At 42.3% G+C, this 72089-nt stretch overlaps 1 protein-coding gene and 1 pseudogene across 1 annotated transcript; both read left to right on the top strand.

The window, feature by feature from the left end:
• The first annotated feature begins 13113 nt into the window (after positions 1-13113).
• On the top strand, positions 13114-65249 carry P5CR (pyrroline-5- carboxylate (P5C) reductase). Its single transcript, XM_087378011.1, has 8 exons — positions 13114-13493; positions 31408-31456; positions 31583-31674; positions 31829-31901; positions 32087-32207; positions 32349-32454; positions 64556-64634; positions 64819-65249. The coding sequence occupies exons 1-8, from the start codon at positions 13311-13313 to the stop codon at positions 64926-64928; spliced, it is 813 nt and encodes a 270-aa protein (XP_087234137.1). The 5' UTR covers positions 13114-13310; the 3' UTR covers positions 64929-65249.
• Positions 38323-39618, top strand: LOC147899582 (uncharacterized; annotated as a pseudogene).
• Positions 65250-72089: the final 6840 nt, after the last annotated feature.

Here is a 72089-nt window from a genome sequence, read left to right as displayed (position 1 = left end):
CAATCTGTAGGATTGAATATATGCTAGTGCTTTAAGGTATATTGAGTTGTATATCTCTCACATTGTTGGGTTTACAGGTCTCGAAGTCACATCGTATGTGTGTGTGTGTGTGTGTGTGTGTGTGTGTGTGTGTGTGAGAGAGAGAGAGAGACAGAGAGAGCAAAGTAGATCAGCTACTACTCAGAACTAGAAACGGTAATAAAAGACTTCTAACTAAGCCAAAGGAAGGTCTCCATGGGTATGAGAGACCGATACAAACAAGAGTGGTAATATCTACAAAAAGAGAGAAAGTGTGTGTGTGCTATGAGTTCTGATTGTAGCTGTCCAAGCTGTCCAAGTCCCGACCTTGGGTCGGCTATGAATGGCATTCTGCTTAATGGAAAGGCTCTTTCACCCCCTCCAAAAAAAGTGTGTGTGTGTATGTGTAGATATATTATATCTACATACATCATACATACATGTATTTGACAGAAGAATTCTCAGAATTACAAAAAGGACCAAATGAAGCTTCCTGTTTGGATTCGATGTCAACTCATTACGTTAGCACTAGCTTAATCATTTTGGAGGGCAACACAATATTTTCTAGACAGCATTATATGCATTTGGACCCTTTGAAACGGCTGTATTTCAAAGAGTATGGAGTTGTGGAATGCGGTTTCGAGCACAGCTCTTCTAGGCTCTTCAAGTAGCATTACTAAATGTCAGATTTTACAATTGACAGGTCAATTTTTATGTAATGCTTAGCCCTAAGAATGTTGCCAAGTGCCAATATTGCACCAGGGTTTGCCTAGAAAGGTTGTAAGTTGACATTGGTACTTGAATTTCTGTTTTTTCTCAGTATTGCTGGATGCTGATGCAATTTTCTTTCAGAATGGCACAAATTTATATGATTGGAGGCTTGTACAAATTATGTAAGCAGGGATATCTTCATGAGGCACTTGAGGATCTAATCCACCGACACTCAAAATTACCATGACCTGTCATTTTGCAGAGAAAGAATTTGTAATAATTCTCTCTTAAATGGTGCGTTGTCCTATCAGCTAGATTAGATGCTCATTTGAGAGAGACTAAAATGAAATTTTTTAGACTTCACAAGCAGTTGTAGCTTGAATAAAGAGATTTTGGACTACTTTTTGATTAGCCTTCTTCTTTAGTGCTAGCCGTCGTCATGGCTGAGTCTGCCCTTCACCTTCGGAGTGCCGACAGAGACTTAGTATGAAGACTTTGTATAAATGGTTGCTCAAGTATGTGTGGGTGTGTGGATTTGTATGTGTGAGCATATTTTTATACTATGGTCTACACCCACTATTGGGCGCTGATGACGTCAGTGGGGATGTCATAGTAGCTAGTCCTTGCTATGCGTGATGGAGTTATGGTTTTCAATCTTATGAGTGACTATCATGAGATGGAAACTGCACTATCTTGTTTCTAGAGGATGAGTTTGGGAATGTTCCTGGATTCATCTAGGTATATAAAGAATTTGTGTGTTGATTTTGACTTATCTTCCTTTCATTATGGGAAGTGTCATTGAAAAGCACAAGTCTTGCAACGGTGGAAGAATGCCTTGCAAGGTAAGAATTGATGATTTTCAAGGTTGGTTATAGTCTTGATTGATTGCTTGGAAGGGATTTGATCCCATGAGAGCAGAGGTTGTGACCCAATCTACTCAGTTACTATTCTAGGTCTTTAATTGGATGGTACATGTATTTGTGATTTATGATGTGGCTTTTGTTGTTACTATACTCGATTAAGACGTAAAGCATGATGGTTGTCGAGGGTACTGATGCAATCATACCTCCTGTTGTTCTCTCTCTCTCTCTCTCTCTCCTTCCTTTCTTACCAAACTTATTTAGTAATTCTCAATTTGTAGGATTGAATCTATGTTAGTGATTTAAGGTATATTGAGTTGTACATCTGTCACATTGTTGGGTTTATGGGTCTCAAAAGACACATTGTAGTGTGGTGTTGGCAGCGTACCTCATGGGATTTTCTTCTGAGCCACATTGATGTTGCCCTTTTGTTACTCATTTGCTTTCAGACTGGAAGCACATCCTTTCCAGGGACACTCTTGTAGGAAATTTTTTGCGTGTTGAGTGCCTTAGTTGGTCGAAGGTCTTTATGCCTCCATTAGCTTTGTAAGAACCTCGCCATGCTTACTTTCTCTAGTCTAAGGGAATTTGCCTAGTTGATGATGTATTGGATTGTGTTGGTATGGTGATCTCTTTTCCTGCAGCATTATATGCCTCTATGGATTTTTTTGTCACAGATGCTCCATGAATTTCAGCTAGTATCTCGGCTTGAGATTCATGACTGTCTCAAAGATTGGGTTTTACAAACAGACGTCATGCTTGCCACGTCCTTCCATTGGCCGATATCACGGTTGCATCTTTGTTTAAGATTTTGTTGTCTCCTCCGGTTTCTCTTCATGCAAATCGTATTTGGTCTATGGCACGCAATTCTTGGTGGTGGTGCAAAAGATTGCATCACATTTGGGCTTCTAAGCTTCCTCTTTGGCAAAAAATTTTCCTATGCTTGGGGTTCTTTCTTTTGGTCAGATTTTGTCTCATTGGCTTATTGCTCCTGCCACTTATTGATGATGCCTATCTTTATGGGAGTCTTATCTCTCATCCATTTAAGCATTGTGCCGAATCTAATGATCTTACAACATCTTCAGGCTTGTTTTCCCACTGCTTCCTTTAGTGTTAGGGTTAGTGGTAGTTTACATCATTGTAATGAGTTTTGAGTTTAAGTTTTTGGCTCTTAATGAGGGTATTGACATGATGAGGGTATTGAGTGACCATGTCACTTTGTGTGGATTAAGTTTTTGGCCTTATGTGACGGATAGTGAGTTATTTTGTCTTTTAGCTTGTATTATACTACCTTTATTAAAAGCATGCAATATTATTTAAATGAGGGTCTTGCCAAAATGGCCACGTCTCCACTCATATTTAATGGTCCATCTCCTCTTTCACCTCCTCCTCTCTTCTCTTTTCACTTGTCTACCTTTTCCCATATTCATTCATCTTCACTTTCATTTTTCTCTTTCCCTTTTATGCCTTTATTGTAATATTTATCTAAGGTACTTTACATTTTCTCTAAATGGGGACTTAGTGATTGTGGCACCTTGTTGAAAACAAGGTCACAATGGTGACTTCAACATAGATATGTCTTAAAAACACCACAATCGACAAATCTTCAAACCATGATGAACTACTTTAGCTTCAATTTAAAACACAAAAAACTAACAATATCTTAATGGCTCTCATTTATAACATTTATGAAGAAACCTTGACAACCCCAATAAACGGGTACCTCATTTGCATACTTGATAGATTGCTTTGTTGCATACATAAACACAAAACACAAATGAACACTTACACCTCCAATATCATTCAAAAGGAAGGGCCTTAGTGGGATTCTCACCTTGTTGATTTGGTGGTCATGCCACACCTTCCTTCTCTAGATTACAATTTGCAACCAATCTAGCCTCAACTATAATTCATTGAGATTTGTTAATTCATCTAGCCATTTCTTAGAGCTTTCTCTTTGTTATTCATGTCATATACCGCTACCCCTAGGCTATTTGACCAACATGGTCACCTCAAGGCAAATGTCAATTCGAAGGGCATATGCTTTGTGGAGACCTTGAAGGCTACATGAGAATCCCAACGCATAGTTTGGAGCTTATGATCCAATCATTTTGGTGCTCATTAATGGTCTTATAAAGAATGGCTTTAAGCACTTGTTTGTGGCATCTGCTTGACCATTCGCTCACATACGGTTTCACATCATTACATTACCTAAAACCTTATATTCATCAATTTAGTAAGCAGACTTTAGAGAGTACTACAGAGGCATTGCAGATTGTTTCAGTGGGCAGAGAGCATTTGATTTCACACACACATGCCACCATTGTAAAGCCTATTCGACTATCTCATGGCATCGTGCACATTATTTCAGCCTTGTAAAGCCTCTTGGCTATTCCCGGCATCATTGCCATAAGCCTTGTAATACAGATCAGATTTTATATATTACAGTTCTATCTTCACCGACGGTTCAGAGATTTCACTTGGCATAGACAGTGTATTTGCAATTGATTCATACAGAGATTTTCATGACACTTTTGTGTACATTTCTTGCACCATGTCTACGACTAGCAACCTCAATGTGGAGGCATCTGCTAAGTTGGACAACTCCAATTACGGTACATGGAAATACCAAATGGAGACCATTCTTGTACTTCAGGGACAAATGGGAGTATGTTGATGGGTCTACACCTAGACCATTGGACGATCCAGCCACCAGTAGCTCTACTCCATCTGTTACAGCACCAGTAACAGGATCTACAACGGCATCCACAGCTACGCAAACAGTTTTCACACCAATAGCAAATCCTACCATTGCCTGAGCTTAGGCAGAATGGGATAAGAAAGATAAGTACGCCTATCATCTGATCAAGCAGAATGTGCAAGATGTCATGCTAGGACAGCTCAACACAGTCAAGACATCAAAAGAAGCATGGGATATGTTCACAGCTCTCTACGAGTCCAAGAACACATCTAGGATTCTCACACTGAGAAACCAAATCAACCAAAGTTTCCGCAACAACAATGAAACCGGTCATGCTTATGTACTCCGCATAAAAGACTACAACAATCAACTTGCAGTAGTAGGAGAGACTATGAACCCTGCAGAAATGGTTCAAGTCATTCTGAATGGACTAGGAGAGGGATATGAGAATCTAGTCCAGAGTATTGCCATCCAAATTCCAACACTGGAATAACTTCAGTCAGTAGTCCTACTTGGTGAAGAACTCAGGACTCAGGCTATTCAAGCACGTAAAGGTCATTCTAATGATCAGGCATTCATAGCTTTTAGATAGAAGAAGAGGCAGAGGCAAAGGCAGAGGTAGATCATATCAGAAAAGTAGTCATCATCAACAAAGCCAGAATCAAAATCAGCATCTGCATCAGCATCATCCTCAGCAACATCAGAATCAGCAGAGGAAATCATTCCAACCGAGGAAGATTTCAAGGACGAGGAAATGCATCCACCAACGTGTCAAACATTCAGTGCAACTACTGTCACAAGTTTGGACACTATGAAAGAGATTGCCACAAGAAGCAATACAACCAAGGCGGTGAATCTAGTAGTAATCGAGGGAATTCCCAAGGCAGAGGAAATCATTATGGTGGACATTCTAGTCACAGTCATTTTGCAAATGAACATGGTAATATGTTTCTTACAAGCGAGGAAATGTATCAGACTGATACAGTGTACCTAGACACTAATTTCAATCCCAAAGAGAATTACAGCTATCAAGTCGACCAAGTGAAAGAGGATCCTTGGTATATCGGTAGCGGTGCATCATCTCACATGACAAATCATCAGGAATGGTTCACAGAAATGAAGCCATTAGAAGGTTAAAAAAAAGTCATCTACACAACAGATGATAACACCGAATCCAGTTCAAGGGACAGCTGTTATCCCTATGAACAATTTCACTAGTACAAAAGGATTGGTGAAATATGTTTTCTATGTTTCGAAGCTCAACAAGAACCTCTTGTTAGTAGGTCAAATGATGGAACACAATTACAAAGTCATCTTCGACGGTGATGAATGCACTATTAGAGACAAATCCAAAAGATGTGAGCTAGTAGCAAAAGGTGTCAAGCAAAAGATGTGAAGCATGCTACTTTGGCAAACAAAAGCGAACCAACTTTGGCACAAGTACCTCTCGTGCACGAGGTATTCTTGATTTGATTCATATAGATGTATGGGGTTGTGCCCAGACCCGCAGCATCAATGGTTCACTTTACTACTTGACTTTCATCGACGACTACAGAAAATATTGTTGGGTCTACTTTCTAAAAGAGAAATCTGAAGTGTTTTCCAGATTTCAAGAATTCAAAGCCATGGTAGAAAACCAGACAGGCAGAAAGATCAAAGTCATGTGATCAGATAGAGGAGGTGAATACACGTCTTCAACATTCATGAAGTTTTGCAAAAATCACGGCATTCGAAGACAATTCACATGTGTAGATACTCCTCAGCAAAATGCAAGAGCTAAAAGGAAGAATGGGACTTTAGCAGACAGTGCTAGAGCAATGCTTAGTGAAAAGCATCTTCCAAATCAGTATTGGGCAGAAGCAATAGCCATTGCAAACTATTTGCTTAATCGACTTCCTACCGAACTGATACAAGGTATGACTTTTTATGAAGCATTCACTAGACACAAGCCACACATTGGGCATCTCCACATATTTGGGTGCATAGCATATGCCCACATACATGATGATCAATGCAAGAAATTAGATGCGAAGTCACACAAATGCATCATGGTTGGCTATAGTGAAGAAAGCAAAGCATACAAATTGTATAATCCCATCAACCGGAAGGTCATTATCTCCAAAGATGTAATCTTTGATGAGGAATCAGAATGGAAAACCTCACCTACTTAGGAGATAGAAGCATCAATTTCACAGTCATCTATAGAATAGGTTGATGAAGAAGAGCAAGAATTACCAACAACACCCCAAGCAGAGCCATAGCATCTCAGACGGTCTACTAGGGAAAGCAGACCTCCAGTCAAATTGACATATGCTCAGAAAGGCAAATCAATTCAGGCTGAAACCGCCAATTATGCTCTTATGACTACCATCATGGCTATAGAAGAGCCAGTGTACTTCGAAGATGCAATAGACAAGCCGGAATGGTAAACTGTTATGAATGAAGAAATGGATGCTTTGTATAAAAATAATACTTGGGAATTATGCGACCTTCCACCAGGAAAGAAGGCCATAGCAAACAAATGGGTATACAAAGTGAAGTACAATCCAGATGGTAGTATTCAGAGATACAAAGACAAACTAGTTGCAAAAGGATTTGCACAGCAATATGGTCAAGACTATGATGAGACTTATGCTCTAATAGCAAAGATGGATTCCATACGGTTCTTGATATCACTAGCGACACTCAACAGATGGAATGTGTACTAGCTCGATGTCAAGAATGCATTTCTCAATGGTTATCTAGACGAGGAAGTCTACATGCAACAACCAACAGGTTATGTTGAACCAAGAAAGGAGAATAAGGTTTACCATCTTAAGAAAAGTCTCTATGGCTTAAAGCAAGCACCCAAAAGTTGGTACAATAGAATTGACAAGTATTTTGCTAATCTGGGATACATGAAATCCACTGCAGATCATACTCTCTACTACAAAGTTCAAGGGGAAGACATTACTATTGCACTTTGGTACGTAGATGATCTGATTGTGACAGGACTACAAAGTTCAAGGGGAAGACATTACTATTGCACTTTTGTACGTAAATGATCTGATTGTGACAGGAAGCAAGGATAGCTTCATTAGAAAACTAAAACAAGACTTATCTGCAGAGTTTGACATGAAAGATCTTGGACTTATGCACTATTGTCTTGGAATTGAGTTCTGGAGAGATTTAGATAGCACATTCATGAGTCAACTCAAGTATGTTGACAGTCTCCTGAAGAAGTTTCATATGGCAGATTGCAAGATTGTAGCCACTCCCATGGAACATAGTTTGAAACTTACTAAAGATTCTGAAAAAGCCTACAGTCAATGACAGATACTACAGGCAGCTCATCGGATCTCTTATATATCTGACTATCACTCGGCTAGATATTTGTTATGCAGTAAGCTCACTAGCACAGTTTATGGCAAATCCAAAACGTCTCACTGGAATGCATCCAAAAGAGTCTTGAGATACATCAGAGGTACAAGACAGTTTGGGATAAAATATAGAGGGTGTCATCCACGGTTGCATGGATACTGTGGCAGTGACTATACCAGAGATCATGAGACCAAGAGATCGACACAGGGATATGCAATTTTCCTTGGTCAAGGTGCTATATCATGGTTGTCAAACAAACAGCCAACTGTTTCTTTGTCTTTGACTAAAGTAGAATATAGAACACTCACTACAGGTGCATGTGAGGCTATATGGCTTAGAAGACTATTGTGTGAAACAAATTACTTTGATGAGTCAAAGCCAACAACAATATATTGTGATAATCAATCGGCTCAAGCATTGGCCAAGAATCTAGTATATCACTCCAGGACAAAGCACATTGATGTCAGAGAGCACTTCATCAGAGAAAGAGTGTTACTTGGTGACATCACACTGTAGCATTGTGATAGCAAAGAAAATGTTGTAGACATCTTTACCAAACCACTAGGTAAAGAGCTTTTCGAGAAACACTAATTAGCTCTTGGTTTGACCTAGAGGAAGGGCATTCCCAATAAAGGGGTGTGATGGAATGTAATGCTCAGTCCTTCTTCGATTCCCTAGAATCATCATCTTGAGGGAAGGCCTACTTCTTGATGTTGATCTTGAGGGAAGGTGTTGAGAGTTCACACTCAACATCATGTGATCATGTGTGCATAGCACCATCACGTGATCATATGTGCATAGCACTAACCTTATAGAGTGCTATAAAGAAAAGGGTTAGATCCCCTAACCCTAAACCTAAATGGGTTTGTATATATTCTATTTTTTTAACTAAATCTAGTGTACAGTTAGTCATTTGTGGTGTGCTCTCTAGCTATGCCCTCTCTCCTCATCTCCACTCTTCTCCTCTCCCCTCTTCATATTTTGTCAGCACTCACAAAGGCATAAAAAATAAAGCGTTAGGAAAATTGAGGGTTTTGCAAGAAAATAAAATATCTCAAGTTTTTATGTCCCCAAACTTTTCCCTCATTCCTTTCACCCTATTGTCTCCTAATACCTTTTAATCCTATGTGTGCCTCTAACCCCTACCATATCGATAATCATGGTACCCCTTAATCTTTCTCATTGATTGTCCCCTTGTTTCCCTCTACCTTCACAACTTATACTCATGGAGGGTAAAGACCATAGAGTTGGAAACAACTACGCAAGGCCTTTCAACTTGATGGAGTTGATCTTATTGAAAGAAAAATTAAGCACTAGAACCCATTTGCTCCTCCAATGTCTTTTTTCACAATTGGGCCTTTGAATTTATGTAATTTTATCTTTTTGCAAGGCTATTTAAGCATAGGATTACATTTTCCTCTACGAATCCAACTATGGATGGATTTTTTCCCCACTATTCGTCGCCAACAAGCTATTTTCACTTGACTGGTTATGCTGGGTGGGTAAAGTCAATTGATTTGGATAACAAGATGTGCATTGAAAATCTTGAATGTGAGATTGTAATAAGACCATTTAAGCACTAGAATCCATTTCCCCTAGATTGGTCATATACAGTGGGTAAAGGCCATCAAGTTAGAAGAAGAGTGTATATACTTGTGTCGAGTTGAGCTTGTACCAAGGCCATTTAAGCAATATAATCCATTTCCCCCTCCAAGGCCCTAAGAATTCTTTAAAATGAGCTTGTCTAGAGGTGATTAAGCACTAGAAATCATTTGCCCGTCCAATACAACTATGGATGGTCTTTTTCAAATTTTACACCCTCATAACCCATTTGTCACTAGATTGGCCATATTGAGTGTGTAAAGGCCATTGAGTTAGGAAAAGAGTGCACAAGGCCCTTAGGATTAGTGACATTGAGTTTTTACCATGGCTACTAAAAACTTATATCCATTTCCCCTCCAATTCAACCATTCGTAGTTTGGCTTTGCACTATCTATACCAACTAAGCATATTTCCACTAAGTTGGCATAACACATGGGTAAAGGCCATTGAGTTGGTGAAAAAGTTAACAAGTACCTTATATTGGATGGTACTAAGATAAACCAAGGCTATCTAAGAACTAGAATCCATTTGGCCCTCTAATTTGGTCTTTTCCACCCCCCCAAGCCATTTTTCATTAGATTGGCCATATAAGGTGGTAAAGGCCATTGAATTGGAAAATGGTGTGAAATGAACTAGATTGGATGGGACTTAGCTTGTCACACGAATGTTTAAGCCCTAGAATACATTTACCCCTTCAATTTAACAGTTGATACCCTTCCCCCCCTTTTTTCCACATTTAAAACACCACTAAGCTATTTTCACTCGATTGGCGATATGGGATGGGTAAGGAGCATTGAAGTTGGAAATTAGTGTGCAAGGCTTTTAGAATAGATGGGATTGAATTTTTTCCAAGGGCATTTAAGCACTAGAATACAATTTTCCCTTCAATTCCACTATGAATAACCTTTTGACACACTTTCCCCTTTTCACTAAATTGGCCATGTAGAAGCATTACCTTAGCAGAGTAACTTGCAAGGCTCTTAGTGTTTACGAAGATTTTACTAAGACCATTTAAGAGTTAGAATCCATTTAATGGAATATTCTTTTTTAGCACTTTCTATACCAAGCAAGCCATTTTTTACACTGCTTATAGCAATGCTTATTCTAATGCTGAGATAAAAGTACCTTGAACCCATGGTTCTTCCTTTTCTCATTTTAAACTCCTTAGGGGTGTAAACTTTGCAGCTCCCTTCAACTCTTAGAGGCTTGTAAGATCCTTTGGGAAGGCTCATTTAAGGAGGCTACCAAAAATTTCAAGAAAAAGAATGTTTTTAATCATGTCACTCTCCCTCTCCCTCAATATCCATTTCTTTGTCTTCTCCTCTTTTCCTCTCAATCTCGCTCTCCCTCTCCCTCCCACCTGTCTATCTCCCCCTACCTCTTCCTCCCCCCTCTCTTTGTATCCCCCTCCCTCCCTCTCTATTTCCTTCCTTGCATGCCCCTCCCTCCCTCTCAATTTCCTTCTCCCTCTCCCTCTGCCCCCTCTCTCTCTCCCTCTCCCCTCCCTCCATCTCAAATTTCTTTTCTTTTCTTATTTGTTTTGAAAAGATAACTTCCCTTATTATCCTTGTCCCTGCCCCTCTCACCCTTATTTTTTACTGCTCTTCCTCGTAGTTACCATTTGTTTTCTCCTTTTTTTTGAAAATGTACTTCCTTGAAATCATGAATTTTCTTTTGTCAATAAATTGAAAAGAAGTATAAGGTCTTGAATCCCTATGTGCATTCCTTATGGTGAGAAGAATCTTTCTTGGCTACAATTAGTGGATCTAGGGTCCTGATTGGTCAATTATCTTTTAATGATAGGGTTGAAGATTATATATTGTAAGCTTTTGAAAATGTAATTTTGCATTAGAAGTTTGTCTTGATTTACTAAGTAGTAAGGACCATTCTGGATCTTAGTGATTTCTTTCTTTGTCTCATCATTGGTGAAGATTCTTGTGTTTCAAGGGACCCAAGGGAAGGATATGGAGTCTTATCTTTGGGAATTTTTTCAAGAATGTGGACGTTCTACAGGGTCTTGCCTAATTTCTTGAAGGTGTATCGTTAAGTTTGCATGATGAGGAGGAAGTGGAGGATGAGGCAAAGGTGGCAAGGGTGATGGGGATGATGAGGAGGAATTGGAAGAAGATGCAAATCCGGATAAGGATGAGAAGGGAATGGACAAGTTGAAGGAGCCCTCTTTTGAAAGAGGCGCCAGGGGTGATGTGGATGATGTAAGAAGTGGACAAGGATGTAGATGAGGGGTTGGACAACTATAAGGAGCCCTCTTTTTATTGAATGAGTCAAAGGATCCCTTTTTCTAGTAGGTGTACTCATGCATGATATATGTATCGCATTGATCAACCTTTGTGACTCCGCTAGATGATTGCTTCATAGAATGCAAAATTCAAATCCTCCGAAGTGCGGTTGTTGGCCTTGGTCTCACCATCATTTTCACGTACTACATCCCCCACTTCCACTACACAAGCCATTGTCAAAACAAAGACCATGCCTAGCGCGCATTCCTAAGTCAATGCAAAGGAATTTCGAATGCACTAGAAGTTAAAATTTGAGACTAGCTGAGAGAGAGAGAGAGAGAGAGAGAGAGAGAGAGAGAGAGAGGTGTTTTTGGGGTTGAGAGGAGCAAAAAGCACACAAGGTAGAGATAGAAAGACTTAAAGTTGAGAAGGGATTGCAACTCTAGAGAAGGCAACTCAAGCTCCAAAGGATGAGAAGTAGAGGTCATGCAAGCATGCGAGGAGAAGGATTGAGGATAGTGAGAGTAAACAAAAATTTAGGCAAACCTATGAGTAGTCTTGTGGGAGGGCTTGCATGTGGGACCATTCCACATTAAAGGTCTCCACCACTTGCAACATTGAGAATTCCACCACTTGAGACAATGTTTCATAGTAGGCATGCATACAATGCATCTAGAAGATGAGGCAACAAAGGTCCATCTATCCACACCATCACACACCATGCACATAGCACATCTGCTATCTTTGATGTTTATTTTGGCCACTTGCATGGTCGTAATCCAGACTGCCCCTTTTCTATGCGCCTAATTCACAACATCACACATAATTGTTGTTTACATGCCCTTTGATCTTGCACAAAACCTCTCAAGGTGGAGGGACTTAGTTTGTAGAATGTGCATGCTTGCAATGTAGTGAAGGAAGTAGTCCATGAATTTGTTTGCATAGTGAGTTATGTTATGATTGCACCATGCTTTCTTTTTATGGATGCATCTAGAGCAATCCTACCATGCAAAGATCACAACCACAAACCAAGTAGAATAAAAAGCTACTTGGGGGAAGTGAGAAAATCCTCACATGGGGGGGTTGCCAAAAAACTAGAACAAACTCCTTGAGTTTGTTGGTGATACTTGCAACAAGAAGGATCTTCACATTCCTCACAATATAGCATAGTCAATCACTCTCCATAACCCTTAAGGATTGGAGCTCCAACAACCTACACAAGAGGAGCAGTGCGAGGAGGGAGGTGTGGCATGAAATTGGTAATCAGTGCTCTAGCCATTGATGTTGCAAGTGGTCAATCAAGTTAGATGGATCTCCTACCACATTACAAGACGTTATCGCTCGATAAGCCAGTTGAGCGAAAATGCCCATTTGGCGGGTAGACGTTCCCACGAGTCACCGACAAGTGTGAATGCTCATGCGGCTACTGACAACTTTCGGATAAGTTTGACAGCAAAAGAGAAAATCGAAAATCGATGGTTCAACTAGCCACGAAATGCCCGGGGAGAATACAAGAAAACCCGTCTCAGACGCCTTAGAGGCTCCATTGATATCATTTCTAAGGCATTCATGCTCATGTGGAAGAGACTCATGCTCATGTGGCAGAGACTTGAGGGAAAGTCCCACACGGTCCCAATTTTGCAAATTTGGACCAATGTTTGAAATGGGTTTTCCCCATTCACCAGCTTTTTGAGGTTCCAATGCATGCCTTTGCTTTTTGTTGTTGTTGTTACACACTTTGCAAAGGGACTTTCGAGCATTTTTCTCTCAACATTCGGAAGTTTTGCTAACGCATCGAGGTGATAGCCACGATACGGCAACATGGCTCTCGAGAGCACCCGCCTTGGCTTCATTGGCGCAGGTCAGATGGCTGAAGCTATAGCTCGTGGCCTCGACCGCTCTGGAGTGATGCCCATGAGCCGCATGTATGCTGCTGATGTGAATGTAACCCGACGTCAAGTTTTCCAGTCGTTGGGTGCTTCTTTGTGCGAGACCAATGCCGAGGTACTTGCTTTACGTTATAAAACAAGAGAGCACATGAAGGAGGATGCTCATGAGAGTGAGAGACACGAACAAAACTAGAATGGGGGGATGAGTGGCAAGGACGTGGCATAATATAATTATGAAGTATTAACCCATAGAGCGAGCGAGCGAGAGAGACACACGTGCAGCATGGGCAAATTTAATCATAGAACCAGGATCAGACTTGGAGGATAAATTTGGAGGCAACCACCTAAAAGTGTGTTGATGATCACGGAACTATCTTCGTTTTTGTTGAAATAAGGAGCGGTGTCGTTTGTACGTGGATCCAACAACATAAGATCTATATGTGCTTGTATATGGAAGGAATTACTAACAAATAAGCAGCGCCAAAAGTGTCAAACTTCTTGCTTTGTTTGCCACTTGTTCTGCGTTCTAGCTGTACTAAACCTTCCAGCATACAACACGTACCGTATCTATGAGGCTTAATACACTCGATGGTCTGAGATGATGGGAATTGAGCATAGTATGTGATGAGTCAAATTTTTATTCGAAATGAACCAAAACACTATCTTTGGGATTATTTTAGAGCACCAGCGTTGGAGATTCCGATAACAGCAACTTGCCCTCATAAACAAAATATATACCATAGAAGTGCAAGCCTAGCCAAATACAGGTTGGAATCTTCCTTTGCCAAAAACACTAGGAAGCAAATGACTGTGGACTTCGTAGGAAAAAAATACAGCAGATAAGAAATCGACGTTCATTCAGTCGAAAGTATTGTTGGAGAAGTTTCTACTATATCTATTTCTCCTAATCTTGACAAGATAGGTTTAAGTTCCATATCGAAGTACCTCAAGTGAGTTTGGAAGCACCTTGTGATTTCTTGGAAATACTTGAAAACATTAGGACAAAAGGCCTTCAATTATGCAGACATTGGTAGAAGCCCTTGTTGTAGCACTAATCAAGATTTTGCTCCTTTCATTGACAGTTCTTTAGAACTCTCCTGCCCAATGTCGTGCTGTAAGCGAAGAAAGGAGTCGGCCCTTGGCCTGCCACAACCTCTGGCCATCTCCACTCACCTGGGTCCCAATCAAGCTCTGACAGGGCCTGCCTCTCCCAAAGCCAGAGTCGCCATAACTGCAGCTGATCCTGCTCTATACTAGGATAGATCCGCCAAACCTTCCCCACGAGGCCTACGACCCGAACCCTCTGCCACGAGAGAAGGGGGTCGATGAGCACACCCTCTCTCTTGAGTCGTCCGTCCCCCAAAACCGTGAAGAAGGAAACAGAGGTGTCGTCCATCCGACCTGCAACCACCAGTGGGATGCCACGGGGGTGAACTGTCCAAGCCAACGGTCATCACCAGGCATGAGGATCTGAATCTCGGGTGGAACCAACCAACCGGCAGGAATCGCTCCGTCTATCTCTGTGCGTCTCGCCTGAGCTCCACGGACACCTCCAGCTGCGGATGCTAGAGCAACGGTCTCCAAGTGTTTGTAAGTGTCCCTCTAAACTCGAAGGGACCGGGCTGGCCCCCGCATCCAACCGTCCCACAGGATATGTGACCTCTCCCCCAGCTGAAGGCCCAAGGTATCTCTGACCTGATCGTTCCAGATGAGCGGCTTCTTCCAAGGATTCTGCCTATTAAAAGCCATAGAGAAAGAAGTTTCAGAATTTGCTATCCACGCACAAGAATCTTTAGGTCGAAGGTCTCTTATCAGATTGGAAATCAATAATTTTGAATCTAGTTGTTTTGAAACCAAGAGAAGTTCCCTTGGTTCGGAGTTTTGATAGTGGTAGCTCTCTCTCTTCAGAGGATGCAGTATCCTCTTGTAAATTCCAGCAAAAGCTCGTGATAGACACGTAAAAATAATTTTATCTTCATTTGTAACAAGTTTATTTGCAATTTCTGCTAGGAGAAGTTAACTCTGTAGCAAAACTGTATGATAGTTGTTATATATGTTAAAACAGTTTGATTTTGAAACATCGAAACTTTTGGAAGTCTCTTGGACTCATTTGCAACCATGTCTTCCTTATCTTTGTGCATCTTGGACTTTCTTAAAAACCCTAGGAAACCTAGATTTATTGTAAGGCTTCTCGAACTAATCTCTCATAAAACCGTAAAAAACCTAGATTTGTTGTAAGTCTTCTCTAACTAATGTCTCATGAAAGCCCTAAAAAGCCTAGATTCATTGTAAGGCTTGTCTAACTAATGTCTCATAAAACTATAAAATATCTAGATTCATTGTAAGGATCCCTCATGAATATCTCAAAGTGGTCGAGTTATTGCTTCAAGGCCATTTCACCAACTATCCATGAACTTTGGAGAGACCTATTGATTTATAAACTTAGAGATTTATGGATGACTTATTTGTTTCTGAACTTTAAAGATTCTATGTACAATATCCAAATTCTTTTGGTTGAGGAATTTATCCTCGAGAGTTTTGTGAACTTAATTGTATAACCAGTGGAAGCTATTGTAGTTTCTTGGATCATAGCATTACTCAATCTTCTTTAGGTTTAGAAGTAGATATCAATGATACATGACAACAATTTGAGTATGCTCTGTTGAATATCATACAAATGTCTCACATTGACTCAAACATCTCTGATACGGCTAAATATGGAGTGATTACTTCCCAATTCTATAGGTTATTTTGTCTTTGCACAGAAGGGTGCCTTTATCTCTCAATTTAGTAACTTAACCTATTACTTCTTAGAAAGGGCTATATATAATACAAGAAAGAACTCTGCTTTGTCCAAGGTTGTAGTCGCTGTATCTTTGGAATTTTGGCTTTGGGTATGTTTAGGATCCTTGAACGTAGAATCAAAATCCAAAGTGGAAACCCATTTTCTGCTTATTTTTGGAGTCATCTGCTCGTAGGTACTTGTTTAGTTTCGGTTTTTTTTCCCATTCTCTTAATTTATTAAAATAAAGAAATACATAACTAACTAATTTAATAATAATAATAATAATAGTTTGTGTTTATGGTGGTGCTTCATTTGTTTTCTTATATGTGCATTGGTTTATCTTTGTTTTCTTGTTAGTATTAGTGTGTCTTTTGTTTTTGATATTTAACATAATCTCTCTCTCTCTCTCACACACACACACACACACACACACGCACGCACACGCACACGCACACGCACACACATTTCTTTTTGTTATTCTCTGCTTTGTTTTTTCCTCTTCGCTATTGAAGTTTTGGTTTTGGGTGGGATTCCAAAGCTTAGTAAGCACTCGGTTTACCCAAGAGATTTCGAAATCAAGATGACAGCTTGTGCTTGGATATTAATGAGAACATAAGCGTGGCTTTGGTTACTAAGGAATTAATTTATTTTTTTCATTTTGCTGATAGTCGCTTACATACTTCCTTCTTTCCTTTGTTCTTTCGCTTATTTTATAAAAATCGTGTTTGTAACAGTGGATATATTCTAATCTTATGAAGGTATATAAACAAATAATGACACCCGACAATCTGATGCATGTTGGAAAACACACCTACACTTGTCTGGAATATAACAAAGCTAATACAATGTGTAGATGTATGAATTTCCTTGCAGTCCTTAACTAAGAAAACAAGACATCTAAATGTGGAAGATTTTGCCAAAGTACAACACTCTCAAATTTCGCTTCAGACTGTGCAATTGTCCTTAACTAAGAAAACAAGACATCTAAATGTGGAAGATTTTGCCAAAGTACAACACTCACAAATCTCGCTTCGACTGTGCAATTAGAAGAAGAGATAGATAGAGAAAACTTTCAGAACTGGACAGAGAAAGAATACACAGATATACTGCGAATAATACATCTCATAAAGCTGTAGAAATCCGTACACAACAGGCTCCATTAGTGTACCTACATCTGCAGCAAGCTCTGCTGAGGTAAGATAATTGAACTTCGTATGCTGCACTCTGTGATGCAGATCTCCTTCAAACTGCCGTGTGCCTGTCTAATAGGCTTGAGTAGCTGCTTCTGATTGAGCTTTGCTTGCTGCTCCCTCCCGACAGTCTTGTTCTCTCCTTACAGCTCAAAGCATGCACCATGATCTGCCCCCATACAGGCTGAGGGCTGCTCCACACTGAACTGAATGCTGTCCCCCCAAGGTGCCCTTTTATTGGGCTAGGTAAGGCACCAGACAGGCCGACCCAGTCCTTCAACCAACCGACCTGCCACAGACCAGCGAACCTGGTCTGTGGATCTGCTGACTTAAACTGTCCCCTCCAGCCTGTATAAGGGCCCTGCCAAGCAGGCGCCCACTGTGCTGGCTATCCTGCTCCTCTCAATGCGGGGCCCTGCCCACGGGATGTGCTGCACAATTTCAAGCCCCATAGGTCCTGGCTGCTGTCCTTCCCTAGCCCAACAGACCATACACAGCCCCACAAGCAGGGCACATACTGGGCTTACTGTCAGCCAAATTTGCTGGCCAGGGTGGCCTCCTTGGCTGCCCTAAAACAACATCAAGAAGGATCTGTCTCTGCTGCCCATGTGGGAGCCATCTTGTTACATGCAACAGTGCCAGGCACAGGTTGCAGTGACACCTGGCTGCACTGTCAGGTATTCGCAGTATCCAGATGCAGCTTCTACACCCACTTTTGGGACCAGCCCAACCAAGGGCCAGCTGGGTTGCCCAAGGTCAGCGGGTAATGCTCACCAGGTCGGGTCAACTGACCCGACCAGTCGAGTTGGTTGACCCGACCTGCAGGTCGGTCAACCAGTCGGCCATTTCCAGGCCTATAGAAGGGGCCTTTGCTGCCCTAGTTTGGCATTCAGTTCCAGCCCTCCCGGCCTCAACTCCAAGCCATTATGCCTTGCCAATCAAGGTCCAGAGGCAGCCGTATAGCAGCTCCAACAGCTCGTGATTGAAGGGATCATCTCCATGCAGCATCGCAGCAGGGTTTGGACAGCATCAAGGTTGAGGTTTGGATAGTCAGTTTCCGCAGCATAGCTTGTTCTTCCACAGTCACAGTTTCCGCCTCAAAGTTTTCAGCTCAGTTTTGTATGTCAATTTGGCACCCATGTACAGACAGTAGTTAGGGCATTTATGCCAGCATCATAAGTAAAGTAGTACACAATAGTTAGGAAGATCTCGTGTCTTTTATGCTTGAATTCTCAGTCGTCATTCATCACGTCCGATGGTGCCTTGGGATTTATTGTTTTAGGAAAACTCTACCATCATAACATATCGTTCCCATAACTGACAATGATCAAGAGCTTAGCTACGTTATGATTGTGCTTAAGAAAGTAACCCATATTTTCTTTTTGAATAATCATCAATAAAGGTAACAAAGCACACACATTTGTTGATAGATTAAGGCTTCATTTGTCCTAAAAAATCTGCTTGAATATGCTACAGTGATGCTTTTTCTCTCTCTAAGTGTTGCAAAGTAACAAAGCACCTAGCTTTGTTGATAGATTAAGTCTCCATATGCCTAAAAAATGCTCATGAATATGCTCTAGTGATGCTTGTTCTCTCCAAGTGGCTCTCATAATATTTTCATACCGAATAAAACAGGTCAGCTGGCTGGTGCATTGATGGACACTTAATGTTGACAACATTTGCATATTTAAGAGTATCAGCCAACCAGCTATAGCTGGAACCAACATTATATTTCCAAGGGTAAATGAATGTGTAGTATTGACCAGCAAGCTGGCTTCATGTCCAATATCATTCAACATCAACGGACACTAATGTCGACCACATTGCATATATTAGACTTGGGGCATGACTGGCTAGTTAAAAATACGTTGTCATGAGTCAACCAGAGAACTATGTTGAATGGATGGGCATACCTATGGTTGTGAGCCTTGTTTTGAGAGACATTGGGTTCTCAAACTACCATCATGTGCTGTAGACAACAGAATGTACATGTTATTAGATCTCCACAGGTGGGGACAAGAATGGAGCTTCCACATGATGGAAGGACAGTGTTGGGGCCATGTGTAAGCAGCCCAATAGGCTTTGGGAGCATAGCAGTAGCACTGGCAAGAGGGTATATGGCAGCATGCGTTAGCAGGCAGATTGCTTCATTGCATTGCAGTAGAGAGAGCCAGTAGATTGGTAGCCCATCGGGAGGGGTAGACTATTGGGTTGGCTATACAGCCTCTTCTGGTAGACTTTTTTTGGGTGGGGGGTGTGAAGAACCGATTTCTCAAGAATGCAAATGTGTGCAATGCATGCAGAATTTGAATGCCAATTGGCCCTCCAATGGGGAAGAGCGCCCTCGTGAGAGTACTTGTTTCTATTTCGACCTACATGCAAGGTGGGAGAGAGATGGCGGATGAATGCATGGAGCTCCATGTGCCTTACTGCACTACGAGTTCTACCAGGCAATGGAGCTTCAAGCCTACTCTCCCTGAGAGTCTGAAGCAACCAATGCAAGACTGTTTTGGCTGCGTGTATCTCTTGAATTTCTTGCCTGACAACTTCATCCACACCCTGAGGTTGTACCAATTCAGCTAGGGGCTGAATCTGTACTTGTGGAGCTGGCGGAGGTTGCTGTAAATTTTGATTTTCAGCGGGGGAACCAAATGCTATAGGAAGCATCCCCTCAAACACATTATCTGAAGAGGCTGAAATCTGAAATTCAGCATTTGTATGTGCAGAATTTTCAGAGAATATGACATTTCTACTGACAAAAATCTTGCGTGTAGCAGGATTGTAGAGACGATAGCCTTTGCTTTGTGAACTATATCCCATAAAAATGCATTTTAGTGCCTTATCTGACAACTTGTGTTTGAACTCCACAGGCACATGGGCATATGCAACACAACCAAAAACTCTGAAGTGATCCACTAAAAAAGAGAATGCTACGGGAGATTCACAATGAAAGGGTGATACCCTATCATTAATGTCCCTTGAGATCACTCAAGTTCCATCTTCCCATTAACACCTACCCTTAGCCTATGACCCATGCATCTACCATTCAATGCACCTTAATGCACCCTTCCTTTCCTATTGCCCCTAGGACCTAGACACGTGTGTGCACATTTTTATTAATAGAATAAGTGTCACATGTCCAAATTCGATGCCATCTGAAGTAGTGGCTCTAGCTCGACTAGTCCTATCTATTGAGATGATCCACCGCCATAACAAATCGGTCGGTTTCCATCATAAATACATATACATGTTACACCATTGGCGTATAATATATAATAATGTTTTAATGTCTACTAATCACGGATTAGTGATTTCTCTTGTCATGACAGGGGGAGGTAGGAATGGGGTTGGGGTTGAGTGTTAAACTTCATTGATAGGTATGTGTTTTAGTTCCGGAATGCAAACAGCCACCAGTTGACCTCAAAAAAGTTCACAATAATTGTGCTCTCTCAAAGTCATGTCAACATTTGTATGTGTATATGAATATGTATGCATGCAAGTGTGCGTGCTTGTATATGTATGTGTGTATTTATACGTATGTATGAATATATGCGCATGTATGCATGCATATACATGTATGTATTGCATACATTTACATACACATGTTTGAAAGACACAAGATAGTAGAGTGGAGAAGCAAGATATGAGTCTATTCAAGAAAAAGCAATCACAAAATTAAAAGGGACTTGAATTAGTCTGAAACCCTAACCCTAGAAGGTCAAAACTTGATTCATCAACCTGCATTACCCTACCTTGTTGAGGGTTCACTTCAATGTCCCTCTCACTGCTGAAGCACTTTTGAAAACGTTTCAAGGGTATCTGGGGTACCTGAAGTACCATGGTTGCACAAATTCATCCCATGGGGATATGACAACCTATAGGAGTAACCCAAATTGTGGTAGCATTTATAAAGCATGAGATTTTACTGTCCCTTTTTTTAAATAAGATCCCTCATCCCCAAGCTTGCTTAAAGATGGACACGCGAATCTGTAGAAAGGCTTTGGTAAAGATATTTGCCACATTGTCCACAAATGACAATAGATGAGGTCAATGGAACATTCTTGATACATACCCCAAATGTAATGATGACGATTTTGAATGTGTTTCATGGGGGCATGAACTATGAGATTCTTTGCAATGGCAAAGCAACTAGTGGCTGCATTTGCTGCTTTACATCTAGCTTTCACCGGATGAAAGCTTAAGTCGTGTTTCCTTGGCCAAGCCTCAAGTGCAGTGGAAGATTATGTTGCCCAGGATCACACAAAGCCTTTAGATCCTACTGAATAAACCATGCACAGATTTGTGGAATAGACGGCTAGATAGACAACCAAATTTTTGGCATAGATCAGGTCCAAAATATGATACAAACTGAAGTACAAAAGGTGCCTCTCAAAGTAGATCATGTGAACTGCAAAGTGCTGCTTCAATGATGGCAAGGCTGTGGCCAAAGTCAGCCAGCTGCAACCAACAATACTGATTTCAACTTGCAGTTGCGACCTGCAACGAGTCACTTTCAACACTCAGAGCTGTGCTGCCCTTTCAGTGTTCCATTTGCTGAGTCCAGCTTTGACCTGTAGTTGCGACGAGTTGAATAAGGTTCTTCTCAACAACCTGTTCAGTTGGCCCCATTTCCCCCATTTCCAGACAGCTATTGCTAGTTCAATTCTCGCCAACAACAGACATTTGCGCCGCCACTTTGTCTGGTTATCTGGCCTTTGTTTGGAGATCTGCATTGCAGTTTCGAAGCGAGTGGTCAGTTGGCCTCTTCTCACCGCCAAAAACAGTCACGCCACTGTTTTAGACCTTGTTGCTCAGTTGCGACATTGTTATGGAGGTTCCAGCTGCTGTTGATTTTCAGGCTGTATGGACAGTCCATTCGGGTGTAGGGATTTTCTGTCCAATTGTAGGACTGTTTCGACTTCCAGTTAGCTCCAAGAACATGCTTTCGTTTGGTTCCCATTTGTAGTTTGCAGCTCACACTTTGTGGACTAGTCAACTCAGTTGACTTAGGCATTGCCAGAGCAGCCAACATTTGGGGCTTTTGTGTCTACTAACAGCACATTGCAGTAAGATTGGCCAGTACAGTGACATTTGCATTTTCTTGCATTTGCCCTCTTTTTGGCACAGTTGCCCTCTTAAAATTTGGGGCTTTTGACAAATTTTCTGTCTACTACCTTGGGATTGCCTGGTAAGACCTTGTCCTCTACTTTTTCACATTTGGCTTGTCTCAAATTGGGGCTTATGCTCCCCTTGCTTTGCATTGGCCTTTGTGCACCAGGGATTTTCCTTTTCAGGTACCTACCAGCGATTTCAGTGGGCAGATTTGTGCATTTGGCTCAGATTTTTTGCGGACATTGCAGTCGCATTTGCAGGTGTTTGCTGTCACATTTTGCCTGACATTGGCAGAAATTTGCAGTCAGCTTTTTGTGGGCAGCAAGCTCATTTGCTCGAGGCTTGGGCCATTGCATTTGTGCAGTCACATTTATTTATTAGGGGATTTTGCAATGGCAAGAAATGATTTTCTTGGGCAATTACATTTGTGCCAGGAGATTTCAGTTGAGCAATAGGGGTTGGATTCCCTCCAGAGCCCCCCATTGGGCAGCAAGCTCATTTGCTCGAGGCTTGGGCCATTGCATTTGTGTAGTCACATTTATTTACTAGGGGATTTTGCAATGGCAAGAAATGATTTTCTTGGGCAATTACATTTGTGCCAGGAGATTTCAGTTGAGCAGTAGGGGTTGGATTCCCTCCAGAGCCCCCCATTGGGACAGCTGCTTCATCACCGCAGATTTGCGTAGGAACTTTTGGAGGCGGCTTTGGAAATCCCTTAGAAATAGAAAGATCACTCTTTTCTTTTGGCTTTCTATTCATGGAGGAGTTGCAGTGAACCTGTGGAGATCATGATTTGGAGCTGACCCTACTTGCCCTCGTTGTCATTCTGCAGAGGAGTCAGTGCGACATTGCCTTTGGGACTGCAGGCAGGCGAGGACTGTTTGGAAAGGGGTTGCTCGGATACTCAACATTTTTCATACCTCCCCTTTCTTCATGACTTGGGGCTCGGTCGCCTTGTTATCCCTTACTGGGCCCCATATGTTTTATGAGGATGAGCCTTCTTCTTGGGCACTCTCGATCCGTAGGCAGGTGATAGAGACCTGCTCTCTTCAGGATGTACCATTTACTCCCTTTAGAGCTTCTCATGCTTCAATGGACACTTCCTGGGAGATTCTGGCTAGCATTTCCTCTTGGCACATCTGGAGAGCCAAATGTACAAAGGCCCTGGATGGCCCCCAGAGACACCCTTCACACTTGTTCACGGGTATTTGGATTGACACAGTTCATACTTTGATAGCCATTTGGGCTAGCGTGCAGGGCCCTTTACGGGCAGCCTCTTCTAGGAGGACTGTATTCCTACGAGTTTGGAGGGGTTCTCTCTTTTTCTCGGAGGATTCTATAGGATTGAGATGGCACTATCAGCCCCAATCCTCTCTTTTTGGCTTTTGAGCTTTTCATACATTGCATGGTGTATCCCGTATGGAGCTTGCTCTAACGGTTTTCCTTAATACTTAATAGAAGTCTCTTTTTGCAAAAAAAAAAAAAGAACATGCCTACAAGAAAAACATTTAATGTGGAGCAGATTTACTCATTTTGATTCTTTATGTGGATGACATGCTTATCACTGGGCAAGCAGAGGATTAGCACAAACCCACAAGAGCAAATGTATTTTCTACAGCAGAAGTAAGGGAGCTCAGACTCATGGTTGCAGCTCTCGAGAAAAAAGTAAAGAAGATGGAGAACAATTGCAAGCAAAAAATCATACAGGAAGTACTACAGATACCTAGGTTTTCACTGAGTTTATCAGTTTGGAAGGTGCATTGCACCTTGGTCTTGTATCTCCATTTTCAAGAATAAAGTGAGCCTGGATAAGGGGGGGGGGGGCGTCTTGGCCCCTCAATCATATTGCATTTTCCAATGATGTCACTTTGTGTTTAAGCTGTATAAGTCTTAATTCCAGCTTAATTGCAAACTCTTAAGTTCAAGTATATGTGTTTGGCAACTCGCAATCATCTCATTCAAATGCCTCTGCAAAATCCGTTGTCTGAATTGATAGAAAGCACCGAGTAGTTTACATTGGTATCAGAGCTTAGGCAGTACATTTGTAAACTACTCGGTGCTTGGTCCTGTACTCTGTGCTTTTGTAAACTACAAAAGCACAGAGTACAGGACCAAGCACCGAGTAGTTTACAAAAGCACAGAGTACAGGACCAAGCACCGAGTAGTTTACAAATGTGCTGCCTAAGCTCTGATACCAATGTAAACTACTCGGTGCTTTCTATCAATTCAGACAACGGATTTTGCAGAGGCATTTGAATGAGATGATTGCGAGTTGCCAAACGCATATACTTGAACTTAAGAGTTTGCAATTAAGCTGGAATTAAGACTTATACAGCTTAAACACAAAGTGACATCATTGGAAAATGCAATATGATTGAGGGGCCAAGACGGCCCCCCCCCCCCCCTTATCCAGGCTCACTTTATTCTTGAAAATGGAGATACAAGACCAAGGTGCAATGCACCTTCCAAACTGATGAACTCAGTGAAAACCTAGGACCTAGATACAAGACTCAAGAGCATATGTACAAGGTAGACAATAAAAAGGAGGACTCCAAGCTCAGGTTTCAACTCTTGGCTTGCCCAATCCACAAGGAAGAAGCCTGCAACAATCACCACTTACATCCAACATTAGAGACAAGCACTAGTTTCTAGGAAGATAGTAGAAACAACATGAAATAGTGCTGTAAATGAGATAAACTTGACAGTACAGGCTCCTTTCGTGACTTGACCCTTTTGTAGATGAAGTCCTTGATGCCTTTGAAGCTACCTTGGGTGAGGAGAGTGTGGAAATGGGGCTGGAATGAGAACAGCTTAGAAAAACAGCCTGTAGGCTAGAGAGAGAAAGCTTTTATGGAGTGATAGCTGTAGAGAGAGAGTGCCAATGCTGATCCCAAGGGAGGAGATGTAAGAGAGGAGCTGCTGCTGTTCCAGAGGTGCACAGAAAGGCAGATTTCTGCAAGGGAAATGGGCTGGAACAATGGAGAGAGAAATTTTGCAGTAGAGAGAGAAAGTCTGCAGCAAGAGAGAGAAAGGGGCTGTGGCTGCTCCAGGCTAGGTGAAGGAGAGAGGATGCTACTGCTGTTCCAGAAGAGCTGAGAGGGGGCAGATTTTTGGAGAGGAGGGGCTGGAACTGTAGAGAGAGAATGTGCTGTTGTAGAGAGAGAAAGTGCTGCTGAGGTGAGAGAATGGCCTGGGGAGAAGCTGGCTGCACCTAAGGAGCTAGAGAGGTTCTGCTGCATCATCCAAAAGGAGGGAGAAGAAAAGTGACGAAATTTTCATGTGTGGAATGAAGGGGAGAGGCCTTCTTTTATAGGCTCAGCCCCCCCCTTAGGCCTAGAGTGGAAGGTGGACACTTGTCCTAGATTTTTGGTGGGTTGCAGTCCCAAAGAGGACAGCCCACAACCTGCCCCAAATCTACCAGATTTGGCGCCAAACACTTGGCCTGCATGCCCTGCCATTTGCCATGCGTTCAGCATGAGGTGGACATTGCCACTCCTACTTCTCTCGAAGACACCATCAACATCGCCTTGAAGGTGGAGAAGAAACAATCTTTCTCCAACAAGCGGAATGGCAGCAACAACAAGCGGAAGTCCCAGGGAACCTCTTCCAAGGAACAAAAGGGTAAGGAGATAGCAAAGGATGCATCAAAAGAGCAAAAGTCAGCCAGCCAGCCTCCTTCGAAGAAAGCAGCCCGCACTTTCAGCTCATTGTCTCCACAACAGAAGCAAAAGTATTACTCCGAAGGGCGGTGTTTCAAGTGTGATGATCGAGGCCACAACTTCTACGAATGCCCTCAAGCTGCCAAAAACAGCAGCAATAAAGAAGCAGCCCTCAAAAAGCCAGTTTTGGTAGTTAACAAGGTGGAAGCACCTCCAGAAAAGGGAGCTGTAAGCGACACCCATAGTTTGTTGAAAACATGGGGTCAGGTAAAGGATCAATCCGCTTTGTTTTTGTTCAATAGTGGAGCTACTCACAACTTTATTTCTCATGAGATGGCACAGAACCTTGGGATAGCCCCAGAGGATAAAGGAGAAGCCTTGGAGGCAAGTGCAGTCTTCAAGAACCAAGAAGAGAAGGTGTACCCCATCATCGGCAAGCTTCGGGTACACATCCAGGTGGCACCACTTCAAGGATCAGATGTAATTCTCGGCATGCCCTGGCATAAGCAAGTCAACCCCCGAATCGATTATGTGAAGAATATTCTAACCCTCCAACATAAGGGTAGAGATGTGAGCATTACAGCGGGAGTTTCAGGAAACACCATTCCTATGGTAGGTCATGCACGATCTCCCAATTTGCTTAAGAAAGGAGTATGTTCTTTTCTAGTGTTTGTACACGATAAGCAACCAAGTGAAGAAAAGTCAGATCCTCTCACAAAAGAAAGATTAGATTTCCTTCAGGAATTCTCTAGTTGCTTCTCTTAGGAACTTCCTAGTCACCTCTCTCCTGAGAGACCAGAGGATCACAAAATTGACATAGTTCCAGGGTCTTCACTTCCAAATAGACCCCCATATAGAGTTAGTCAATTTCAATAAGATGAAATCTTCAAGCAAGTCCAAGAACTCTTGGACAAGGGATTGATCCAACCCAGTAGTTCTTCTTTTTGCTCTCCTGTCTTACTAGTCCAAAAGAAGGATAAAACCTTCAGGATAAGGATGTGCATAGACTATAGAGCCTTTAACAAACAGACAGTTAAGAATCGTTTCCCAATTCCTCATATAGACGATATCTTTGATCGTTTAGGAGGATTTGAAATTTTCAGCCGCATAGATATTAAGAGTGGCTACCATCAGGTACGAGTTGTACCTGAGGACATTCATAAAATAGCCTTTCGAACCACATTTGGGCTGTATGAATATATGGTAATGCCATTTGGCCTTACTAATGCCCCAGCCACGTTCAATCGACTGATGGAACGGTTGTTCAGGAACTATAGACAGTTCACTGCCGTCTTCTTTGATGACATCCTCATTTTCAGCAAGAATGAGGAAGAGCATAAGGAACATCTAAAGATTGTATTTCAAATCTTAGCTGAAAATGCTCTTCACATCAATGAGAAGAAAAGTGAGTTCTTTCTTCCTAAGATTCACTATCTTGGTCACATTATCTCACGAGAAGGTGTCTGTATGGACCCAGCCAAGATACAGACAATTGTAGAGTGGCCTGACTTGAAGAATGCCCATGAGGTAAGGTCTTTTCTAGGCCTATGCTCATATTACCGAAGGTTTATTTGGCATTTTGCTGAACTTGCAGCCCCTCTACATGATCTCACTAAGAAAAATCTGAAGTTCAGATGGACCCAAAAAGAAAAGGACTCTTTTAATGCTCTAAAGCATGCCCTGACTACAGCTCCTGTACTTATCATTCCTGACTTAAGGAAACCATTCCTAGTAGCAGCTGATGCCAGTGGCGATTGCCTTGGGGCTTCTCTTACCCAGGATGGTCATGCTGTGGCCTTTGAAAGCCGACGGCTAAGAGATGCTGAACTTCATTATGATATCTATGAAAAAGAACTCTTAGCTGTAATTCATGCTCTCAAACATTGGAAACATTATCTTTTAGGGATATATTTTCTTGAAAAAACTGATCATGAAAGTCTTAAATATTTTCTAACTCAACCTCTGATCAGAGAGAGACATATGAAATGGTCTACCTTTCTGCAATCATTTCATTTTCAGGCTGATGCCCTTTCTCGTAGACCACAGCTTCACCATATTTCAGTTCCCTATCATGATGAGCTAACAGCCCTCAAAGAATTCTATGAGGGAGATGCTGATTTTGCTCAGCCATGGCATGATTTGGGTGATAGTAGATCGATTCAGCAAGCAAGCCCACTTCATTCCTTGCAGAAAGAATCTCAAGGCACCTGAAGCTGCCCATTTATTTATTAGACACATCTTTAGACACCACGGCATGCCCAAGTCTATAGTATCAGATAGAGACTCAAAGTTCACTAGTAACTTCTGGCAGGCTTTGTTTGAGAACCTTGGAACTCTTCTAAGTTTCTCCTCAGCTTTTCATCCTCAAACGGATGGCCAAATTGAAGTTACGAATAGTACACTCTTGGATTTGCTGAAATTTTATGTGCATGACCAGCAAACCTTTTGGGAGAAATTCCTTCCTCTTGTGGAGTTTGCTTATAACAACACAATTCATTCCTCCATTGGAAAAGCTCCTTTCGAAATTGTATATGGTAGATCTTTACCAACTCCACTCATGCAAACAAAAGAGAAAATCTTTGCCGCTGATCAATTCGTGGAGGATTATGACTCTGCTTATGCCACAATTCGAGCAGCCATTCAAAAGGCACAGGAGAAACAAAGAGCAGCTGCAAATAAAGACGGAGGGCGTTTGCAGTGAAAGAAGGCCAATGGGTCTTATTGAAATTTGAGAAAGCCTGGTTAAAAACCAAAGTGGACAAAAAGCGCATCTACTTCAAGCTATCCTTTCGATATTATGGTCCTTTTCAGGTATTGCAGGTAATAAATGATGTCTTAGTCCGATTGAGACTTCCAGAGCATTGGAAGATCCACAACGTCTTCCACGTAAGCTTGGTGAAACCCTTCATTGGGGAACCACCTCAAGAGCCCACACTGGACGATGCACTTGAAGTAGAGGACACTGAGATCTTGTTGATCCCAGAGCAAATTATTTTGCATAACTTCACTATGGGACGTCGAGGGACGACTCGCAAAATGTACCTTTTGAAGTTTAGAGGGCTCCCATCCACCGATGCCCAATGGGTGGATAGAGCTACATTTCAGGAGTGTCCTAAAATCCTGGATGCTTATGAGGAAGCATTTCAGTTGCGGACAACCGAATGAAAGACGGAGGGAATGTCATCCTGCTTCAACATGTATCCACTTGCTTGGTACTATTTCTTTTTGTTTTTCAATAGTATGCTTATTAAGAAATGAAATGTTTTTCTACTGTTTAGTTACGGATAATGGGGACTAGGTCTAGCATTTGAGGGTGGACCCCCTTGCTTGGGGTTATGGGCATTAGTGACCCACAAGAGTGATGGCCTCTCTTTGAGAGGGACATCTAGAAACCACACCCCACCTGAGTACCCAAACATGGGACCAATCAAATGCACAGATTGCATACCGACCTAGGAACCATTCAAGAGAATATTCCTTGAGGTTTGGGTGTGGGCCTGGCAGCATGCCAAGAGTAATGGAGATACAAGATAAGACGACAAACAAATGAGCTCAGTATGGCTCAATTATGACCTTAGAGTACGTCAATAGATAGTCTAAGCTGTTAGGAACCCGTGGGTGCGATCAGAATTAAATTCTGACAACTTTGAAATTTTAGGGTTTTTGGGAGTGACGTGGCAGCTGACACGTGGCAGACTACCACATGGAATCTGAGCTGGCAGGTCAGTCCACCTGTCCCACACATGTGGCAGCATGCATGGCAAATGGCAGGGCATGCAGGCCAAGTGTTTGGCCCCAAATATGGTAGATTTGGGGCAGGTTGTACCAAAAATCTGGAACAAGTGTCCACCTTCCACTCTAGGCCTAAGGGGGGGGCTGAGCCTATAAAAGAAGGCCTCTCCCCTTCATTCCACACATGAAAATTTCGTCACTTTTCTTCTCCCTCCTTTTGGATGATGCAGCAGAACCTCTCCAGCTCCTTGGGTGCAGCCAGCTTCTCCTCAGGCCATTCTCTCACCTCAGCAGCACTTTCTCTCTCTACAGTTCCAGCCCCTCCTCTCCAGAAATCTGCCCCCTCTCAGCTCTTCTGGAACAGTAGCAGCATCCTCTCTCCTTCACCTAGCCTGGAGCAGCCACAGCCCCTTTCTCTCTCCTGCTGCAGTCTTTCTCTCTCTACTGCAGAATTTCTCTCTCTACTGTTCCAGCCCATTTCCCTTGCAGAAATCTGCCTTTCTGTGCACCTCTGGAACAGCAGCAGCTCCTCTCTTACATCTCCTCCCTTGGGATCAGCATTGGCACTCTCTCTCTACAGCTATCACTCCATAAAAGCTTTCTCTCTCTAGCCTACAGGCTGTTTTTCTAAGCTGTTCTCATTCCAGCCCCATTTCCACACTCTCCTCACCCAAGGTAGCTTCAGAGGCATCAAGGACTTCATCTACAAAAGGGTCAAGTCACGAAGGGAGCCTGTATTGTCAAGTTTATCTCATTTACAGCACTATTTCATGTTGTTTCTACTATCTTTCTAGAAACTAGTGCTTGTCTCTAACGTTGGATGTAAGTGGTGATTGTTGCAGGCTTCTTCCTTGTGGATTGGGTTAAGCCAAGAGTTGAAACCTGAGCTTGGAGTCCTCCTTTTTGTTGTCTACCTTGTACATATGCTCTTGAGTCTTGTATCTAGGTCCTAGGTTTTCACTGAGTTCATCAGTTTGGAAGGTGCATTGCACCTTGGTCTTGTATCTCCATTTTCAAGAATAAAGTGAGCCTGGATAAGGGGGGGGGGGGTCTTGGCCCTTCAATCATATTGCATTTTCCAATGATGTCACTTTGTGTTTAAGCTGTATAAGTCTTAATTCCAGCTTAATTGCAAACTCTTAAGTTCAAGTATATGTGTTTGGCAACTCGCAATCATCTCATTCATTGGAGTTGGGATGTTCGGATTTTGGTCTGCAAAATCCGTTGTCTGAATTGATAGAAAGCACCGAGTAGTTTACATACAGAAAAGAGAGACCTAGCAGGGGCATCCATTCTTCTGCAGTGTACGGAGCAAATTACTCCTTTGGAAGCTGACCTTGCTTACCCCGAATTTGCCCTGTAAGCAGTTATTGAGGCACTTAAATTTGCGTTGTAGCCCTAGCTACAGGTTTATCTGATTTCTTACCTTTTCATTGAATTTGTGCTGATACTAGTTTAATAAGAAATTTTTGTTTTTCTGAAGAAGTATATGTTTTTTTGAAAGAAAAGTGAATATAGAGATTGGTGGAAAACTGATTGCTTTTCTGGCAGGTTGTTGACAATAGTGATGTTCTGATACTTGCTGTGAAACCTCAAGTCGGTAAGTTAATGTCATTCTCCTTCAATCTTTTAGTTTTCTTGTAGAAGAGTTTGTGAGCTTGTATCTAATGGTGATCTTTTTAAATGTAGAAAGGATTTATAATCTGCTTGGATGGTTCCCTTGCAGTTCAGAAAGTTCTTTTGGATCTGAAGGCACATTTTACGAAGGAAAAGCTGTTAGTATCAATTGCAGCTGGGGTCACCATACGAAAGTTGCAGGTGGCTCATCGCATAATTCCTGTTTCCATGTTTTATCTTCAATCCATCCTCCTTTTGCTCTTTGACTCATGCCTAACCCGACCAAAACAATCTACTCTAGCCCAAGCTTCTTAGTTTATATAATTTATGCACGTATGCTTTTATCTCGGACCAGGGATGGGCGGGAGATGCACGGGTTGTGAGGGTTATGCCCAATACTCCTTGTCTTGTAGGGGAAGCAGCAGCAGGCAAAATTCATAAACCTTTTAGTTCGCCTTTTGAAAATCAATTTTTATAAAAAATAAGAATTCAGAAGTGATTATACATCAGACATTGGTGGATACTGGTAGGTGTAGTTCTGGAAGGTTTCATGAAAGTCTTGGGGAATTCTCTGTTTGCTTACAGGGCTTTAACTAGTTTTATATATTTGCAGTAATGAGTCTAGGTGATCAAGCAACCCAGCAAGACTCACTTATGGTCAAGACACTTTTTGAAGCCGTTGGAGATATTCATGTAGCAGATGAGAAATTACTAAATGCTGTGACAGGCTTGAGGCATGTATTAGAAACATCTGTTGATTATCCTAACGATTTTTGGTCAGAGGGCCTTTTAATAGTGACTAGAGAAGTGGACATCGGCAATGCTGCTGTGTATTTGCAATCAGTCTTTACTTATTGGTGTCTGGTCTTCTGCAGTGGGAGTGGGCCAGCATATATATATCTTGCAATTGAGGCCCTAGCAGATGGTGGTGTGGCAGCAGGGTTGCCAAGGGATCTCTCCCTAGCACTGGCCTCCCAAACAGTATTTTTCTAATTGCCCTATCCCAACTTGTTCTCAATGCTAGCTATCTTTGTGTGTGGATTTTAGGCATAACACCTAATTTTGACATTTGTTACTTAATAGGATGCAAAATTGAATTTGTTTATATTGAGCTTCTTGAGAGATTTTGCAATGGCACTTTGCCTTAGCATAATATCAAATAAACCAAACACACTATTCCTCTATATGTGAGACTGTTGAAAGTGCCTGCAGGCCAGGCCTTACAGAAACACACAAGCTGCTGACAGGTTTCCCTGAAGCCTGCCTGTTCTTGCTCCAAGATGAAACACTATTTATGTTCAGCCAGACATTAACTCTGGATGTTTGTAGGTTGAGTCTTGTTCTTGCTCCAAGATAACACTATTTATGTTCAGCCAGACATTAGCTCTGGATGTTTGTAGGTTGAGTCTGCTGCCCCCTATCACAAGATTGCAACCAAGATATGCCAGTCACTGCCTCCCAGACATATCTTTGGGCATGGGGGATGGTGTGGGGATTGGAGTGACCTAGGTGGTCTCCTGGTGCACCACTGGCTCCTTGCTGACCAAACAATATAAGGAACCTCCCTTTACCTCGAGCTGGAAAGCCTGCTTCCGTGTGAGAGCCAGGCTGTCATCCTCTAGATGAACTGTCACCAAGTTGTAAATACTCCAAAGTCAAAGTTTCAGTTGACCATTTATTTGATTATAATTAAAGAGTCTTTCATTTATTTAATTATGTTCAGAAAGCTATCTTTAATTGGTCAAAGTATTGGCTTTGGTCAAAGATACTTAACCCCGGTTAAGTAAGCCTAATCCCGGTTAGGAAGACTTGGCTTAGGCCAAGATGGTTCTATGGTTAACCAAAGAACCAAAGCGCTGACTTTAGTCAGAGAGTGAACTTCAGTCAACGATACTTGGCTTACGCCAAGAGGGTTAACTTCGGTTAGCCACGACATGCCACTCGGTCGACCAGAGAAATTGTTTTATGTTATGTACACATGTATTGCTTGGAGAGGACGCCCACAGTGACTAGGAATAGTCCACAGATTATTATTTGCATGCAAATCGCTGACCATTAACGGGTGTTATGGTTGTGCTTTAGTTAATGACTGTAGCTACCAAGAGGGACCGAAGGCCTAAGCGATATGGAGTCTAGCAGGTGACCAGGAGTGGTTTGCGGGACCCTGTGCTACAAAGATCCCAGAATTTGCCCTTTGAGGCATGTAATTAAGGCTAGTCTAGGATTTGGACAAATTCTGCCCTTTGAGGCATGTAATTAAGGCTAGTCTAGGATTTGGACAAGTGGCATGTTGCCAAGAAAGTATGAGCTTGTGAGCTCTTTGTAAAAAGGATGTACGTACGTTTTGTTTTTCAGCTTGGAGCTGAAGCTTGTAAACACGTTTTTTGATCAATAAAATGTTTCGGGGAGGTCCATCCCGACACGTTGTCCTGGGCCCTAGTGGTGTTTCCATAGAGAGGGAGAGTTAGAGAATGAGATTGTCTGTGGGAAGAGAGAGCTGTGAGTAAAGAATCTGCACTTCTCTATTGCTACGTGAAGACAATTGCGAAGCTTTCCCTTGCTACACAAAGCCAATCGAGCTGTTTTCTGTTTCTGCGTGAAGCCAATTGAGTTCCAGGTGCCGTGGATGACCATTGACGATCAAACAGTGTTCTTGCTCCCCATCCAGGCGCTTCATCGTTGCTCCTATCCAGGTGTCAATTGGTTACGCCTAGCCTGTTGGCGACTGCAAGCGTGGTGATCATGTGTTTGCTAACGGAAAACCCAGAGGCTTGAATTGGTGTCGCAAGAAGGCAGCGCTGGCTTCCGGTGGGATTGTGCGATCCTTGAGTGCGGCTCTTGCGCAGGTGGTTAGATCCGGTGACGCTGATGGGGTGTTGTATACTAGACGTTGACGGAAGGTGTTTTTTTTGACAGAAGTTGTACGGGATCAAAGTGAGCAATCGGGGAGAGCAAAGCTCCGGGGACAGAGATCAGAATCTCTTGTTGCTCCGCCCGAAAAGTGGCGTGAGCGTTGAGATCCTTTGCTATAGAGGCATCTAATTGCTGCATCCAAATATTCAGCTTCCCGGATGCTCAAGCTTGTCTCGTGACCCTACGCCAAGAGACACGACATGAAGATTCCGCCTGTCAAAGGCTTTTGATTCCAGGGTAACGTGGTGCCACACGTGCATGATGACATGGCGCACACGTGTGTAGTGAGGTGGCACTGATGCCGATGTGGCGACCATACGTACAGTGATATGTGGTGCTGATGTGGGAGCTAGTCCACCTGATGACGTGACACTGATTGAGGGACACGAAGATGCAGACGTGGTGGTTGACATGTGCCAAGCTGACATGGCAGTTAGCTGAGCTGGCAGGACCTGTGGCTAGCTGAACCCTGGTCAATTGACTCTGGTTAAAGCCTAACCAGATCAGAGAGAGTTAGTCCGATTAGCCTAACCAGATTGTGGCGAGTTAGTCAACAGCCAGTTACCAAAAAAAAAAAGTTTTACCTGTCATAGTAGAGCTTGATTGTCAGTATCTATCAGAAAAACAATAGAAAATCAAAACTTGCATAAGATTACAAATGCATGCTTATGAGTAGAGAAAAGAGGGGTCAGATGCATTTTTGAATGCTTTTTGTAGTATCAGAAAAAGGGGTACAGACCTTGACAGCCAGTTGTTGGCATAAGTGTGTGGATTTAAAAACACCTCTTGCTGAGGTTTTTCTAGTGGAAAGATAAAGGGCTGTTTGCATTAATTTACCCCACTCAGTGTGAGAGTTGGCAAATTTGGGGCTAAGTTTGCAGAGAATGGCTTCACAGCAGGATGCCATGCCCTCCCATGAGGAGAGTGCCAGGAATGACCAGGTCATGCAAGAGCAGAGTGTGTAGTCAAAGACTGAGGCGACTTACAGATATTTACGGGCACAGCTCATGGAAGCTGGAAGGGATCCATTGTTTCGTAGGCTGGTAAATCCTCATGCAGAGGAAGAGTAGTAGACAGTTTCTTTTGGGGCAACCCAGAAGGTGACAGATCCCTGGATACAGTTCCTGTTCTTCCTGTAGATGATATTTCGAAGAAGAGCACGAAACCTCGAAATGAGGACAGCAAAAAGAGGAAAGCAGGTAGCCAGGAAGGGAGTACACCTTCCAAGAAGGAGGCTAAGCATCATCATAGCTCTTCAAGTCCTTCTTCCAACCTCCTCATTCTCATCGTCGTCTTCTTCTGGATCATCGAAGCCAAAGCATAAGAAGAAGAAGAAGTCAGGTAAGAAAGCAAACACTAAGGAGTTCAAAGAAGGTGGAAAGTCTGTCAGGTTTGCTACATTTAATGGCCCATATGGCCAGTATGAAAAAGCCATTCAGTTCACTAGGCAGTTTGATGCAGCTTTTGGCACTGAGAATTTATCAGAATCCTCCAAGCTGCGCATGGTTAGTTTACATCTGACAGCAACAGCTAGTGCAACAATTTATGTCCAAGTAGTTAAGAGACCATATCCTTGTTGCCTGCGACAGTTTGCATATGGATGCAAGAGATATAGTAGAGGCCTACAACCAGAAATTTTGGGATGTGTACTTGCAGATTACTCGCTTCAAGAAGGTCTCAAAGAAGACCCAGGTAAGAAAGTAGAGGTTTGGTCTCACTCCAAAGATACAGGCTGTGGTTAATACCCAGCAACACAAGGGCATACAAGATATCATGCATGCAGCCACTGTGGCAAGCTTAATGTACATGTAGGATCCCACCACTGTGCCTTCTCTTTTGCGGGGACAGCAGATAAGAAAAAGCCAGCCACACCTCAGTCTGAGAAAAAGGAGTTTCCCAAGGCTCAAAAGAGGGAATTTCAGCCTCAGAAGCTGAGGGGAAACCAAGTACCAAAAGCCCTTAAAGGTAAATCTCAGTTTTCCCCTGAGCAAATAGCAATTCTTCGCAAAGAGGGGAAATGTTTTAGGTGTGGGAAGGATGGGCATATGGCTGCCCAGTGCCCCGAGAAACATTTGGCTTCTAAGGAGCAGAGAAAGCCACCAGGACAGCAAAAGCCAATGGTAGGAGGAATTTTGGACGTTTTGGGCAGAGTGACAAATCCAGAGGAAAGGGAGTTGCTGCTTCCTTGGGGCAAGATAAGAGACTAGCAGGCGCTCATATTGTTTGGTCTCGGGGCTACAGATAACTTCATCTAAGAGGATTTAGCCTTGAAGCTGGGGATAAAGACGGAGGAGTTGGACAGGGCCCTGGATGCTGGCCAGATGTTTTGTGGTGACCCTGTGCCAGTTACTCCCTTGGTAGGGAAGCTCCGTCTTCATGTATAGAACTATGTGGATCAGAAGGATTTCTTCATCTCCCCATTAAAACACCACGATGTGTTTTTGGATATGCCTTGGTTCCATCGCAAGGCAGTGAAGCTAACCCTTCCTGAGAGAGTGCTTGAGTTTGTACATAGGGGTACAACGCAGCGTGTGGTTGCCAGGAATAGAGAGGAGACCATCCCCATTCTATCTAATGTTTCAGTTGGAAAAGCAATAAAGTCTGCAGTTTCAGCATATACGGTTTTTGTTAAAGAAAGAGATGTTGAAATGCATGCTGAAATGAATGAGTCAGATAAAGATAAATTTCAGTTTCTTGTAAACTTTAAAGATTGTTTTTTTGACGCTTTGCCAGGGGAGTTACCCCTTGAGAGACCTAAGGATCATGGCACAGAGCTTATTCTTGACAATGAGCCACCTAATAGGCCCCCATACAGAGTTAGTGCAACTCAGCGAGAAGAAATCATGGCCCAAGTGCAGGACTTGTTGTCCAAGGTGCTGATTCAGCCCAGCTCCTTTGCTTTTTGTTCCCTTGTACTTCTTGTACAGAAAAAAGATGATTCATTTCGTATGTGCGTTGACTATCGCGCACTGAACAAGATGACCATCAAGAACAGATTCCCGATTCCGCGCATCGATGATGTGTTGGACTAGTTAAATGGAGCCTCAGTTTTCAGTAGGATAGGCTTAAAGAGTGGTTATCACCAAGTCATGATACAACCACCACAGGATGTGCACAAGACAATGTTTTGCACTACTTTTGGGCTATATGAGTATCTGGTAAAGGATTCTCTCCCTTATTATGTGAGAATAATTTGGAAGCATCCAATAGTAGGTTGGAAGTATGCAAAAACTTTAGAACAAAAGGATTTCAACTATGGAGAGAGAGGTAAAAGGCTTTCAGAGCATTCTAAATCTTCTATCGTTAGAGAACCTTCTACTGATGCTGATTTAGGACATGTCGTCACAGCTGATGCCTCAATTTTGCTTTCTAGTAACTAAAGAGACCTTTTTATGAAAGGCACGAAATTTCGATTGTACTCTTTTAAAGAGTCATGCCCATTGCCTTTTAAAAGCTATTGATAAGGGAATCTCAAAGTTTGCTTTGCAATTAGAAGAATGCTTAGGAGTTCAAAATATCTTATCAGAATGGAAAGGGAAGATTTTGAAGAAAGTTGCTTTGAAACTAAAAGAAGTCCCTTCTTTTAATTGCTCAAAGCAAAGTAACCATCTTTCTAAAGAAGATGACCTCTTCTTCGAAAATTCCATAGGAAATTTGTCATTTCTTATATGGACAAATGTTTCAATAACTTCGTTTTTATTTATAAAAAGTTTTACTTAGAATGTCTTTTGAGAGAAATGAACTCATCTGCCAAAATTTACGTCCCTGCCTTAGTTTCTCAAAAGGATTTGATCTCAAAATACCAGAATTTTTGCCAGTCTTTTGGGTTGGTTTGCTTGTGCTGCTTGGAAGTTTCACAAAACTCCAAAAAAGGTAGCTGCTTGTGAGACTACTTTCCCGGATGTCTCTAAATGGCTAAACTACTGCTCCAAAGCCATGTTGCCTAGTGTCCATGAACTTTGGAGGGACTTATTAAAGGAGGTAGATGTCCCCTCGCACTCAAGTTGGATTTTAAATGACTTTGTAGGAGTGATTCCGGTTATAAAATTTTTTAATTCCTCAGGAAAAAGAGTCTCCTATTCTCCTTCAAACCTATGATTTTACTACACTTTACACAAAGATCGAGCTGGAAGACTTGAAGTTTAGAATAAAAAAGCTAGTGGCTGAAGTTTTCAAGCTGAGATTTGACAAAGATAGATGCAAAGTTCTAAAGGTTGAGAAAATAGCTTTATGCTTTAACATTTTGTGGCTAAACAATAAAGATCATGACATCGGTTCTAAAAAGAAAAGAAACACAAAGGTAGTAAGTGTTGAAGATGTTTGCTCTTAGATAGATTTTCTTTTAGATAATCTTTGCATCACAATAGGTGATTCTTTGTTTCAATAAATTATAGGAATCCCCATGGGTACTAATTGTGCCGTCTTTTTAGCAAACTTTTATCTTTTCACTTATGAATTTGAGTTTATGCAACGTCTTATTTCTATCAATATCTACCCTATCATTTTACATAAGCTTAGCCAAGTTAGGCGTTTTATAGATGATTTATTTGTACCAGATGTTCCCGACTTTCAAGACTTTATGTACGAAGTTGCTTGTGCTTTTGGAGAAGGAATCTATCCTCATGACTCTTGTGAACTAAACTGCACTTCAAGAGGGAATTCTTATGTTTTCTTAGATCTTAGACTTTCTCAATTTACCATAGGATTAGAGGTTGATATATACGATAAACATGAACAACTTGAATATAGTAGTTTACACATTATAAAAATGCCTCACATTGATTCAAACGTTTTTGATTTGGCAAAATATGGAGTCATTTCTTCCCAATTCCATAGATTTTCCCGCCTTTGTACAACTAAGTAGTCTTTTAGCACTTAATGTAGTGATTTGATCACTTCACTATTACACAAGAGGTATAATTCAAGGAAATTAATGAAAAAAGTATGCATAATCTTGGATATGAAGTCTTTTATCTATGGTGTATTGGCCTTAGGTATGTTTAGAATGATTGAACATAAGCTAAAAACAAAAAGCGGGGAGCTGAATAGCCCATTTTTCTTTTAGTTTCAAAAGAGAGTTTGATTGAGTATGCTTGTGCTTTCTAAGTTAGGAATGTATGCTTCTGCCCTTATAGACAGTTCATAGGTACCTTCTTCGATGACATCATTGTCTTCTCTAAGTTTGAAGAAGAGCACAAGGAACATCTTTCTACTGTTTTCCAAGAGCTGTGAAATCACCAGCTCTATGCAAACAGCAAGAAGAGTGAATTCTTTCTGGAAGAGATCCATTATTTGAGGCCTATAATATCCAAAGATGGGATACAGATGGATACGGCAAAGATCCAAGCCATTCAAGAATGGCCAGAGCTGAAGACTATGCATGAAGTCCGTAGTTTCCTAGGCTTGTGTTCTTACTACATAAGATTTATCAGGCATTTTGCGGATATAGCTGCTCCACTTCACGACCTAACCAAGAAAAATGCAGCTTTCAGATGGGATACTCCACAGAAGAAAGCATTCACTACACTCAAAGAGAAGCTGACTACACAGAGCCAATTCTAATAGTTCCTGATTTGTATCAGCCATTTGATGGATTGTGATGCATGTTGGGACTGCATTGCACTAGAATGCTCATGTAGTGGCCTACGAGAGTCGGAGACCTTGGGATGTCGAGAGATATTTGGGAATCTACGAGAAAGAATTGTTGGCTGTGATTCATGCCCTCTATACATGGAAGCATTATCTTTTGGGTGTAGACTTTACAGTTAAGATTGATCACCAAAGTCGGAGATATTTCTTGACTCAGACGAAGCTCTTCGAGAAGCACATGAAATGGGCAAATATGCAGCAACAGGACTGCTCCTAACTGACAGTAAACTCCCCTAAATTTGGTAGAATATGCAGGAAAGTTAGAGTAGTGAAGTACCTTATGTTTTAGGAAAAAGGTAGGAGAGGAAGATCATGGGCTGGATCTTCAACAGGGACTTGTGAGGGGCTGCACAAGGACAGGAGGAAGTCAATCCTTTTTAGAATTCAGCTGAGTATTGAACTCTTGCTGTAATTTCTATTTCAGTAATGAAGTACAAGTCATGAATGAATTGCTAGGTACAACTAGAGCCCTTATATAGGTATGGCCTAGGGCAGTACAATGCAGTATTGCTTATGGGATTACCTCCTAGGATGCCACGTGGCAACTTATGGTATCCCCTAAAAAAAGAAGAAAACACTTACAAGCCAATAAAGGCCTTTTCTACTAACTTTTAGCCTAAGTAAAAAGTAACCCTCTGTTACAATGCTCCCTCCTCAAATAGAAAATTTGTCCTCAAATATGAAAAGGCTGTAACCTGGACATACAACGCTCCTTGTAAACCTGAACAGCTCAATTCTGGTCATATCAACTGAACAATGAAGTTTCTCAGTCAAATACCTCCCTGTAGGCATGCTGATCTGTAAATGGATCATATAATATTCCCAAGAAATCAAGCAATTGGGTGGAAGAGCTATGCTGTCCAATATAACAGATCTGATCATATAATCCAGTGTGAGACATGCTGATCTAAGAAAGGATAGTGAATGCTGGCTGCAGCATGTCCATGTATGCTATATAGCAAGAGAAAATCAAATCTGCTCATAAAGACTAATTTTGGCCATAGAATTCAGCTAAGCAATTGAGGGTACTGCTCCATAATTGTAGATGGCTGCCAAGAAGACTCCTCATCAGGTAGACCTCTCCATTTGATAAGATATTCCATGTAGGACTTGTTCCTCAACACACGATCTCTAAATGCAAGGATCTTCTCAGGTATATACTCAATTTGGCCCTCTTCATCCATAGGAGGTAGCTCTTCCATAACTTGCTCCTTAGGCCCCAAATACTTCTTGAGCAGTGATACATGGAATACTTTGTGTAGTCTAGAGGATGGTGGGAGCTCCAACTCATAAGCCACTTCCCCAACTTTCCTCAAAACCTTGTAAGGTCCATAATACCTATGAGCAAGTTTAACATTGGTATTACCTTTCAAAGAAGCATGCCTAGACTTATGTAATCTGAGAAATACATAATTCCCTTCTTCAAAATGAAGATCTCTCCTATGCTCGTCAGCATAATCCTTCATCCTTGCTTGGGCCCTTACCATATTATCTTTACATCGCTGTAATAGAGCAGTCATGTGAGCCAAATCATCCTTGGCTTGCTGGCTTGTCAATGCTTGATCAATAATGGTCGATGGAACATGAGCTTTACAGCCAAACATGGCTTCAAAAGGGCTCATACCAATTGAAGTATGCTTGGTGGTATTATAACAAAATTCAGCTAGATGCAACCATTGATCCCACGATGCTTGGGTCTCAAAGCAAAAATGCCTTAGATACTCTTCCAACCAGCGGTTAACCCTCTGTGTTTGCCCATCAGTTTGAGGGTGATCTGTTGTACCTGGGGTAAGAAGTGTTCCCATGGAACTGAAAAGCTCTTGCCAAAAATGCCCCATGAACTTAGCATCACAATCACTCACAATCTCCTGAGGAAGTCCATGTAATTTAAACACATTCTCAATGAATTGCTTAGCCACCTTGGAAGCTGTAAATTGGGTCTTAGTAGGAATGAAGTGGGCAGCTTTAGTAAGTCTATCAACAACCACAAAGATACTGTTCCAACCCTTAGAGGTCACTGGTAGACCTGTAATAAAGTCCATGCTGATATGTGTCCATTTACCTTGAGGTATATGTAGAGGTTGTAGTAGACCAGCTGGCCTCAAATTCAACTCCCTGTTTTGTTGATAGGGTTTACAGCTTTGAACATAAGCAAGAACATCCTTCCAAAGCCCCTTCCAGTAAAAACTCTGATTTACCTTATCATACGTCTTGTTGAGGCCTATATGCCCAGCCATAGGAGATGAGTGAAATTCCTGCAAGATTAGCAGCTTATAGGAGGAATTTTCAGTAAGAAATATTCTATCATTATACCACAAGAGTCCATTGTGCAACTTGAAATTGGGATATTGCTGATAGTCAAGATCTTGCAAGTCTTGGAACATAGCAGCTGCTTGAGGATCATTGAGATACTCTTCTTGAATGCCATGGATCCAATCTTTATAAACCTCAGTAATAGATGATAAAGTACAAGCCCATATCCTGGAAAGAGAATCTGCCACAATATTTCTTTGCCCATCTTGTAATCTATGTCAAAGTCATAGTTTTGCACAATGGATAGCCATCTCCTTTGCTTGGGTGATAAAGAAGACTGAGATAGAAAATATCCGAGAGTCTTATGATCAGTCTTGACCTTGAAATGGCTGCCATAAATGTAGTGGTGCCACTTTTTGATTGCATGAAGTATTGCCAACATATCTTGGTCATAAATATGGAAACTTGACGCTTTGTCATCCCATTTCTGACTTTCAAAGGCAATAACTCCTTGACTCTGCTTTAGGACAGCTCCAATGCCCCTTCCACTAGCATCAGCCTCAATTATAAAAGGTTGAGAGAAATCAGGACATACCAAGATAGGCGCTGAAGTTAATGCCTCCTTTAATGCTTCAAAGCTCTTATTGGCACTATCAGACCATTGGAAAGCATTCTTTTTTAGAAGATCAGTGAGAGGAGCTGCCAATTTGGCAAAATGCCTTACAAATTTTCTATAAAATGATGCTAGACTAAGGAACTCTCTCAGCTGGTTCATATTCTGAGGTATAGGCCAATCCTTTATACACTTTACCTTGCTGGGATCCACTTTAATGCCACTACTGCTGACAATATGGCCCAAATATTCCACTTCTTCAGCCATGAAAGTGCATCCTCATCATCATCAAGGCCTTCATTCACACAGTCCTGATATTCATGAAATTCAGATTCTGTTGCAGAAGTATTAGGAGATAAATCCTCATCAATCTCTAGAATCAAGCTCAACTTTGCTCCTGTTTTTGCTTTGCACACATTCCTATGTTCAGGGGTCCACTTCTCACCACAAAGGTAGCACAAATTCTTCCTCTTCCTGTCATCAACAATTGCTTGAGATAACTGCTTAACCAACTTGTTTCTTTTATCACTCAGATCATCCTTTGGAGTGGTTTTAAAGGATGACTTTACATCTGTAGCCTTGTAAGCCTTAGGTTGTCCCATGCCACTGCCATACACTGTGGGGAACCTAGAAATAGAAGAAGTTGTAGCAGGTGCAGGAAGTTTGCTTTCATCATTGGAAACCCCTTTGACCATAGGCTTAGTTCCAAAGTGACCAATACCCAAAGTCTTCTCCTTCCCATTGTATTTGGGTTCATAAAGCTCTGCCAACTGCATGGCCTCTTTAAGAGAATTGGGCTTTTGGGCTGCAACATCTGAAGCAATACTAGGGTGCAAACCATGGATGAACTTGAGCATTCTAACTCTTTCATCAATACCATAAACAAACAGAGCCAATTTTCAAAACTGTTTGATATAAATTTGATCCTTGTTGAGTAAGTACTAAGATCATACCACTTACAAATATATTGATCCCTAGTAAAAGGAGATATAAAAGTTTTAAGCATTTCAGCCTTGAATTCATCCCAAGCATTAAAAGTTAACCCTTCTTGCTGTAGATGCCTCCACCAAGAGTGGGCATAATCTTCCAGATGAAGAACAACAAATCTGATTTTACCTTGATCACCCTTTGGATATAGAAGGAAGTAGTCATCCATCTTGCTGAGCCATTCCTCCAATTCCTCAGGAGAGGTAGAATCACCTTTGAATTTAGGAAGTATAATCTTGTCTTTCATATCTTTGTCTTGATGAACATGTCCTTTTGGTTCAATAGATTTAACTGTTTGTATATGTTGCTGGAATGTCATTGCTGCCCTAAGGTCTGCTGGTAGCAACTTATACTCATGGAATTTTTGACACAACTCTTCAGCTGCTGAACTGTTATTATTAGGAGTCTTACCATGTGCTGAATCCTTATCCAAATGAGTTGTTATTCCCGGGCAGAAGCCATAAAACCAACCGGTTCAGTTACATGTATAGGATGATCATCATCATCATCTGAACTTGAGTCTCCATCAATTTGGGGATCCACAGGTCTCTTCCCATCATACATTTGGCTTCTTTTGAACTGGTCCAACCTTTTATTAAAAGTGGCAGACATGTTCTGCATCCTTTGGTCAATCCTCTGATTATTGGTCTTAATCTCATTAGTTAGCTCCTTGAATATCTGTAGCATTGGGTCCATACAACTCTTTATGATCTGCTCTTGGTTAAGGGATGTTTGTACTTGAGGAGTTGCTGCCAAATTCCCTTGAACATTGCCAACATGAGGATCATTGGGCTCAGAAACTACAGTCAGATCATCAATTGCTTCCTTCTGTGAGATGGAATCAAGGATACCCATTGTCTACTTACTAGCTTGACTAGTAGACCTCTTTACAGGCATCTTTAATGACTCGAATCAAGAGTAAATGCACTGTCTTAAGCCCTAATCAAGAATAGCTAAACTTCCAAGGAGTAGCAGACTGTTGCAATCCTTTTGCACACTGTATAAACCAATCTGTATGGAGACCTATGTAGGACTAAGCTATAGACAAAAGCGCCGTTCGGCAATATACTACTGTACCAAACTGCCAGTGAACAGTCAGGTCACTGTCCATGTCACTGAACTCTAGTGTAATCCTTCTTCATTTGACACAAAGCTTTGTGGAGTGGTTCCAGCATTTAGAACGACACCTCAGCAACAGCCACGAATAATTTTGAAGAGATATGTAGACAGATCGTTTACTAGGCAGCGTACGCGTCAATTCCAAACAAGAAAATCGGGAAAGATCCCATGCAACAGACCTGTATCTTGCTGGGACTAGGTGTGGAAGTTCCAAAAGCAAAGGCGACTCCTTGGAGGAAGGCAAATCAGAAACCGGAATTGTCAGCTCCTAGATCGTCACAGATCTTCTTGGCCAGCAGTCGAATTCCTTCATAACTCCTCCATCGAAGCTCGGATCTCCACCAAACTTTGAGGGCAGACATTGGAGCTTAGTGCGATCAATTCAAGCCATATCTGACTTAATTTGGTGCATCGAAGCATCAGATCGTTAATTTCTTCACATTCTTGCGCCAGAGAGAAAAAACCCTCAATGTTGACTCAATCCTCCATCCTTTTAGGAATCTCACACATAGAAATGATCAGGGAAGCAAGGGCTTTCCACTGATGTAAGAAGCCCCAAATTCTGAGCACTTCGAAAATCAGGGTTTCTCAGAGCCTGCCATGTGGCAGCTCACAACAGAGAGCACTTCTGGTGTTGAAATTTTGCAGAGAGGTAGGCCCTAGGCTCAAGAGTAGATGTTCCAAATTTCAAAGTGATTGGACAAAGAATTTCCCACAAATTCCCACGAAAAGTGCTATGATACCAATGCAACAGGACTGCTCCTAACTGACAGTAAACTCCCCTAAATTTGGTAGAATATGCAGGAAAGTTAAAGAAGTGAAGTACCTTATGTTTTAGGGAAAAGGTAGGAGAGGAAGTTCATGGGCTGAATCTTCAACAGGGACTTGTGAGGGGCTGCACAAGGACAAGAGGAAGTCAATCCTTTTTAGAATTTAGCTGAGTATTGAACTCTTGCTGTAATTTCTATTTCAGTAATGAAGTACAAGTCATGAATGAATTGCCAGGTACAACTAGAGCCCTTACATAGGTATGACCCAGGGCAGTACAAAGCAGTATTGCTTATGGGATTACCTCCTAGGATGCCACATGGCAACTTATGGTATCCCCTAAAAAAAGAAGAAAACACTTACAAGCCAATAAAGGCCTTTCTACTAACTTTTAGCCTAAGTAAAAAGTAACCCTCTGTTACATATGCTGTCAATGTATCATTTTCAGATTGTCCACACTCCGGGAGCTCAAAACAGAGTGACAGATGCCTTGTCTCGAAGACCCCAGGTGGACAATGTAACTATTGGTTATCATAGGGATCTAGAAGACATGAGGGGGCAATATGTTAATGATGCAGATTTTGGTGAGATTTTACAGCAAGTGCAAGAGGGGCAGTCCACCAGTCACTATTCCCTGAAAGATGGGTATCTCATGAAAGATGACTACTTATGCATCACCCAAGAGATGAGGCAAAAGATCTTGAAGGAATGTCATGAACCTCCATATGCTGGGCATAGGGAATTAGAGCTACATTTCAAGCATCAGAGAGATATTTCTATTGGCCAGCGATGCGGAAAGATATACATCAGTTTGTTACAGAATGCCTTACCTGTCAGAAGGTCAAATATGACAGACCAAAGGCACCTGGCCTACTTATGCCTCTTCCCGTGCTCCAGGCACCATGGAAAAGTATCGCAATGGACTTCATCTTTTATCTGCCAAGATCAAAGTCAAGGAATGATGGGATTTGGACTATCATTGATAGATTCAACAAGCAAGCTCATTTCATTTCGGTACACAAAACTATAAAGGTAGAGCATATGGCTAAGATTTTCATGGCATAGATGTTTAAGCACCATGGTATGCCTAAGTCCATTGTCAGTGACCGAGACCCCAGAATGACCAGGTTATTCTAGAGAGTCCTCTTCAATAATATGGGGACAAATTTGAATTTTTATTCTTCTTTCCATCCCCAGACATATATTTAAAGCGAAGTAGCAAATTCTAAAGTTTGGATTTATTGAAATGCTACGTGGGTGACCAAAGTTGAGACTGGGAAAGTACCTACCATAGGTGGAGTTTGCATATAATAATATAGTTCATAGCTCCACAGGGAAAGCATCCTTCGAGGTCATCTATGGGAAGGTGATTCTACCACCTATCCTGAGGGCCAAAGATGGAATATTTGTAGTTGATCAGGTTGTTAGGGACCTCCAGACAGCTTTTAGAACCGTGACAAGTGCCATGGGAGGAGGGCTCCCATCTTTTCCAGCCATGAGTTGTGGGGGATTCCTTCATGTGCTGCCAATCAAAATTAGGAGATCTTTTGTGGGTTATAACTAGACCAAAAGCAGGTCTAGAAAAGCCTGGACCAAAGATCGAGCTGAAAGTTATGAAGTTTAGAATCAAAAAGCTAAGTTTTCTAGTTGAGATTTGACAAAGATAGATGCAAAGTGCTAAAACTTGAGAAAACAACTTTATGTTTTGACTTCTTGTGGCTAAATAATAAGGATCATGACATCGATTCTAAAAAGAAAAGATACATTAATGTTGTAAGTGTTGAAGATGTTTGCTCTTGGATAGATTTTCTTTTAGAGAAAATATTTACATCACAAGAGGTGATTCTTTGTTTCAACAGATTATAGGAATCCCCATGGGCACTAATTGTGCTGTCTTTTGAGCAAGCTTTTATCTTTTCACTTATGAATTAGAGTTTATGCGATTTCTTGGAAGGAACTATATGACGTATGGGCTTCTCAGTGGATCTTAGGTGTTTCTTCTATTTACCACTCAGCTCAGAGTCATGTCCTCAATTGGAGTTATGAGTGCCAGTTGGCATCAATGATGGGGTTGGGTCCAAGCGTTGGATGCTTCAAAAGGGGTCAGTCAGGACACTCAATGTATGGGTGCCGTTAGGATAAGGGGGTGAGTCTATGTATATGAGCTGTGGGATCATTTACATAGATACTTCCAGTTGGGATACCGGGACCTTGAGTAGTAGGCCTAGGCCTAGTTTGGTGGACTTCCGTGGGACTCGAGAGTCTCGATTGGAGAGTAGACTTTGGACAAGTATAGGCCTTCATGATTCATATCTAGACTTCTGGTAAGATTTAAGTCGATGCCTGTTAGAATTATTATTATATTCTAGCAGTGACCAATGTAATGTAATAAGTAGGTTAGGGTCACTTTTTCCTCCATTTAGAGGTTTTTTCCCCTAACCACAGTCAATTCAATAACTACGGTTAGTGAAGGACAAGGTTTTGTCACTCAGACAAAACCTTGTCACTCAGACAAAACCTATCCCACTTCTTGTACTACTCACTTCATCTATTGCAAGCACAACGTTCAGCCCTCTTGCTCCCACTCTTTCTCTAACATTTGGTATGAGAGCAGCACGATTCTGCTCTTTGCTTCCTTGCTCGCCAGCTCCCCCAAGCTCCCATCCGTACAAGTCCTATGGATTGATTCCGTACATCTGGCATACGTTCTGTACACTCGCCGTACTGCTCCCGTACACTCATCGTACTGCTCACGTACACTCGTCGTACTACTCCCGTACACCAGTCGTATTGCTTCCGTACAGCGCCGTACTACTAACGTACACATGTCGTCAGTACTTTCGTACAGTCTTGTCCGTACTTTCGTACTCTTCCCGCACAGTTTCTTCCATACGTTTCTTTGGGCATCTATACAGTGTAGCGTGTGTGCCTTACGTACACTTTTGTTATAGGGCCTTCAGTGCAAGCTTTATCCTTGCAGGTACCCTAGCAATTTGTTTTTTGGCAGGCATTGTTTGCAGATAGCCAGTGTTTGGCTTAGATCTTGCAAAAATTTGGGGCATTCCATTTTTGTGGGCAGACATTGCAGTTGGGTTGCAGGTTGTCCAAGAAATTGGGGCTTTTGCAATTACACTGCAATTTTGCAGTGAAATTTGGGGCTTTTGCAGACAGAGTGCAATTTGTGCAACATTTGGGGCTTTCAGACCATTTGCCCTCTTTTGTATGCAATCTCCCACAAGAAATTGGGGCTTTTGCATTTGAGTTGCAATTTTGCAAGAAAAAGAGCATTTTGGAAGTTTGCAAACAGTTTTGGACTCAGTACGAGTCAAATTGCAGACTTTTGCCATTTTTTGCAGATTCTATTTGCAGATTTTTGGGCATTGAGCAGAGCTTTGTGGTGCATTTTGAGCCTTTGACAGGTTGTGACAGAATTTGTCACTTTGGGCATATTTTTCTTTGCAGATTTTACTTGTGCATTTCATATCCCAGGAAGGGATTTCACTTGGTCAGTCTCTGTATTTTTTGAGATTATCTAAGTGATAAATGGCTCAGAACAACTCAAATGAGGTGTTCGGGGTTCTCACACAGGAGGATAAGTTGGATGGCACCAACTACTCCTTGTGGAGTTTCATGGTTCGCAATATCTTGGTTGGCAGACATCTTTGGGATTATGTCAATGGAGATAAAGAAAGACCAGATACAACGCCTATACCTATCACTCCTACTGCTGGAGGCAAGGGAAGAGGTACAAATACAGCACAGGTGATTGGAGCAGCCGCTCCAGGAGCTCCCATAGCAGAGCAGAAAAGATGGGACTCTAGAGATGCACAAGCTCTTTTAGTAATTTCTCTTTCTGTCAAGAGGTTCATTATACCTCATATTCGGTCATGCAAGACATCTATGGCAGCTTGGGAGATACTTGAAAGTATGTTTGCAGGAAGAAATGATGCCAGGGTTTCCTTTTTGAAGTGAGAACTTTCTCATACAAATATGGAAGAGGGAGATTCCATGAATTCTCACCTCACAAAGCTTCAGGACCTCAGGGAACAATTGTTGAATATTGATGAAGTCATTCCGGATTCAGAGATGATCACCACCACTCTGAACTCTCTTCCTGAGTCCTATCTCGGTTTCCACACCTCGTTGAATCTGTCATTGAGGGGGGGCAGCAATCCTCTCTCCTTTCACGAGTTGGTAGGACTTTTGTTGCAGGAGGAACAAACACACAGAAATAAGGCAACCCGGGCCGGCGAGCATGCTATGCTCTCCAAGTTCAAACCCAAGGGTAAAGGGCAGCATAAACCACATGCCAATCAGCTCACACATCAGCATAAAGCTGATTCTGGACAGCCTTCGTATAAGGCACAGGGTGATACAAATAAGCAGAAAAAGAAGGGCATCTGTCATTATTGCAAGAAGCCAGGTCAGGTCATTATATTGGAGAGTGCAAGAAACGCATAGCCAAAGAGAAGAAAAGGGATTCCGGTATGGCTGTGTCTGATGCATCAGTTTCACATTCTCATGACGGAGGAGATGTTGCAGCCAACTTGGTTGAAGAGCACTATGCCTTTCTGTCTTGCACTTCAGATTTTTCAGTGGGTAGTTCAGATACTACAACCACTAATGATGATGATCTATATGCTTTCTTAACTTGCAGTTACGATCCTTCAAAGGATGAATGCTCTTTTAGTGTTGATGAGACACTAGGGTTGACAGAAGTTTGAAGGTACCAGGAGTTGGTAGAAGACAGCTTTGTAAGGCGACAGGTTTTCATATCTAGGCAGTACATTAGCTGCTAAAAGACAACTTTGTAAGCTGGCAGAAGTCCACTACGAAAACAAGCGAGACTTGATTTAGCATTGTGTGATTCTTGGGCTTTATATTTTCTCATTGTGAGAGTGTTGGCTTGAGGAAGCAACCTCCATCTTTGTTTTCTACCACTCCACACTTCACCAAGACATGCTGTTGACTATCTAACCCAATAGGTAAGTAGCGCATTTGGTATTCATCTAGGAGTAGGGCAGACTCCCCCCTTCCATTAAATGAAACCTTTTGCGTCATGCGCCCTGTCATAAAAGGCACATCCTTTCACGAGGGGACTATTATGAGGTAATTAGGGGGGTGTCTTGGGTTAGGAAACAAACACGTCAGCATTTTATCCCCTTGGCAGAAGGGTGATTGCTTGGGATTTATCCCATTTTTTGTTGCAGGTTTTGTGACAAGCTGAAGTGTCATTTTTTTTTTGGTGTATGCCAAGTGGTTTATGCATATTAACTCAGTGCAATACCTCATCTGAGGTGGGAGAAGTGATCAGTACAGCCAGTACAGCAGTGTTTACAGCAGTGTTTTGTGTTTTGTCAGCTGATGATGCACTGTTAAAGCACTTGTGGAACAGCTGCAGTATTCTGGATTTACTGTTTATGCCTATTTGAGCACGGTACAGTGTGTCAGAAGGTACAGTGATTGCAGGGACATTTACTGTTTTGCTGCAGATTTTCCTGACAGTAAAAAACAGCACTATTGTGAGTGCTCCTGGCTCTTGATAGAGCAGGTTTTTTCTGAGAAATCAGAATTTTTATTCAGTCTTTTTTACTTCCAGGGAGTCAGATACTTTCCTTATCTGATATGGCATCAGGGGGAAGTGAATCTTCAATTCTGAACATAAAGAAACTGGAAGGAGCACACAATTATGCATTATGGGCAGAACAGTGCTTGAATGTACTTCTGTTAAAGAAGATTTCTAAGCCCATAAGGGTGAAGGGTGTCAAGCCATCTGACATGGCAGCTGATGACTGGGAAGAGCTTGATTTGTCCGCAAGGGCAGCTATCATGCTCACTATTTCTGATACTCTTGTGTTCAATGTTCAGGCTGAAAAGACCTCTTATGGCCTATGGCAGAGGCTAGAAGAGTTGTATGCCCAAAAGAGCTCAGCCAGTAAGGTTTATTGGTTGAAGAAGCTGGTTGATCTTCGCATGAAGGAAGGTACAGCTATGACCTCACACTTGAGTGAGTTCAATGCCATCTTTACACAGCTTATTGCACAGGGATTGAACCTTGATGAGGAGTTCAAGGCTACTTTCTTGTTGTGTACCCTCCCTGAGAGTTGGGACACTTTCAAGACCACCCTGTCAAATTCGAATGTCACTCTTATGTATGCTGATGTAGAGAGCTCTCTCCTTATGGAGGAGATGAGCAGGAAGAATAATGCGAGCAGCAAGTCTTCAAATGCCTTGCAGGTACAGGATAGAGACAGGACTCAGCAGAAGGGGAGATCTGCTAGTAAGTCCAAATCCCGCAGTCAGTCCCGTGGTAAAAAGGATATTGAATGCTTTTACTGTGGCAAGAAGGGACATGTGATGTCTAAGTGCTTCAAGTTCATACGGGATCAGAAAGCCAAGAAGGCTGAAACAAAGGATGCAGGCAATGGAAGCAAAGGCAAAGGCAAGGCCAAGGCAGATGACTTGGATGCAGTGAATGTTGCAGCAGAGGATAGTGACAGTGACATACATGATGTTTTATGCTCTTTTGCTGTAATTGCACATACTTTGGTTATTGATGGCCATGACATGCACACCTGGCTCTTAGATTCAGGTGCTTCTTTTCATGTTACTCCTCATAGGGAGTGGTTTACTTCCTACACAGGTACTCATGGAGTTGTTCATCTTGGGAACAACTATGCATGTCAGATTGCAGGGATTGGCAATATACAGATAGTATTTCCTGATGGACGCATATTCATGCTTGATGGTGTCCGCCATGTGCCGCAAATCAAGAAAAATCTGATTAGCACTGGCTTGTTGGATGACAGTGGTCACCACACCACATTTGGGGATTCCAAATGGGTGATTACTGATGGCCAGGTTGTAGTGGCTGAGGGTTATAAGAGTGATACCTTGTACCCTCTTTATGTTTCCAGTGTGGGTAATCATGTTGTTGCCATAACCGAGCTGCCAAAGGTTTCATTGTGGCATAGCCGGTTAGGACACATGTCTGTTAAAGGAATGCAAGAACTGTCACGTTTGGGTTATCTGCCGTCTCTTTCTTTTTCAGATTTGCCTACTTGTGATCATTGCATATTTGGCAAGCATTCTGTGACTCCTCATAAGAGGAGAACTCCCCAGAATAGAGCACCGCTTGATCTAGTGCACACTGATTTGTGTGAGATGCCACAGTTATCACTAGGGGGTGCAAAATATATTATTACTTTCATTGATGTGCCACACGCAAAGTGTGGGTCTATTTCTTGAAGCATAAGGACGATGCCTTAGATGCTTTCAAGAGGTTTGTCGCTCAAGTTGAGAATCGGACAGGTCGTAGGCTGAAATGCCTCAGATCCGATAATGGGGGTGAGTATGTGTCACATGCTTTTGTGCAGTTTTGCGAAGCTAAGGGCATCAAACAGGAACTCACAGCCCCTCATAATGCATCTCAAAATGGTGCAAGTGAGCGGATGAATCGAACTATTCAGGAGAAGGTTCGATGTATGTTGTCTTATGCTGCATTACCCCATGGCTTTTGGGCAGAAGCCGTGCAAACAGCAGTTCACATTATTAACAGGTCGCCAAACAAGGCTTTGGAGTTGAAAGTGCCAGAGGAGGTGTGGTCTGGCAAGCCACCTTCATATAAGCACTTACGTGTATTTGGCTGCGAGTGCTTTGCTCATGTACGCAAAGAAGTGCGCACCAAACTGGATCCAAAGTCTATCAGATGCATCTTTATGGGTTATGGTGATGAAGGTGAAATGGGGTACAGGTTATGGGATCCCGTTAAACGGAAGATTATACGCAGCAATGATGTCATCTTTAAAGAGGATAGTGTACACAAGGAACCCGTGCAACCTGTGGAATACAGGAGGGTTATTTATGATGATGTTGGACAGCAAAGAATGCCCATTTATATGCAGCAGCAGGCTGCTGCAGATAACCCTGTTCAAGAGGGTATACAGGCTGAAAATCAGCCAGATAATTTTGCCAATGATGCACCACTGGATATGCCAGCAGATGGGGCTGTAGAACAGCCAGATATGGTGGTACAGCCACCCGTCATGCATGACGAACAGGCTGGACAGCAGCCTAATCCGGAACATTTTGTTAGGAGGAGCACCCGTGTACAACGGCCTCCTGCCAGGTTTGTTCCAGGAGCCAATAATGTGGCTGATTTTATCATGCTGATAGATTGTGGTGAGCCTTCCAGCTTCAAGGAAGCTATGGGAAGAACAGAGAAAAAGAAGTGGGAGAAAGCCATGCAGTCAGAAATGGACTCCCTACTTCAAAATGATACATGGGACTTGGTACAGCTACCTGCAGGCAGAAAGGTTTTGCCATGCAAATGGGTTTACAAAGTCAAAGTGGATTCAAATGCTTTACCGAGGTATAAGGCCAGATTGGTTGCCAAGGGATTTAAGCAGGAGAAGGGCATTAACTTTGATGAGATCTTTTCCCCTGTAGTCAAGATGACTACTTTGAGAGCAGTGTTAGCTCTTGTTGCTCATGACGACATGGATTTATGTCAGATGGATGTGAAGACAGCTTTTCTTCACGGAGATCTCCATGATGAGATCTATATGAGTCAGCCAGAGGGATATGCTGTTAAAGGGAAAGAGCAGCTTGTGTGTAAGCTCAAGAGGAGCTTGTATGGACTCAAGCAGGCGCCAAGAGAATGGTACAAGAAGTTTGATGCCTTCATGCAGTCCCAAGGGTATCATAGGTGTGAGACCGATCATTGCTTGTACACCAAACAGGCAAAGGATGGCAGTTTGATGCTACTCATTCTATATGTGGATGACATGCTTATTGCCAGTAAATCTCAGCATGAAATTAGTGCTTTGAAGAAACAACTGCATAAGTCTTTTGACATGAAAGACTTGGGTGATGCAAATCATATTCTTGGCATGCGGATTACTCGTGACAGGTCCCAGGGACTTTTGTTTCTGTCACAGAAGGAGTACATTGACAAAGTACTGCAGCGGTTTAAAATGGAGGGGGGGAAGTCTATTAGTACCCTGTTGCCTCCACATTTAAAACTCAGCAGTAAGGACAGCCCCAGATCAGATGATGATAAGGCTGAAATGGCCAAGGTTCCGTATGCATCTGCAGTTGGTTCTTTGATGTATGCCATGGTTGCCACTCGTCCGGATATTGCTTTTGCGGTGGGAGTCATCAGCAGGTATATGGCAAATCCAGGCAAGAGGCACTGGGAAGCAGTGAAAGGTGTCTTGAGGTATCTCAAGGGTACCAAAGACTTGTGCATATGCTATGGTAGGCAGGATGCATTGGTGCATGGTTTTACAGATTCAGACTATGCAGGAAATGCAGATAACCGGAAGTCTACTACTGGTTATATTTTCACATTTGCAGGAGGTGCTATATCATGGGTGTCTCGGTTGCAGAAATGCATTGCACTGTCAACCACTGAAGCTGAATATGTTGCAGCCACTGAGGCTTGCAAGGAAGCAATATGGCTTACTCGGCTGGTGGGAGATTTGGGCATTACAGGAGATATGCCAGTTTTGCATTGTGATAGTCAGAGTGCTATCATGTTGGCAAAGAATCCGGTCTTTCATCAAAAGACCAAGCACATTGATGTGAAATATCATTTCATCAGACAGGTACTGGAAGACAAGCGACTCGAGCTTGTGAAAGTGCACACTGATGATAATCCTGCAGATTTGCTCACTAAGAGCTTGCCTACAGAGCGGTTTGCACATTGCCGCCACATCATGGGATTAGGATAAGACCATTCTTATTTTATGGTCTTGTATACAGTAACTGTATATTGCTGTAATTTTTATTCTTTTCTCCCCTTTAGGCACATTGGCCTTTAGGTGGGAGGTTGTTGGGGTAAAGGCACATTGCCAACCCTTTATTAAAGATAGGACACCTATGACTGTCTTAAGACAGTCATAGGGTAAAACCTAATCCTAATAAAACTAATGAGTTTGTGGTGTGGCTCATCACTTCACACCCGCACACTTGAGTCTTCTCTCTCTCACACTCTCTCCCTCTTGTTCTTCTTCCCGCTTCTGGCCCTTCACAAGTATGTTCAAAAACTCTTGGACAGATTCAACATGCATGATTGCAAGCCTATGTCCACTCCCATGGAGCCGGGGCTGAAGCTTACAATGCATGATGCGGGTGAATCAATTGATGTCACACTCTATAGTCAGGCTGTTGGATGCCTCATTTATCTCTGCAATATACGACCTGATATTCAGTTTTCAGTTTCTCAGGTGAGCAGGTATATGCACAGCCCAAATATTATGCATTGGCAGGCTGTAAAATGCATCTTCTGTTACTTGCAAGGTACAAAGTCTTTTGGCTTGATGTTTCCTAGGGGGGGTGACTTGCAGATGCATGCTTACAGTGACTCAGATTGGGCTGGAGACTATGATACTAGGCAGTCCACCAGTGGGAATTGTTTCTTTCTAGGACATGCTTGCATTTCTTGGTTTAGCAAGAAACAGTCTACAGTGGCTACCTCCTCATGTGAAGCTGAGTACAGGGCAGCTTTCACAGCGACAGTTGAATGTGTTTGGCTGTGTCGTTTGTTTGCTGATCTTCATCTTTCATTGGAGGGTCCTTCTCCGATTCTCACTGATAGTTAGAGTGCTATAGCACTGGCAAAGAATCCTGAGTTTCATGCTCGCACGAAGCACGTTGAGGTTCACTATCACTGTGTCAGAGAGAAGTTGCATGCAGGAGAGATCAGTATGATCTATGTGTCAACACATGACAATGTTGCAAACATCTTCACCAAAGCACTTCACGTGAAAAGTTTGAGGCATTTCGCAGTGCCCTGAACTTATCTCCTTTTGGTGATTGATCATTTCCTTGTACATGACATTGGCACTGTAGGGGGATGTTAGAATTATTATTATATTCTAGCAGTGACCAATGTAATGTAATAAGTAGGTTAGGGACACTTTTCCCTCCATTTAGAGGTTTTTGTCCCTAACCACAGTTAGTTCACTAACTACGGTTAGTGAAGGATAAGGTTTTGTCACTTAGACAAAACCTATCCCACTTCTTGTACTACTCACTTCATCTATTGCAAGCACAACGTTCAGCCCTCTTGCTCCCACTCTTTCTCTAACAATGCCATGGTCAAGTTTCATGGTCTTGATGGATTAGTACCTTCTCCTAGATATTATATTATGGAGTTTTTTATTTTAAGGCTTGGTTTTCATTTTAAAACTTGATAAGTTTCCACTTTAAAGCTTGGTATCATACCATGCTAAGTGCACAACTGTATTATCTAGAGACAAGGTTCTAGTCTCAAGTCTTAAGTTTCAACCATGAATCTTGATCAATGATGCTTGCTATGAGCCGTCTCTAGCTCTAGGGTGGATGCCCTCTTCCATGGAATGTGGGAGAGCAATGATTGATTGATGTAGTGTCTCCACACAGGACACTCCTTTGGCTAAACCTATGAATACTACTAGAACACATCAACATTTTCCAAGTTGATGTGTTCATCTAAATAAATCGATATGGGGGGGCACCTTTCTTAATTGGGGGGGGGCAGATTTCGGGGAGCCACAGTCGTAGTCATAGTCGTTGATGGGAGGGGAGCTAATACCAATGCTAGCTGTACTTTTGGTTCTGTGGCCTTTTTGGATTCGGTGTGCACCTTCTTTGGGTCCTCCATCCGTGAATCGACGATGACCTTCTGCTTTAGGATAAAGGTTAGCCTGGACCCAACAGAGCGTTTCACACCAGAAATGCTTTCTCTAATTTGGAGCTTGTAGTGGAGACTCACCTAGTACGTACTCAAAGCACACATTGGGAGACTTTTGGCATCACACTACCCATGCAGACTTATTTTTGAGACGACTTTGGAGATCCTACTAGAAATGGCTCTTCTAGCATGGTAGACTATTAGTCAAACTTCGAGACATGCCTTTGGTGTGAATGCCAGATACTTGCAGTAGAGTGCATATAAATTTTCATTTGAGGTGGCCCAGAGGAGTTGGTAGGGCATTGCACTGTGGGATGAGGAGAGGTGCTTGCTACAACAATTGGATTTTTTATGAAAGAGTAGATATGTACATGGCGATTTTGATTCAAAGAGGAGTCCCTCAGCTAATCACCTTGGATGCAATAACAATATCAATACAAAGACCTTGCTCTCCTCGTGTAGATTTGGTCTGAGAGATTGTTGCTAGTCTCATTGCATGGTAGATACGTAGATCTAGATGCATAGAGGCTAAAGGTGGTACTTAGAGTTTTGCTTCTTAGTGGTTCTCACTTATGTGGTAGGACATTATTCACAATTTCATAGCCATTCGGGGCAGGATTGAGGGCTTCTCACGGGCTGCAAGCGGTGGCAATGCTCAGCTTCTTTCATTAGAAGTGGGACCATGGTTTATTCTTCCCATATTACTGCCATAAGGTATTCATGGCATTTCCACTCTCCAAATTTCTTACGAAATCTTCATTTTTAGCATGGATTTGTACGATGCTCTTCTAGGATTTTATCCTAGAATTTTGTACTCAACTGAAGCTCACTTTCTTGGAAAAAAAAAAGGAAATTGTTGTAGCTCACCTGACAAACTCTAGGGGAGGCAACTAGTTGAACCTTTCTACCGATGTAGGTAGTGTACGAGAAGGGCACTAATCTGGCTACGGTGACTGAACCACTCTTCAGATTCCCATTGCATGTCTTGAATTGGAGGGTGGTCCCACAAGCGAAGTTTCCATTGTGGCGAAATCCTATGTGAGAAGCTCCTACTAGAGCCAAGACTCTGGCTGTAGTAAAACGTTTTTCTATCTTTCTCTCTCCTCTGCATGTGGGCTAGACTAGGAAAATGTAAAGGGTTTCACAATAATCCTTGAATGCAAGGGACATAAGCTACTTTATAGAATGGTATTTCCTTAAGGTAGAGATTTGAGGGTGCATACATGCATTAGAAGATGGATTCATAGAGTTTCTTTGACATTATTCTTCGTTCTCACGAGATTTATTTGCATTATGTCACATTTAGTTCGATAGCCAACAATGCATCTAAGTGTCTGTCAAGCCTTTCAAACCCTGTTTTCTTACCTTCATGTGAGATCTAATTGTAGTGGCATTCAAGTTTGTATAGATTTCCTTACTGAACTTATCTAATAAAATCCAAGGCCACATAAATCAGTCCGATATCCAACGACCTGTGTGAAGGTGCCTCCAAACCCTCATCCAGCTTTTGGTCAATAGTGAACCTTTCTTGGTTTTAAGATCCTTAGAAAAGGTCCATTTGTGAGAGGACTATAAAGTCCCTTTGTGCTTAGGGGTGTTAAAAAAAGTACCTTATATCAAATGATTTGAAAACACTACATTAAAAGCAGTTTATTTCAAAAAATAAGATAAAAGAAAAATAAATAAATAAATAAATAAATAAATAAAAAAATATATATATATATATATAGAGAGAGAGAGAGAGAGAGAGAGATGATGATGATATTAAATTCCATGTGAGACCCTTTAGGATCTATGGGACTGGTGATCACTATGAACTAATAGTGATCCCTTCTATTCAATGTGAGAAAACATGGCAAACTTTATATGTAGTGAGTACTTGTTGGGCTAGCTTGTGTGCTAGTCCTATTACCTTGTTGTGGTGTTCTTGAACCTCTTTCAGGTAGCTTCCTTTTTTTTGCTGGCTGCTCCAGCAGGTTTTTCAAATTATCTCCATTGACACCATAACTTTCTCTGATGTGTGCGTAGGCTCGAGAGTGCAGCTTCCATAAGTTGAAAGAGAAGATTTTGGTCTTGCAACTTGCTCATCTAGGTCTTGGCTCATTGCCTATGGTTAATGCAGGAGTAGATGCCAACAACCCAATGTGGTGGGCTATACAACCAACATATTCCTGGACTCCTAGGCATTGTCCTCCAAAGAGAGCTGTGGGGTGTGGTCTGGAGAGTGCAATGGCCTCATGACGCTCTTGGCTTCTAATAGTTTCTCTACTCACTAGGTAGGGATACCAATGACCACGCTTATGTGCTGTCCCCTGGTCAACAAAGCTACCATCCCCCATGATAGAAGGCTGGTCTAGAGCCGAGACTTGAACCTAGTGACCACTTCATACAGTACCTATTGCTCTAACCTAGCGCCTCTCCAATGATAGTGTCGCGGGGAGGGGGGGTGGTGGGTAGTTACAGATGTTTGCTGATGCAGGTGGTGTATGGGACCAAGGGCACCTGCATTGTCCTTGCAGTTCACTTTGCCTAGGAAGGGAAGAACCCTTTCCAGAATTCTCTCTTAGGAGACAACTCCAAAGCCTTCAGTGGAAGTACACTTTGAAGGTCCGCTGTCAATGGTCCAATGATTTCCGGCCTCTTAACCACTCTAATTCTTTGCCACTGTAACAAAAGAAGCACTTGATTGTCTGAAGGATGTCTCACGAGTTGCAAGAGGCTCTAGGTGAAGGGCCCTTTCAAGTCTTGTATATAATGGACTTGGTAAGGTACTCATCCTAAAAAATTGTCCAATCCAATGAGCCTTTGGGGTTTCATTGTCCTCTCATTTCAAGCCACCTCATATAGCATGGCTACCTTTGTCTCTTCGTTTTGATGTCCTATCTGCCTCATTTGTGCTAGCATACTAGATGCACCTTCAGCTGTTGTCATATGTGGCTCCTGTAGACCTGGTTTGACTACTATTGCATTGTGCCAGCTAATGTGCGTTCTACGCCCTAGCATGAAACCCTCGAGATCTGGGGCAGTAAGTAGATGATGCTCGATCTCTGATAAGACCCGTTTGGAAGATGCTCCAAACGCTAGTGGACTCTAGAGTGTGTGTGAAGATCCATCTATGTGCAGACTGCCATTCTGAAGAAGGCCCTACTGTAAAAGAAGCTTTGAGGCCTCACATGATAAACTGGCCTGGAAGGGCTTGGCTCTGCATATGTGGGTTGATGATCCCTTTCCTCGATTGTCATGGGGAAGGATCATACTCTGCAAAGGAGTGGTGTCTCGTGTGGCATTTGATCCAAGAGTGTTGCATACCAATCGCCGATGTGACCCATGCACTCACTATGAAAGCACCAGCAAACTAGGCCATGGTATGCAAAATCTTGTTGACCACCAATTTAGGCTCAATGGTTTGGAAGAACTGTCTTGTCGTCTTGTCACACTGCTGTACCTATTTGGCCCTTGAAGAATGGTATGAGTAGCCTCCGCACCTGGGCTCCAAAGCGTGCATCCCTTGCGTGGTGCACTCATACTGGGCAGCTGACCATGGTGAGTCTGGCAGCTGCTCCCTAAGCCTCTCAATGGAAGCGAGGTCTCATCGAAGGACCTATCTTCATGATGACACTGGCGACGCAGGCCCGCTGTAGTAGAGGTTACACTTCCTTAGCCCGACTGGAGAGACATTGCTTCCACTCGTACTTTCAGGACCCGCTGACCAAGGTTCTCCTTTTCAACTCCTTGTTGGTCGGACCTGCGGGCATGTATGGTAGCACTTGTTGGGGACGAGACCTCTGTGACACAGAGTGGATGTGTGTGGAGAGATTACAAGTTCTCCTACTTTTACAGATGATACGCAACAAGCCACCTGTTACTCATTAGATCATTCATGCTGAGTTTGGGGCATCACCATTGCAGTTAGATGCGGCATTTGAGACTATCACTAATCTCTACCGCACGTGCGTGCGCACGGATCATGTACCACAGGGCGAAGCAGGCTACCTTGGTTGGCACTAGCATCTTCTATGGTATTAGTAGCTCAGGGTAATAAGAGATGTTGGTACGCACGCACATGCGGGTGGTTTGAGAGATTGGGGTTACATATAGACAGGATGCCACCCTTCCAGTATAGCATTGACGCTCCATTTGTCCCATTCCGGGGCAATGAATTCAACCCAATCATCTGGGAGGATATTCTACATCTACACACATTCAGGATCTGGTTAGCACAGGTAGAGCTCTAGTGATGTTCAGTTTCTATCAAGACCACTGCTTGCACATTTCAGCGGAGGGTTTCATCATCCCACAGTCCACTGGGGTACACCTAGATCCACCTACCACATTCACTCAGGATTGCCCTTGGATAGTTATGTGTGTCATCGCACTGGCTCCGCATCGAGAGTAGGTGTGCAGAGGGGATACCTAGGGAGAGTTGTATCCGCACATCGTGTGAGCGCCATGAGGTGGAGTCGGAGGAGCAATTCTTTTTCCATTGCCTAGTCTACTATGAGTGGACGATACCATTGCCTTTTCAAAGATGGATTTGAGGGCCTCTCTAGACTCTTCCTATACCCAAACTAGAGATGCTTGATGCTTTTATTCATGAGGCAGTTCGACATAGAGATCGTCTCATTAGATCGAGGAGACAAGAGTAGGGGTATCGTGCTCGGCCCATCCCAGAGTATGATCACAAAGTTCTTCTAGGCAGAGCAGGTTGCTATCACAGTCACGATTAGCAGGAGATGTAGAGACCCTGAGATCAAGATGCGACACACTTGGCAGAGGACAGACACACAGATCACACTCATTGACATCTCCTCTGTTTTCAGACGTGGGGTGCAGCCAACCATGGTGATAGTGGCGCTCGTTAGACATCGGGTAGCGGCCAACAGGTAGTGGCCAGGAGGGCACGACAGGGTACTCATCTAGATAGCAGAGAACGATCCATTACGGGCTTCTTGCCTACACTGCCTAGTCCAACGTTTGATGTTCTATATGCCTATTGTATTGTATTGGATTAGATTGTGTCTCCACATGAGAAGGATGATGTTAGGATGGCTACATAGGTTTATGGTGGACATGTACTGTGATATCACTGACTATGTCTACATAGTTCTCTAGCATGCTCACTCAGTAGCTCCACTCTTTTGCTCATTGTATCCGGTTTTTCTTCAGTCTCATAGACCCATCGGTCTTGAGTAGACTTTAATAACTTTTCTTTCTTTCTTTCTCTCTCCCTCTCTCTCTCTCTCTTATATATATATCCTATGCACGTACACTATATGATGTCCCCGATCAGCCTACACCTAATCTTTTGCCATAGTTATCAGGGAACATGAACGTTCCGAAAATCTGGGTACCGGAACGGGAACGTTTCGGGAAGAGGGAACGAGAACTAGAACGCCATGTCATACATGACATGTCATCATATGACATAAAACTATGCTAGAAAATGAAAGAAACTTCATATAAGCTCTAAAATACCCATTTGAAACTTTCAAAGAGCAAAATAAAAAAATAAAAAAATTTGGTGATGTTCCAGGGCCGTTTCGGTTCTGCCTTGCTTCCCGGAACGGCTTTCTAGATGTTCCGGATGTTGGAACGCCGTTCTTTGGTAATTATGTCTCTCGCACATACCACACCCCACCTCTTGCACACCATTCACAGCTGATGGTATTAAGCAAGCAACCGTGAAGCTTCATAACGGCCAAGCAAAAGATCACGAGGGTCTACATATCGAATTCATTGCTTATGTGATAAATGCCCTAGCCTCGAACTTAGCGAAGCTCTTCAATGAAGCGGTTTGCACAGGCTTTCCGCACACCTAGACCCTCAATACCATCACTCCCATACACAAGGCAGAAGATCCCATGAGGCCAGAAAACTACAGGACCATTATGATTGGACGTGTCATGTGGGAGATCTATGTATTAGTACTTGATAAGAGGTTAGCATGACCAGAGAGCTTCGAGGCCTCAAAGTAGTGGGACAGGCAGAGTTTTGGGTAGATCACGGGACTATGGACTGTATACTTACGCTCATGGTGGTCATTGAGAAGGCCAGGGCACGTAGATAGAGAGTTTATTGCTGCTTTGTGAATTTCCGCAAAGCTTTTGACACATTGATGAGAGCCTGACTTAACAGACGCCTACAAGAGATGGGGTATGATCAAGAGATCACTTGGGCAGTTATGGCACTTTAAGAGAGTATTGGGTAGGGTTCGGACAGGTACAAGACGGAACAGATGAGATGATGAGCACCATTGGGGTCAAAACAAGGTTGTCCACTATCATGAATCTTGTTGGGTCTATACATTGATGAGCTTGAGACTTTTAGTAGGACCCTCGGAGGGGCTGGTTGCTCTCTAGCCGGATCTTTACTCCAGATTCTCCTTTACGCGGATGACGTGGTCTTATTATCCTCTTCAGTTGAGGGCCTCTAGTGGCACCTGGATGTACTCAATACCTTTTGTGAGACACATGACTTGAAGGTCAACCTTGGTAAAACCAAGGTCATGATTTTCAACACATCTCGGGCAACCATGCACAGAGAGCACTTCACGATGGATGGGTTGCCAGTCAAATACCTCGCTCTCTGGCTCGATTTTCACGATGCAACTAGCATTATAGGCTCAATTGAGCAGGGGGTACGTTGTGTTGGCTAGACTCGTGCGAGGGTGCTTTCACTCTCATTTCAAGACCCTCGGACCAAGACTCTCCTCTTGAAGGCTTTGTTTTGGATTTTTGGGGGAGGGTGTGTTTTTTGTAGCAAAGACAGGGGAAGAGCGGGGAGGGGGATGCTGGAGCGAAGGTGAGACTACTGGGTGGGAAGCAGCCAAATGAAGACGGGAGAGTTAGAATAGTTTTTTTATTGTAAAAAAACAATTGGGGGGGATGCCGGGGGGGGGCAGGCGGGAGGGCTGTGTGGAGCAGCAAGCACTGCCGGGCCTGAGAAAAGAAAGGGTTGGTGGGGAATGAGAGATGAAGCTCAGGGGTGGGGGAAAGAGAGGTGCACAGAAAGGAGGCAAGCGTTTAGGGTGAACACAGCAAGGAGCAGCCAACATCATTTGAGATTTCATTTAGTGATTATGTTTGCATTTGGTATGAGTACAGGTTTTGGGAGCAGCAAAGATGGTTCGGGAAACAAAGAAGCATCCTGGACAGCTTAAAGATGAGGTTACCTCACCTGCAGGTACTAACTTTGCATGTTCCTTGTAATTGACTATTTGAGAATGATAGCATGCGGCAATGCTTTTGAATTTGTAAGCGGTCCCTGCAATTGCATCTTTTTGTGATGATTGTCAATAGAAGCAGAATAGAGATATGGTTTGGCTTTTGCTATATGTTGCTAAGCTTGGTGGACACATTCATCACAGGTACTACCATTGCTGGCATACAGGCTTTAGAGAAAGCAGGTTTTCGAGCAGCATTAATGGATGCTGTTGTGGCTGCTGCCGAACGAGGTGAAGAGCTTTCAAGGATGTAGGATTGGAACCTTTACGGCTTCATTGTAGGATATTGCTATGAGCAGCATTGATAGTCGTTGTTGTGGCTGCTGCCAAGCAAATTGAAGAGGCTTTTAGGGATGTATGATTAGAATCTTTTACAATTTCATTTTAGCATAATGCTAGGTGATGATTCTTTGGATATTTCATCAATGGCATTGGAATGGAAATATTGAAGGTACACTTTCAGTTTTAGTATAGGATTGGACACCTTTACAGCTTCATTGCTTGATATTACTAGGTCATGAGTCTTCGGATGCTTCTTAAATGGCATTGGAATAACTATTTTTGGTTTTTGAATGTGAAATCTGAGGACTCAACATTTTTTACAAAACCTGATATTTTAGGCTAAAAGCATAAAATGGTAAACATAGGTGGGCCGAAGTGTGTCCTGTATACTATTTTGAGTTTCATTTTAATTGACGCTTTGGTGTGTAAGTTGGACTAGCGAGGTTTGTTGGCATGTGTTCGCAATGATGTGGTTGATTGATTGACTAAAACCAAGAAGGTGGTTGACCTATGGGTCTAAGTATGGTTATGCATTGTGTTTGGTGGATTGACCAAACCAACTAGGTGGTTGAACTATGGTTACACATCATGAAAGTCCCACGGGATAAGAACTAGCTAGCTGGGCATTAAGATTGGCTAGCTTGTTGTGCATTTAACACTTTATGCTTTTGCATAGCTTGCAAGCTGCTAGAAAAGAGGCTTGCATATTTGCATGAGCTTGCGAGTCGATTGTACCTTTGTCATTTAGTATCGGATAGACAACAAGGTGGTAATTGGGAGGATATCTCGAACCCCCTCCTACTTTAATTGGTATCAGAGCAATTTGGTTGAGCATGGGAAAGGGTTTGTGAAGTTCTTTCTCCATGCAAATTCCTTATGGATCGTTGCAACACAATCCAAGAAGGATGTGTGCTCTGTGCCCATGTGGGCAACTAGTTATGGTACCCACATGGCATACTATAATTAGGCCACACCTCGGAGGTTCACTAAGGACTATTACTTTACTAAAGAGGATACCATGTCAAATCGTCATGTTCTTAGATTTTGGCTAAGTTGTACTTAGTTTTATGTGAATCCTTTCTATCCTTTTGGTTCATCAACCAACTAGCCATTTCCTCATCTACAAATATGAGAGGTGTGCTAGCAACTATTAAGGGTATTGATTGCAACATCAAAGGCCATGTCAAACCTTTGAATAGTGTTGTCTCTCACAGCTTGGCATATTTCTCTAATCCTCTCTACCTCCTCATCTGATATAACAGAAGAAGACAATAGAGATTGGATTAATGTTCTCTTCCTTGGTAGTGACTAAAGTGTCGTTATCCCTCTTAAGAAGAGGGCTTCTTCATTTTCTCTCTTCCTTCTATGAGCTTGAAAGTTTCTTTAGTTGGTCTATCCAACTTACCTACCCACTAATCTTTGAAGTACACTTTAGTATCATTCAGAATCAATTGATCCTACCTTAAATGGTCCTTTATTACTTCTAACAGTGCAGCTTGGGCACAAGAATCTTCCTATCTGGCCAAGTCCTCTAGTCCCTTCATCTTTTCTTGATTTTTGTCCATCCTTTGAGCTCTAATTTTTGCCTTGTCCTTCCTGGCAGTTTTAAGCATGCTCTGAGTGTTTTCTATAGCTATTGCCCATGAACATGAAACTAGCCTATTTTTAGAAAAGGCTACTTCCCAAACTACTTTAACCATAGCCAGAACGCCCTTAGGGTGAAGAGCTTTGGGTCTGTTGCCTTAAACCAGGAGGAGCATCTTTGGCCAAAACCAAAGTCACAATAGAGGGAACTTGGAAACAAGTTTATGATCTGACATTGTGAATAATGAGTGTTCTTGAGTCTTTATAGAGCTAATGTTACTACACAAAAGTCCTTGGGAAACATAGAATCTGTCCAGTTAGCCTCCCTCCTAAATTTACCAACCTGACCATTTTACCAGGTGAAGTCACCCTCTAAATCAGAGTCTACTAGTTGAATTTGATCTTTGAATTCTTCCCAAGAATCTAATTAGAGCCCTTGATTACTGTCCCCTTTTCCACCCATCTATTTAATTTCCTTTCTACCATATCAAAATCTCCAAGGGCGAAACAATCGCCTTCTGCAACATCAAGAGAATTGTCTTTCTATCTGCAGTAGAGTTTGGGGCATAAATAGAGACAATTGAAAATTAATGACCCTTCATTGAACATTCAAGCATTAACCATCTATTTTGGGATTCTGTTACAACCTAAAGCACACTTGCATTGTATGGAGAAAGAACTCCAATTATAGTACCCTCCTTCCCTTCATTATGAGACGTGCGATGCTAGTTTCTTCTTCTATCAATTTGCTCTCTCAACTATCACTAGAGATCTTGACCTCTTGAAATGCTAGGAAAGTAGGAGAGAGGGATGAGCTATCTCATCTCCTCTACCAGGGTCAGTTAACCCCTAACATTAAGCATCAAGAAAGACAAAGATTTAGCTCGCAATTTTTTTTCCCCCTTTTTATCCTGAGGGGAAGCTATCTTGGCTTGATATTGCCTTATTTTATTTTGCACAATTGTAAAGGCCTTACCTTGATTAGTGTCATCATTGCTTCCTAGATTAGTCTTAGTCTGCTCCTCTTCTGAATCTTCATCACTTAACCCATCTCCTTCCATTGCATCTTCTATATTGACATCTTCTCGAAACTGCTGTGACCATCTTATTTCAATCATAACATCATCCTCAAGTCCCTAATTTTCTTTAGCCCCCTCCTTAGTCTTCCTTTCTATTAAGGGCTAGCGGGTCTTCTTCAATCACACTTCTCTCGATGGAATAGCCGAGTATAGAACTCTTCTTTCATTATAGTAATCCTCAGGTCATGTTGAGGATCAAGGGAGGAAATGGCTAACTGTTCTAGGTCCAAGCTCTCTATAGATGAGTGCTTAGACTCCATTTGCCATGATGGACCCTTGTATGCTGGGTCTTTTGGAACACCTCATCCAATTACCAGTGGTTTGTCCTTCTGGCACTGCATAATATCCAACTTCACGCTTGGGGTTGCAAGCTGAGTCTCTCCTCACACTCTGTACTCCTATCGGATAGTCGATGCTTCTGCGTGCCTCCTTTGGAAACTCAATTCTAGCTCAAAGACCACATCAGCTCTCATGATTAGACGTGGCCAATTTCTTTGACTCAAGAACTCTTCACACTTCCCTGTGTATCTCTGCCTTCTTTCCGAGCATGTATCAGGTATTGGTTAAGTCATGAATTAGCCAATTAGTGGCATGAATTATTTCTTTAGTTCACACTCTAGCCTTTAAATACAACACTAGATTATGCGGTTACTCAGTGGTATTTCTTGTGCTAGTTCACGACACCCAGCAACTGTTTCAACTCATTCTGTTGGTTAGCATGAACCTCTCTCAATGACTGTGCACTTCATTCTAGTCTTGTTATACTCAATCCACTTGATTTCCAAACTTAACAGCACATCAACTCGCAATTTCAATTGACCCTTTCCTAGTAGGATTGTCAAATGTTGATACTTTGGTTTTCTTGGTGTGCGTTACTCGTGAGCCATTAACCTTGTGCAGTGATTGGACGAAGATGCTCGCTCTTGCAATCCTTGGTTCACTATGTATATGCGTTCTTGGTTGTGATGAAAGCAAATGCCAACAAAACAACTTGGAGGTTGGGGTTGCTACTGAAGGGAAAACCGTATATGATGACCGGGGATTGAGTTAGAACAATTGAACAAATAGTACAAACCCATATAAAAAACAAGTTGAAGTAAAAGCCACACTTGTATTAAAGAAGTCTATTACAACCAAGACACCTTAGCTTGAACTAAGCACTCAGGAGAAAATTCGTAACCTAGCAAGCCAAGTGAGAGAGAGAGTTTGTGAACTACACTATGTCACTCGGGTCCCTTCTCTCCTCCCTGTTACAATGCTTCTTCTACTAAGACTACTGCAGAACTAACTTTTATAGCTGGTATGCTCAATTTTGGTGGACCACTTCGCTGCTCACCCCATTGATCTACCACTGTTAGTTCTAGGTTGCCTTCGCTTCAAACATGAGGTCACCATTTCTTGTTGCTGATGCTAGCCATTCAGAAGTTAACTAATGATCACCACTTCCTATTGCTAATGCTAGTAGAAGTTAACTAATGATATGCTTCATTGATCGCCAATCATGGGCGCCACCCTCTCTTGCACTTGTGTTGGTAAATCTACCTAGCCTAACCTGAGGGCCAACACTCGCTCAAAGATCTACCCTTGTCAATGATGCAAAGGTCCATGGATTTTGCTAAAAGTAAAGGATACACTCATAAGTGTTCTAAAAAACAATGAACCATGTAGTTGCATTGAGTGTCTAAAGAATGACAACTCTTAGGATCTTCCAAGAAGAAATGGAGTGAAGGTGTGAATTCATGAGGAAGCAATGAGGCACACAATGTAAATCTTTACTCCAAGAGTGGTTACATATATGGGCAAGTGCCTCCATGTAGGTAGATCCTAGATCCACAATCATATCCCTGATTATCTCAATCAATCACCTCCTATGATCACTCACTCATCACACCAACCTGACACACCTAACTGATGAGTCACTAGAACCATCTAGCACACCTACACTCACACACTTCTTGCATAGGACTCCAAGCCCATAGGCACACACACACACACATCAATTTGCCCATTCATTCCCCCTCACAAATTGATGACCTCATCCCTCAGTAGTAGTACATGGGATGCTCCATGGCTTGCCCACCATCATGTGGCAACACACATGGCCTGTAACACTCTTAGGATTCTTGGTTTACAACTAGGAGATAGACAATGACTATGTATGTAAAGCCCAACGAGTCCAACAAGGAAAAATCTCAAAAGACTAACAATCATTTAAGGATGGACTATCCATGGCAGAGAACCATTATTGACCTCACACACACATAACTTAGAAATCATATGGATCCTCACCCTTGTTAGAATTGACTTGGGTGTTGTAAGCAGTGAGAGCTTTGACATTCTCTGGCTCTTCTTCTTCTTCAGTTTCTGCTTCCTCAACAAGATTGGTTGAACATCTCTTCTTGGCATAACATTCCTTTTCAAAGTGTCCAAGTTTGCCACAAAAGTTACATTTCATTTTGCTCTTTCCCTTGAAGTTGCTTTTGGCCAAATATGCCCCTTCTTTGTAATCACTTCTTTGTTTGATCTTTCTCTCCTCTTCCAAGAGTGATGCTTCAATTTCTACCAGACTTATCTCTGGAATATTGGTGAGTGTGGTTACAATAGTGCCATATTCTTCAGTGAGACTTCTAAGTAAGATGGCAATTATAATATCTTCATCAAGATTAAACTTGATGCCAGATAACTGTGTCAAAATGCTCTTCATTGAATTTAGATGTGAAGATATGGACTCCCCTCTATCCAATTTTAAGTCAAAGAACTTGATAAGCAAGCTAAACTTAGAGCATCTTCCCTCTGATCCAAACACATGCTCAAGATGAGTCCATGCAGCATGAGTAGTCTCACATCCATCAATGTGATGAATAAAGGAATCACTCAAACCAAGAGCAATTATAGCAAGTGCTTTTTCATCTTTTGGAAGCCATGAAGCTTCTCCTTCTCTAGTTGTAGGTTTATTTTCTTTTCCATTTGCTACCTTCCATATTCCCTTGTTCATGAGAATAAACTTCAGTTTTGTTTGCCAAGTGTGAAACCCCTCTTCTTCAAACTTATCTATTTTCAGTTTGGAAGCCATTTTGGGAAGGTCTTACCAAATTAATGGCAGTGTCCAATCCCTTTACAAAAGGTCAATCTTTCTGAACAAAAAAATCACCTTCACCATATAGATGCAAATTGCAAGATAAGAATTCTGAAAATCCTAATTGTTTGGCATAATCATAGCCAGTTGGCTTCTCCCACAACCTCTTAACTAGAGTCTTCTTCACCTTGTACTTTGTCTTTGTTGTCTTCTTGACATTTGAAGAGCTTTGAGAACTTGAGGTTGGCATGTTGTCAAGAGATTAACACCAACTGAACTTGGAAGAACATTCTCTGAACTGAAAGGGCACACTTTGAACCAAAATTTGGAAGAACAATCTCTGAACTGAATGTTTACTCCTCAAGCATTTAGTGTAGCACAAAAAACTCCAAAAAATACACTAGAAATGCTTGTAGAGTACATGGAAACTTTGGAGGCTTGATACCTCACTCCAAGCATCACCAAGATAAGGGCTTTTGCTATGCAATCATAGATCCATATGCAAGAAAGGCTCAGAACAAACCATAGCCAAAATGGTGCATTATAACTCTTGGGGTAGCAGCATTTCCTTTGCTTGAAGAAACTGTCTTCTCAAAAGGCCAATTGGTTTTTTGCTAAGTACTCCCTCATTTTTGGACCAAATCGCCCCAAATTTCTTCAAAGGGTATCTCTAGGTGTAGAGTAAGCTTGGCGCAGAGGAATTGCAAGGTAGGTGACTGAGGTGAGCAGCATTGCAAAAATGGCGCGGAAAAGACAAAGAGGCAGTGCACAGACATGGCGACGAATTTCATCAATCCCACTGGTCAGAAAGGTCGCCTAGAAGTGAGGAAGGTTTGGCTAAATGGGTTTCTCAAAGCATTGCATGGATGGAGAGAACAAAGCTTCCCAAGCTCAAGGTAGAAGAGGGAGAGAGAGGAGGCATTTGGGAAGAAGATAGAATCTATTTGGAATCTCATTCTAGGCACTCAGATTCTAATCAAGCTCTGATACCACATGTGAATTCATGAGGAAGCAATGAGGCACACAATGTAAATCTTTGTTCCAATGAGGTAGATCCCATATCCACAATCAGCTCCCTGATTATCTCAATCAATCACCTCCTATGATCACTCACTCATCACACCAACCTGACACACCTAATTGATGAGTCACTAGAACCTTCCAGCACACCTACACTCACACATTTCTTGCATAGGACTCCAAGCCCATAGGCACACACACACACACATCAATTTGCCCCTTCAGAAGGGAAGAAAGAAGAGAGGAAAAAACAAGAGAGATAACATGAATTAAATTTCTGAATTGCCCTGGGAGATGAAAGTCCACATAAATACAAACTTTGAGAGCTCATGTCATGAGGGAAATAAGGATTTCATATGAGAGAGAGAGAGAGA

Source organism: Dipteris shenzhenensis, chromosome 8 (genome assembly GCF_047967505.1).
Source record: "Dipteris shenzhenensis isolate YYH24624 ecotype China chromosome 8, Dip_SZ_1.0, whole genome shotgun sequence".
Taxonomy (NCBI): Eukaryota; Viridiplantae; Streptophyta; class Polypodiopsida; order Gleicheniales; family Dipteridaceae; genus Dipteris; species Dipteris shenzhenensis.
Note: the sequence above shows the minus strand (reverse complement) of the source record. Positions and strands in the feature narration are given on the sequence as shown.

Bases quoted from the DNA above. Each gene is read 5' to 3' on its own strand.
- P5CR (XM_087378011.1), top strand. From the start codon at position 13,311: ATGGCTCTCGAGAGCACCCGCCTTGGCTTCATTGGCGCAGGTCAGATG. The intron at 31,675-31,828 runs GTGGCTCATCGC...ATCTCGGACCAG, and splicing joins TCACCATACGAAAGTTGCAG to GGATGGGCGGGAGATGCACG. The intron at 64,635-64,818 runs GTACTAACTTTG...CATTCATCACAG, and splicing joins TGAGGTTACCTCACCTGCAG to GTACTACCATTGCTGGCATA.